Consider the following 72,089-nt stretch of genomic DNA (forward strand, 5'->3'; position numbering starts at 1 on the left):
ATTAGGGATTAAAGGATCAAAAACACCCAAAACAATATAAAACTCAAAAACAATGAAGTAAGAAGGGTCATCTAGCACATATAGTGCACTACACTTCATCAGTTTATGATACCCAGATTGATAATTTATGTAGAGCAGTTTAGGACACTAAATTGACCAAACACCTATGAATGAACTTTCTTCATCCACCTTTCTAGGAGTTGCCTACTCCATGATAGCTCTTATCTTCTTTGGATCTACTCCTATGCCTTCCTTAGAAACAACATGTCCCAAGTAATGTACCTTTGTCTGAAAGAAACTACATTTTCTAAGCTTGGCATACAACTGATGCTCTCTTAGTAATCTCAACATTGATGCTAAGTGCTCGACACGATATTCCTCATTTTTAATATATCAAGATGTCATCAATGAATACAATAACAAACTTATCCAGATAAGGACACAATACACTATTCATCAAGCACATGAAAGTACTTGGGGAATTAGTCAATCCAAATGGAACTAAAACAAACTCATAATTCCCATACCTAGTCCTGAAAGTTGTCTTGTAAATTTCCCTTTCCTTGATGTGTACATGATGGTATCATGATCTCATAACAATCTTCGAGAACACTATTTCTCCCTTCAATTGATTGAAAAAGTCATCAATCCTTGGCAATGGATACCTATTCTTGATGGTCACCTTGTTCAAATGCCTATAATCAATTCATATCCTGAGAGTACCATCCTTATTCTTCACAAATAACACTGGTGCACCCCAAGGTGATACACTAGGCCTCAGGTATCCCTTGTCAAGCATTTCCCTCAATTGTAGCTTCAGCTCTACTAACTTTGGTGTGCTCATCTTGTATGGTGCCTTTGATGCTAGTGTTGCCCCTGGTACCAACTCAATGGAAAATTCCACTTCTTTGTGAGGTGACAACTCTAAAATCTCTGATGGAAGCACATAAAATTGCTACAATATCGGGTACCTTCTCAATACCTATACATCCTCAACATCCTTACCTTTATCACTAGAAATATGCACTACAAACAACACACACCCTTTTCTATGACTGCACTTTGCCTGCATAGCTGTCACCATTCTAACTGATGTTGCCTTCTTCTTACCCTGTAAGATCCTCTGTTCTCCATTGTCATCCAAGCACTCAATGGCCTTATCATAACAATCCACCTTAGTCCTATGAAGATACAACCAGTCCATATGCAAAAACATACTATATGATCCCAATGGAAATATATTCAAATGTGCTGAGGTAGGCATACCATTCAACTCGAATGCATAAGATCTTACCCAGTGATACACTCTCTTCTTTGTACTTGTAGCCAACTGCACTAACCAAGATTCTGCATGCACTTCTTTATTCAAACCACACTTATCCACTAGGTTAAGACTAACATAACTATAATTAGATCCAGGGTCAATCAAAATAGGAACAAATTGATCACAAATCTTACCATCCATCTCAATAATAGTTGCTTGGTCCTCTTCCTACTTGTTATCCAATGCTGCATAGATACAAAGAATACTCTTCCCAACATCCCCAACAATATGTGCCTCTTGTGCAAATTTTGCGGACAATCCATATTAAGATGCTACTTACCACATGTCGAATAGTCCAACCGTCTGGTACCATCAAATTTATTCTATTTTCCTCCATGTTGTGACCCATTAAACTTCTTGTAAGGTGCAACATTTTCTTTCTCACCTGCATTTAGAGGCCTTTTTCTTTTTAGATTTCGTTTACCTTTAGCTTTGTCTTTCTCTTTCCAACCTTGCTGAGATTCTGTCTTGCACTTTGAATGCTCATAAAAATGCTTCAATTTACCAATAACTTCCTCAAGTGATCGAGGCTTATCATACTCAATCCAATCTCTAAATGTTAATGTCAATCCACCGAAAAATCATTGAACTTTGGCCTTCTCATCTTTAAGATATGATACATACCTCAATAACTCCAAGATCTTGGTTGTATAATCCTCATCTATCACCGAACCCATCTTTAGCTCATAGAACTCCTTGACTTTACTGTTGTAGTACCTTTCTGACAAGTGTTTCTTCGTGAAAAGTCTCTTGAATTCATGCCAACTCAACTCTTATATTCTGATGTCTTTGACCCACTTCACATATTCCCGCCAGATGTTTTCTTTCCTTTGAGGCTAAAGATTACTATTCTGGCCTTCGTATTCTCTGTGTACTCATGAAACTCAAAGAATTTATTCATCCCAAGTAGCCATGCCTCTACATCCTCTAGCTTCTTCAAATCTCCATCAAAGGTAGGTGGCTTTGCTTTCTTGAACTCATCTGGAAAATATCCCCTGTCACTCCTCCTATAAGGATGATAATGATGACGATCATAGTACCTGTCAGAACCAGAACTAGAATATAACTTGTGTCCATCACCTCTCCTATCCGGAGTATCCAAGAGCCTGCCATATCTGATTGTGTCATCCCTATCCGACCTGTGCCCACCATGAGATCTACTTCCATATGCCCCATTTGTTTTTTCCTCTTGCCCATGGTTGATTTGAAGTGGTACCTGTCTCTACAATTCTAACAAAATTTGAAGGATTACTGGATTGACTTCTTCTTGTTTCTCTTGTGCCTGAATGATCCTATCATTATCTTCCTTGCAACTTCTAATTCCAGCCTCCAATCTTTTCGATGTGTCTAATAAGTCATAAGAATGCCCGAAACCATGCTACTCATCTGAATCATAGGGAGAATATTGTGAAATGTAGTCTACCATCTTTCTATTCATCTTTTATCTTTTTCCTTCTAGTACACCATGTCAATTAAAATCAAAACATAACATAATCAACATACCTCAGTATAGTTTAGAGGAGGATATCCCATCTGCAATATCAACCAGATTAGCACAATACATATATAATCATAATAATATCAATACGTAAAAATCATTTCAACCACTATCCAGTTATCAATGCTTGATCATATCAACAACATACCATGACCTCATGCATGACAACTACAACCATATCACTATATGCATAATAATATATAAGCACTGACATGCATAACCAATGTATAACCCAAATACACTCATGATGATTACATCCAACAACACAACATCCACTTCCAGATGGTGACACCACTGAAACCATGACCACCATCATGCATACACAACAATTACATAGAGAGAAATCATAGATAACACATATATGCAACCGACATGAATGCATGACCAACACACAGCCCATCCAGTCCAAGGGGTGAACCATGCTCTGATACCACTCTGTAACACCCTCCTCCCACATTTACCCAAGTTAACTTGTCAGCTAGGGTAAACAAGTGACAAGATGCTACTATGATGTGATTCAAATCTCCATATACAATTAAGGAAGCGGAACCGACAAAACCAAACCAATCTGACCTTCCACACATGCTACAAAACCTTCAGGAGCTAACCAACCCTTCCAGGTGACCAACCCTTGAGGCAACTTGACATTTCAATGACCTGGACCCCCAAGTGCTCCCATGACAAGCCATCCATGTGACTGAGGCCTTTTAGTCGCTCTCACAACAAGGGAATCCCAGTGACTGTGGAATTTTTTAGCTAATTCTGAGCCACCGACCTCGAATTCTGTGCCACTTTTTTAGGGCCATGACTCAAGCCACTGCCCAAAAATTCATGAAACTACGAGAAACGATAAATAAAACTGAAACAAAGGTAATAATGCAAGAACTTGGTCAATGCCTTGACTGAACCCCTACTAGACATGACATACATTTCGTCAAACATATCACAATTATGCATTCTACAGGTCATAATAACATATTTGAGCTTAGGGGTCTCATATCTGAGATTCGTAAAGAGGAATTGTTGCCATATCACAATAGATGCATTATCATCTATTAGGTCATGTATTTATTATACTTTCAATTACTAATCAAAACATGATGAGATCCATACATCAAGTCTGTCATAAAACATACTCATAACCAACATATAAGCAACAAAAATAACAAGGATATAACAACCATAAAATCCAAATATAAGCCAATACATTTACACATGAAATACCAAGGAGAAGAAACTATTATTAATGAATGAAAAAGACAACCAGGTATGGACTTCCACGAACGAGTCGACCATAGATTGGTTGAACCAACTCTTTCTTTAAGCAAATCAACCTCATGCCATATTCCAAGCATGATTGTGGGACTCAAAGCCAAACCAAACCAAGTTTCCTTAGGATTTACCACAACCCTACCAGATCACTAGGCCATAAACAAGCATGGATGCCACCAAATTTCTCCACCTACACTGTGAGGAATTTTCCTATCTCCTAGTCTCTAAGCTTTACCGTATATCCTTCCATACAACAGTCGAGTATTCCTAGGCTTAATCAAGACTTCACCCTCCAGGATTTATTGTATATCCCTCCATTCACCGGTCAAGGATTCCTAGGCCTAATTGAGGGCACACACTTCTAGGCTTTACCGTATATCCTGCCATTCACTGATCGAGGATTCGTAGGCCCACTGAGGCACACAAAATTTGGCTTTGCCACAATCCTAATATGGTTTAGGGATTCCTAGGCCATGTGTTCTTTCTTTCAGAGATCACCTCACTCAGTTTCCAAACCACTCAGTAATCCACCTCAACCAAATACAAGAGAACCCACCACACCATGGATATCTAGAAATGGTAAGTTAAGGCCGAAGAACATTGTCATACCTAGGAAAACCCATGCCAATGAAAACAAGAGAACCAAATGCACACATGCATGTACCATGCATGCCAAATCTAGCAAGGGAATCACACATGCAAATCCATACCTGCAAATAATCCCGCTATAGCTTCTTGATCCTGCTCTTCCTTGCTTGATCTTTTCTTTCCTTTTCCTTCTTGGTCCTTCCTCTAATTTCCTTGATCCAATGCTAGAGTGCTACAATAAAACTCAAAGTGTCCAAGAGTGTGAGAGAGAGAATAGAGAGAGAGCTCCAAAACTGAACTGAAAAAAGGTGCCAACTGATCCTCAGAAGCCTTTTTATTAATGAGGTCTCTATTTTCTTCAATTTTCTATTATTTTCCTTCATTTTCCTCCTCACATGCAACCTATGACCTTTCACCTTACTTTTCTCCTAATTTCCATTATTTTCATAAATAAAATGCCAATTAATGCCTCATGCCTTTCCAAAGCCTTTGCCATTGCCTTTTCCAATTTCCTTTAGCCATAATAAACCAAATGAACACTGAGACTAGGATGTTTTTCTCAACATTCAAATTGGAATAAGTGTCCCATGACCTTGGTTATTAATTTTCCTTTATTAACTTTATTTACATGGAATTTTTACTAAGTCTATTACATTTCTTTACATATTCAAGAGGTTTCGAGCAGAGCTTTGACACTTTATAGTTATCCTACTTCAACTCTTTACTGTCTCTATGACTGTAGAGAGCATGAAAGTGTTGGCTCAACAAGTTTTCTTTAGTTGACCATCTAGAATAGAACTGTAAATATTTTCACTTAAGGGGATTTCGTTTGAGATACCATTATCGCCATTTTAGCAGATACTTTTTCATTTGAGTTTTTATTTTACAATTGGTTTTCTTCAAAGGATACTCGTGCTACATGTTCTCTTTCTTGCCAATACATCTAGGGTTTCTAGTTTTTCCTTGGAGTTTGTTTATCCAATAGGACCGTTGGCCATGATTACTCTATGAGGGTATTTTAGGATTCCCGTTGCTAATTACAAAGTATTGATGAAGTTATAACACTTTACATCTATCTGGCATTTCATAAGATTGTTTTTATATACTACTTTTCTAGGGTTTAACTCCTCTATTTTCTGTTGTAGGTATTCTTAAAGAATTTCTTGTAGCCGCTTCCATGGTTGAATTTGGCATTTAAATTACTTTCAAGTTTTTAATTCTTGGCTATCTTAGTTGTTTGGAAAGATAGCTTAAGTCTTGTTTTTTAGGTAATTCCTTGGAGAATAATATTGCTTCACTCTTGGGTTAGCCTCTTATTATGTTACTTATTTGTCTCCTTGGCATTATTGTGGTTAGGGTTTTTAAAATAAAAACCATAACCTTCCAGATATATTTGTGTATATTTATTTTTACATTAATTACTTCGATTGCAAACTAGGGTTTCAATTACTTGCATGTTCTTGTGAGAACAATTGTTAACCATCTGTATATTGTAGGCTCTTATAGGGTTTTTATTATAATCACAGTTTAGGGTTTATATATATATATATATATATGCAAACTAGGGTTTCAATTACTTGCATGTTCTTGTGAGAACAATTGTTAACCATCTGTATATTGTAGGCTCTTATAGGGTTTTTATTATAATCACAGTTTAGGGTTTATATATATATATATATATATATATATATGCAAACTAGGGTTTCAATTACTTGCATGTTCTTGTGAGAACAATTGTTAACCATCTGTATATTGTAGGCTCTTATAGGGTTTTTATTATAATCACAGTTCAGGGTTTATATATATATATATATATATATATATATATATATATATATATATATATCTTATGCTTACTTTTTTCGTAGAGTTTTATTCTAGGAATTTGTACAAGGTTTTAAACCCTCTTTGTGTTACAATATTTTTATCTAAATTTCTCTTTTACTTTTATTTTTTGGTTTTTAACTTGAACTAGGTAATTTATTTCAAGTTCTTACATAGTCTATTCTTAATTTACAGGGTTCTGGATTATGTCGTTAAGAAAATATTTCTAGGTAAAGGCCCTCTTTTTGGTATTGTTCACATTACATGAACTAATTTTGTTCACTTACATGTTGAAGTTTAAATACTAATTTTTATTTTATTGTTTTTCATAGGTAATAACATTCTCGAGGTGGAATTTTAGAACTTTTTCATTTGTAGCAGTACTCTGGAGATTTTCTTTTTGCTCATGAAGACTTTGGGTTCCTCATTTCAGGTCAGATGACCTCGAAACCCCCTAGAATGTTTCTCTGTGTGTGTTCATGAATATATGTTCGAGGTAATTCACTAGGGTTTTCTATCATTTGTTTATAACTTATGGATTGAATTTGTTAATTTTATTTCACTTCCTTTTTGGAAGGATTTTTAGTCTACTGGCCTCCATGCCTAACATTGTACCCATTTATGGGTTTCTCCAACCTAGAACTATTTCCAGTTGTAAGTCATAGAGGTCAATATCGACCTATACTTCTTATTAATCTTAGTTATATTTTTGTTAATAAAATGTTGTTAATGATATGCTTTAGTTTTACATATGTATCAATTTTCATCATGTATTAATCTTTCATTTCTTGCATAATGACATCTATTACTCGGCTTTTCTGTTACTACTCTACTTCTCAACTTTAATTATAAATAAGTAGGTCTTACTAGCCTTTCTACATAAAGTAGATACTTTACCTTAGCATGTAATATTTTCTATATCCTTCTTACATATATACTTTACTAAGTCTTTTGCACTTATATATATATATATATATATATATATATATATATATATATATATATATATATAGCTTAACTATAGTTGGACTACAATATAATTATTACCTTTTGTATCTATAGATGTATAATTACCCTTTTTTGTATAAGTAGGACTAGGTTAATTTAAAAATGTTTAACTAAGACAATATTTAACACTAGTCTTTTATATTTGGCCACACTTCAAACACTCAAAAATATTACACAAGATCATCATGTTTTTCTAATTTCTCAGGTCTTTCAGTGACCTTTATTTTATTACTAGCATCATGAAGTTTCAAACATACAATCCAATTCTTTATACCATTCATTTCCTTTCCAGAAACACAACTATTTTTGAAGAGGTTATCTTTCATTCTATAATACTAAATCGATATATTTGGAACAAAGTTCACTAGAACTACCTAAGTTCTATCATGTTCTCATATTTCTATTTAGCTTCTCATGTATATTATATATAAAATAAATTGTTTATTCCTGTTCTAGTTAGAGAATATCTTCCACAATTATATGAGTTCTTATTTTGTGTTCATACTTAAGGGTTAGTGAATATGGACTGATGAAATTCATATATTAAATAAGATTTTCTTTCATAGAATCATAACCATTTTATACTGAATAGTAGAAATACACATATACAAAGTTACTACATTAACACTTAGAAATAAATAATATACTGTATTTTCACTGATTTTATCCATCTAAGGTTTTTTTTCCTCTTTCAATAAGCTAGAAAGAAAAAAAATACTAAATAATTATACTATCTTTTTGTCACATAAAATTCACAGATTTATAGTTCAGAATACCGACTTGAAGTTTGAGTCTAGAAATAATATAGGAGCTCACCAACTCCACCCAACCTTTGACACTTTGTCCACCAAAGTATCTCCTTGAGCACAGGTTTGAAAATATTTTTTTTGTCCTTTATCTTATTGATCCGAAATTGAATCTAAGACAAAGAATAAGGTATTACAGACTCATGTGCATGGATGTGCCTATGTTATTTTATGCAACGGATCGATAAGATTGCGAAATACACAGGCACTGAAGCAGCCAAAGAAAACATAACAGGCAACACATATAAACACAACAAGTTTAATAAGGAGTTCACCCAGTACTCCTGGGCTATGTCTCTTGGTCTAGCCTTCAGTGGTGGCCTCTCTATTATGTTTTCAAAGTAGAGTTTTTACAACAGTGAGCTCAATTTGAGTCTCACACAACAGATATAAATCAACAAGACTGTACTTGGATCCCCCAAGTCTCTGGAGTACACAAACTCTCCTTATTGAATCTTGACCTTTATCGGTCACAATGGTATGAGTCCAATCTGAGACTCAATACATGACATACATATACAGAGGAGTTCACTTGAACCTCTCAAGCCTTCTCTGGAGTACATAGACCCTCTGGCTCTCTTTGGCTCTGTCTAAAATTTGGCTCGATGCTGCCTTTGCTTTTGCAAGTCAGCTCGGCTTCTTCTTTCTACTCTCTGCTTTCTGCTCTAACTTAGTGCTTGCCTCTATCTCTATCAGTTTGCGGCTTTAAAGCAAATTTGCTTCTTGACTGTTCGTTTCCACTTCCCAGCTTTTCGGTTCCCCTGCCCCTGTCTGTTTGAATCCCTCTGCCTTGCGTCATCAGTCACTGCATAACGCCTCACAGGGAGGTGGCCACCTATTTCATAATGAACTGAGTGTCAATTCTCTTGGACATTTTCGAAACGACTGTTTCTTCCGTTAACTCCAAGAATGTTCGCAAAACACGACGTTCTGCCAATGCATCGTCCATATCGGACTTCAAATCTTATACCACTCTGCCTGTTAACCTCGTCAAATCTGGTCATCCATCAGAACGCATCTCCGTCGTTGATCTGGGGGCCCCAGATCCTACGGTCATCATTCATATTGGGCGGCTAAGTCACATGATGTTTACTCATCCGATGTGAGCGGTTTTCTCTCTCTTCCGCCAGACGCGTGGCAACCATTGTGTGGCATCGGGCGGGACTCGGTTGAAACCGCTTACCGCTCGAAGCCACTCCGATATTCTTCTGGTTTTTGTGGGACCCTACTTCTGATGGAATCAGAACGATATCCATTTCATTTTATGATTTTTCGGGTCCGAGTGCTTGTGGCCTTTCCTTCTTTGAGGGGTTTTCCCTGCGATATGCGATTAGCGACTTGGGGTTTGTCGCTAATCACATATCAGAAACTACCCCTGTTTCTTAAAATGGCCTCTGGTTTTGCTAATTCGTGATATCGCGCGTTACCATGGGTCGATGATCTGCGCGCTTGACCAATGGTCCTTGTTGCTCTGCGCTGATCACAAATTGCAACTGTCATGAGGATCTCTCTGATAAGCTCGATCTTTATAAGACTTGTAGCCTTTGGCATAATTTTGAAGAGTTCATGAAAACTTAGAGAGTGTTCTAGGATCCAATTTGGATCACGGCCTTCACACTGAAAAGCTTTTGGACCACCAAAAGTTGGTTTTTAAGCATCAATCAAGTGAGGATTTAGATTCCTTGCTTGCCCAATTTCTATCCATCTTGCACTGCTTGGTTTTGAACCTTTGAGTCCAATTCTGAGGTACTCAACATCCCCTCTGCGTGTAGTTCTCACCTTCTTGTCCAGAACTATATCTTCCTGCAACTCACTGAGATATTTAGGCAACAGATCATCAATAGAAGGCAATTGGCTCTTCTCTTCGGGATCTTCAACCAATGAAGGTTCAAACAGTGTCAAGATTTTTGCATTAACTACTGAATAGATGTGCATGTAAGCTGGAAAATCAAGGCGAAAAGCATTTTCACCAATTTTCTCAAGTATCCTGAAAGGTCCATACCTTATTGGCTTTAGCTTCTTACCTTCACCTTGCATTCTGTCTTTGTTGATATACAACCAGATTTGATCACCAACTTGGAAACTATGCTCATTCCAATGCTTATCATGCCTTGCCTCGTACTTGGCTTGGCTCTTTTCCAACTATTCTTGTACTGCCTGGTGAATCTCTTAGATTTGTTCAATGAACTTGGTTGCCTTGTCCAAATCACTATGTCCATCAACCGCTATGCCTTTACCAAAGACAAAATCCAAGGGAGACCTTGGTATGAAACCAAAACAGGTCTCAAAAGGAGATCTTTGTGTAGAAGAATGTTTAGCCTGGTTGTAAGCATGTTGCACATAACACAAATGTTCATCCCAAAGCTTGGGATGCTTGCTGCAATATCCTCTGAGCAACTGGATCACTGTCCGGTTGACCACCTCTATTTGGCCATCTGTTTGTGGATGAAAGGTTGTGCTCTTCTTTAGTTTGGTGTCCATCAATTCCCATAGACTCGACCAAAGTTTCCCAACAAATCGGGAATCTTGATCAGATACAATGGAAGTGGGTAATCCAAAATGAACCCATACATGCTGAAAGAACAACTTTGCTATTTGTTCAGCTGTAATTTGTTTGTTACAAGGTATTAAAATACACATTTTGCTGAACCTATCCACAATAACATATAAATAGTCATGACCTTTTCTAGATTTAGGCAATCCCCCAACAAAGTCCATGGAAACACTTTCCCAAGGATGAGAAGGAACTGGTAGTGGAGTGTACAAGCCTAGTTTTCTATTGTTGGGCTTGCTTTTAGCACACATGGTATACTAGCAATTGTTTTACTTACACCAAAGTGACCTGATACTAGAGAAGTGTGTGCTTCTCTAATTATCTTTACTCTTTCGGTTTGAGGAATGCATAACTTTCCAAAGTGATACAAGAGTTGGTCCTTAACATGATAATCCAATTCTTCTACTTGTTTTCCATGACTTAAATTTGCATATACATCTTTAAAGTCTATATCTTGAGCATATTGTTCAATGTAGCTTTCATGCATTACTGAGTTATGCTTGAGTATAACAGATGCATTTATGATTGGTCTGGACAACATATCTGCAACTTTATTGTGTATGCCCTTTTTATATCTGATGACAAGATGAAACTGTTGTAGAAAACCCATCCATCTGTAGTGTCTTGATTGCTGCAACTTAGTTTGTGAGTGTAAATATTGAAGTGTTTGATGATCAGTATGTATAACTGTCTCTTTTCCCATTAGATAATGTTTCCACTTTTTCACACTCTTTACTAATGCATACAATTCTTTATCATATGTGGGATAATTAGCTACTACAGAATTAAATGTCTCAGAATGATAACATATGGGTTTACCGTGCTGCATCAACACTGCTCCCATGGCATAGTCATTGGCATCTGTTTCAATCTCAAAGGGTCTTGGAAGATCGGGTAGTGCTAGTATCGGTGCTATACTAATCTTTTCTTTTAAGGTGTCGAAGGCTTTCTGCTGTTTGCCTCCCCACTGAAACACCTTGTTCAATCCTGTTAAAGCATGTAAGGGAGCTGCAATCAAGGAAAAATTAGCAATAAACTTTCTCCAATACTGTGCTGCTCCTAGGAAGCTTCTAACTTTTGTAGCATATTTGGGTTTAGGCTAGTTTATAATGACTACAACCTTAGAGGGATCTATCTTCAATTCACCACCCCATACAATATGACCCAAATAATTCAAAGATGTTTTGCCAAATTCACATTTTGATAGCTTAACATAAAGATTTTCTCTTTTCAAAACATCTAGGGTCTGCTTTACATGATTCAAATGTTCTTCCCATGTTTTACTAAATATAAGAATTTCATGTAGATATACAATGACAAAATCATCAATAAAAGCCCTGACTACATCATTCATTACTCTCATGAAAGTAGCAGGAGCATTAGTTAAGCCAAAAGGCATAACTAACCACTCATACAATCCCTGCTTTGTCTTGAAAGCAGTCTTCCATGCATCTTGCTCTGCAACTCTGACCTGATGGTAGCCACTATGCAAGTCCAACTTGGAAAAGTAAACAACTTCTTTCAACTGATCTAACAGATCATCTATGCGAGGAAGGGGATAACGATTTTTGATCGTTATCTTATTCAGTGCTCGGTAATCAATGCACATTCTCCATGAGCCATCTTTCTTTCTCACCAAGACAATTGGAGACCCACATGGTGATGTGCTAGGTCTTATGAACCCTTTCTCGAGTAGCTCCTGTACCTACTTCTTGATTTCTGCATTCTCTAAAGTGGATAACCTGTACATTCCAATGTTAGGCAATGGAGCATCTTGCTGCAAATTAATATCATGTACTATTTCCTTTTTGGGTGGCAGACCTTTAGGTTCTTGAAATAGTATATCATATTCTGAAACAACTTTTTCTAAATCAGCTTGCTGTTTAGCATCACAGCCTTCAAATACATTGGTTTTATCAAGTTTCTTTTCCTTTACAACCACCACTAAAAATTGTTTGCATGAATTTACAATTCTTTTCATCTGCCTTGAGTTTATGAGAGTATAATTATTCTTGAGTTTATGAGCTCTTACAATATATTCAATTCCATATTTAACGAGTTGATACTTATTTTCAGCTCTATAGAAAATTGCTTTTCTATCGTACAAGTAAGGACTTCCTAAAACAATTCCACATATATCCAAGGGAACAATATCTAACTCAACCTCATCTACGACTACTGGCCCAAAAGAAAACCTAAGTTTACATTGTCTAGTCACTTGTAGCTTTGCTTTATCACATAACCAACCTAATGGATATGGATTCTTGTGAGGTGTGGTTAGTAATCCCAGTTTCTTTACAATTTCTTCAGAAATTAAGTTTACTTGTGAACCACTATCAAATAAAGTATCGATCTTTTGATGCTTGGAAATAACTCTAATATGAAAAATCTCATGTCTTCTTCTCTCATTTTCTTCACTATCAATAGTTTGTGCATAATTACTAGTAGATGCTTCAGAATTTTTACCTTTTATACCTGTGGCTGTGATTGTTGTTTCATCCCCTGAGTCTGACCCCAAATCCTTCTGAATAGCTGCAGCAATCTTCTTCTTTTTGCCATCGTACTTCTTGGGTTTCAGCTCTGGATGCAGAATCCAACAATGTTCATCATCATGCCCATCCTTCTTACAGTGAGTGCACGAAGGTTTGGTCTTTTGTACAACATTTTCCTTCCTCTCTTTCCATTTCTGCTTTCTCTTTTCCTTGTTCTTGCTTGCAGTGGGTTTTGATGATCCCCCAACTTCTGGGTTCACATTCTTGCCCCTGGCCTCTAGATGTGTACCCTGAATAGATACCTCATCTATGCTAGTAGGATTAAACATGAGAATGGTATGTCTCAAATAACTATGTAGACCACCTATATACTTCAACAGAGTTTCAGGTGAGTCTAAAGAAATGTCTAGAGTCAAAGCTCTTTTTCTAAATTCTTGGGTGTAACTTTGTACACTTTTCCCTTTCAATTGGTGAAAAGTTTGCCAACTCATCATAGCTCGCTGCATATAAGCTAGTGGATAGAATTGTTTTTTAATTGCAGAAACAAATTCATTCTAGACAGAAAGGATTTTACCATGCTTCTTCATGTCAGCTTGTGTCCTGCATTCCCACCATACCAAGGCAGTGCCTCCAAGGCGTAGGTTGGCCAGCTGAATCTTACTTCGGTCTAACTCAATGCTCTGCACCCTACAATACACATCGATTTGTCTAATCCAATTATCCAGCTTCTCTGCATTCAACTCTCCATCATATATTGGCAAATCAAATTTAACATCTAATTTAATCAAAGATGTTTTCTTTTTATTTTCAAGGCTATTAGGAGGTGTGGGAAGCTTTTCTTCTTTCCCTTTGCCGTTAGAATGGTCATTTAGGAGAGATTCTTCTGCTCCTTTATCTTGTTTGGAGTTTGATGAATCTTCATCTCTACCTTTCTTAAATTCTCTATACATTTCCTCTACCATGGCTCTCATGGTCATGAAACTATCCATGAACTGGGAGTCTGATTCCAAGGGACTTTCTTTTGCCATTTTCCTTTTAGGATAGACTCTTCCAATTTCTGGGTTAGCTTCAACCAATTATCCTTCTCCTAATTTGAGCTTTGTCCTAGTTAGCATTCAACAACAAAATCCAGCACAAGCTTGTCTAACCTTAGCAACCTAGAGCTTTGATACCACTTAATCCGAAATTGAATCTAAGACAAAGAATAAGGTATTACAGACTCATGTGCATGGATGTGCCTATGTTCATGGAAAATTTTAGGGGCTAATGTTCGCCCAGTGGACTAATTTTCCATGATTTTTCCACAAAAAAGATTCGCCAATTTCCAATTTTATAAAAGATGATTCGCCCAAATTTTAGAATATAAAATTATTTTACCTTAAAAATCACCAACATTATATAGAGACTATATATAAAATCATTACAAATTTGAATAATTTTACAAATATACCAATAAACATTTTATAGTTTGCATATTAGGGATTAGCAAGATTCGCCAATGTTTTTAAACTTCAAGAAAATTTTCCATCCTTAAAATTTTCCTTGCCTATGTTATTTTATGCAACGGATCAATAAGATTGCGAAATACACAGGCACTGAAGCAGTTAAAGAAAACATGACAGGCAACACATATAAACACAACAAGTTTAATAAGGAGTTCACCCAATACTCTTGGGCTACATCTCCTGGTCCAGCCTTCAGTAGTGGCCTCTCTATTATGTTTTCAAAGCAGATTTTCTACAACAGTGAGCTCAATTTGAGTCTCACACAATAGATATAAACCAGCAAGACTGTACTTGGATCCCCCAAGTCTCTGGAGTACACAGACTCTCCTTACTGAATCTTGACCTCTATTGGTCACAATGGTATGAGTCCAATCTGAGACTCAATACATGACAGACATATACAGAGGAGTTTGCTTGAACCTCTCAAGCCTTCTCTGGAGTACACAGACCCTCTGACTCTCTCTGGCTCTGTCTTAACTTTGGCTCGATGCTGCCTTTGCTTCTGCAGGTCAGCTCGGCTTCTTCTTTCTACTCTCTGCTTTCCGCTCTAACTTACTACTTGCCTCTCTCTCTGTTAGTTTGTGGCTTTAAAGCCAATCTGCTTCTTGACTATTCGTTTTCGCTTCCCGGCTTTCCGGTTCCCCTGCCTCTATCCATTTGAATCCCTCTGCCCTGCGTCATCAGTCACTGCATAATGCCTCACAGAGAGGTGGCCACCTATTTCATAACGAACTGAGTGTCATTTCTCTTGGATGTTTTTGAAACAACTGTTTCTTCCGTTAACTCCAATAATGCCCACGAAACACGACCTTCTACCAACATATCGTCCATATAGGACTTCAAATCTTATACCACTCTGCCTGTTAACCTCGTCAAATCCGGTCACCCATCGAAACGCATCTCCGCCATTGATTTGGGGGTCCCAGATCCTACGGTCATCGTTCATATCGGGCAGCTAAGTCGCATGAAGTTTACCCGTCCGATGTGAGCGGTTTTCTCTCTCTTCCGCTAGACGTGTGGCAACCATTGTGTGGCATCAGGCGGGACTCTGTTGAAACCTCTTACCGCTCGAAGCTACTCCGATATTCTGCCAGTTTTTGCGGGACTCTGCTTCTGACGGAATCGGAATGATATCCATTGCATTTTATGATTTTTCGGGTCCAGGTGCTTGCAGCCTTTCCTTCTTTGAGGGGTTTGCCCTGCGATATACGATTAGCGACTTGTTGCTAATCGCATATCAGAAACTACCCCCATTTCTTAAAATGGCCTCTGGGTTTGCTAATTCATGATAGCGCGCGTTACCATGGGCCGACGGTCTGCGCGCTTGACTGACGGTCCTCATTGCTCCGCGTTGATCACAAATTGCAACTGTCATGAGGATCTCTTCGATAAGCTCGATCATTATAAGACTTGTAGCCTTTGGCATAATTTTGAAGAGTTCATGAAAACTTAGAGAGTGTTCTAGGATCCAATTTGGATCACTTACCCTCCACAATTCAACATTGCATACCTTTCCTCACTAAGAAGAAAAAATAATTACCCCTTACCAATCATTTGGTAGTTGGTAACTACCTCCACCTCACCCAACAAGTGGCAGGTAGTTTCTAGCTCATTTATGAACTCTACTTCCCACTCCCAAAGACAACATCTCGTCTTTTAGGGAAGTTATGGATCAATCATACCCAAAATCATAATTAATCCAATCGCTCAGATTAGATGTCTAGGAACTAATGAATGGATAATTAATAATCATCATTAACTTGTAGCCTTTATTTCTTTTATCCAGATATACCTTCTGTACTAATTTCCAGACTCTTTATTTTCATTAACAACATAATAATAATTACAAAATTACATTTAACCTATATTAGTAGTATCACACTGATAAAATCTTTCCAAATAAGCCTTTAAAGTTAAATCACAACCACACTTAACTATATATACAAATTTACAATATAAACTCCAATTTAGGGGATATCAAAACCTCCCCTGCTTGAGTTTGACACCATCCCAACTGCATCTGTTCATAAAATTCGAAATCCGTTCGATCTTTCTAAAATAGAGATGGATGTGCTTCTTTAAAAGCATTCTCCAAATCCCAAGTTTCCTCTTCTGGGATGAAATGCTTCCACTGAAATTTCACTTCAGCTATGTCTCTATTCTAGAGTGTGACTACCCTGGTCTAGAACACTTATAACTTTTTCTAAGAACTTTCCCTTTAGTTTTATCTATACAAAATTCAAATAAATTATATGAATTGAATCACGCACATATTTATTTAACAAGGATACATAAAATACATTATGAAATTTTATGTTTGATGGAAGAACAAACTGATAGGAAACTGGTCTAATCCTTGATGACACCTCAAAAGTTCCACAATATATGGATGATAGCTTGGCATAGTTTCCAAATATTTTGAAAATACTGGTTACATTTTTCTTATGAATGCTATGTAAACATTTCATGTATTTTGAATTTACAAAAAAAAAGGTAGAGTAGGGACACTGATTTGAAGGACTCGGGATGGATTTTGCTTGGGATATTCAATTTACTTGTTGCAGGGAAAATCTAAATTGTGTGATAGTTATTGAAGGTTGTCTGGTGTGGCTTTAATAAACTAGTGCTTAGAATTAATGAGACTACAATATAAGGACACATGGCATCCTTGATTTGGAGAAATGAACAAGACATAAAAGGACGAAGATTTAATGGAGCAAAGGCTTCATGAGCAGCTAGAGAAAAAAATACAGGGAATTCAACAAGGAGAGGACAGTAAAAACACAATCACTTGCAGAACACACCAGTAGTCTTAGAGGGAAAAGATCACACATTCAGACATAGAAGAACAAGCATGATAGGTATATGCGATTATAAATAATAGTAAGGGAAAGCGAAGGGAATATAGGGAAAACAAGAAAGAAAGAAAAAACAAAAAAGGGAAACATACAGGTAATGTGTTCATAATGAGCAGAACAAAAATATTGTGAAGGATATAGAAAATGCATTAGAAAACACAAGAGGATAAAATTTAGGCATATCATGAGATTAGATAAGGGAATATAGCCACAACGTGGAGGATTCTTGGCACGTTGGCAGTACATAGAGAAGATTCAAGTATACACATTTTGGTTGAGCATTAGGAGCATGAGGACTTCCTCCAAGTGGGGCTAATATTTTTGGATGCCCCGGGGCTCAAGGGTAGAGATGGGATTCTCTAGAGTCCCTTGAATTTATGGGCTAGAGCCTTATTCCCTAGAATCCTCATAAAAACAAATCTTGAGCCTCCTATGTTTTTTTTATCTGTTCTGGTAGAGGATTTTGGATTCCGATTATTGGGTGAAATCTATATGATATATGTGCTCTGGGGCTCAATGATAGAGATTGGATTCTATAGAGTCCCTTGACTACCTGGGGTGGAGCATTATTCCCTATAATTCTCATAATGTTTTTTCTTGAGCTTCTTATACTTGTTTTATCTGTTCTAGTAGAGGATTTTGGATTCCTATTATTGGGTGTAATCTCTGTGATATATGTTCTCGGGGTGGATGTGTGGCCTTTGGATCCCCTAGAGTGTATTAGTTGTGGAGAAACTCAAGGGTCGAGGTAGCAGGCCTCTTGATTCCCTGTGTAATTGGTTGAATGCTATTTGGTTGGTGGGTGGAGATAGGAGAACTTCTGGAGTCCCTATTCCAACCAGCAATTGGCCTTTCATCCCTAGAGCAAACCATCTCAATCCATGGAATCTGGCTCGGGGGTGATGGCTACAAGAAAGATCTGGCTACAACTCGTCTATAGTTGGGTGGAGATTTGTTGTTCCCAACTCATTTTCCCTTCTTCAAATTTTAAATCCAACATAAGTCTCTTCATGTGGAATTTCTTCTATGAAAGACACTGTTAATGTTGTTAACTAATTTGCATTGTTTATGTGAAAAATGATTTATTTCCTGCACTTAAAAATATGGAGGTCTTGATGATTGGGTTCTGAATGTTGAGATTTCTATAGCGATATTTTTCTTGCAAGAAACTATACTTGTAGATATATGTGTATGTGTTGTATAAATTGGATATTATGTCATTATATATATATATATATATATATATATATATATATATATATATATATATATATATATATATATAATTGATTCTTAGCCTTGAATAATGCATTGAATCTTGATGGTCTGAAGACCCAATGTGCTTGCACATGAGTTCTGTGACATCCTCATGAAAATGGCGGTTCAATGATGCAACTGGCATACAAAGGTGAATAGTACTCATTGCTAGGACTGTAAGAATGTCAGAAAGTGGTAATACAATAATATAAATGCAATTAACGAACACTTGTAACTTAGAAACATACGTAAATATACCTGTAGGTATGTATTTTGGACACTATTAACATTGGCGTTTAAATTCTGAACCTTATGGTCTAATATGTTGTCATGAATTCATGTATAGCCACATTAGCTAACTATTGTGAAAGGGCCCTATAATGCCATGATTTCCTTATACTTATGTGCTAAGGAGCTTAGCTCATGAATTGTAAATAGGCAAAAATTTGCACATGGAACAACCTTGTGCTAATTGTATTGGCTCATAGATCTATGCCGAGGAGTTCTCGAACCATTCATAGGCGTAACCATGTAGGTATGGGAGAGTTGCTTATTTGAACAACACACACAGACACACACATGTGTGTGTGTGTGTTATACTATTATGCATCACATATGTGTAAAGGGAGTGGCAAGCCTTAACGTAAGAAATTACAGTGTTAAATGGTTGTGGTTAGCCCCCATGGGCTAAGATTTTAGGCCATGCAACCATACTCATAACCGAGGGTGAAACAACCTTGGTGGAAATGCTGGTAACATGTCAAGTCAGAGAAATGAATCCAAGAGATTGGTCGTGGGCCGTAGAACCATGACCTGCAACTATGGGGCAATGCCATGTTGAGCGTGAGACCATGGGCAAGGTGCATGCCATCGGACAATGGTAAGAAAGTGAGGGGATTGACGGTTGAAGTCAATAACGTGATCCCCCCACATGTGACATAAACAAGAGGGAGGGGAGGTTGCACTATTTCATGAGGACATCAGATTTTTGGACGAGAAATTCACCGTCAGATTAGGTACTAGCAAAACTGTGAATGGGAACTACGATAGTGGAAGCCACAACCCCCCCCATCCTCCCCTCCCCCCCCAATGTCAATGGAGGGGGGCTAGCACATTGTTTAATGGTCATCAAGTGGCTCAGTTGTTTGTGGGTTGTCAAATGGCAGGCTCACAACTACATGTATGAACACACACACACTGTAACAACTCTAGGTTAAAGTTCCATGTAATAAATGGGCATTACAAAGGCAAAGATAAAACCAAGATCATGGAACATGTATTCCAAGATGAATGAAGGGAAAAACATTATATTGGGATCTAGATGTGGTTCATTATTGGCTATGGAAATTGGCATTGGCGTTGGAAAAGGAAAAAGGAAATAAATAGAAATTTAATATAAGAAATAAAGGGAAATAAGAGAAAAAATAGATGAATAGATAGGAATATGCATGCAAGGGAAAATGAAGAAAAAGGGAAGGAAAAAAGAAAAAATAAAAAGGAGAAAGAAAATTCACACACACTCTTATACATTCTAGCATTTGAGTTAGAGAATAGGAGAGAAAGAGGGAGAAAATGCTTGGACACAAGGAAGACACAAGAAAGCAAGGAAGAAGCAAGGGAGTACAAGAGGAAAGTTGGACAACCGTAATCAAGGGCATAAATAAAGTAAATAAAGAGAAACCATTAGGAGGATTTTGTAGGTAATAGGTTGAATGTATTCTTATCTTGCTAGAATTTGAATGCATAGTTCATGTATTTTGTTGCCATTGGCATGAGATTTTCCTAGATTGATAGTGGTATACAACCTTGCCTTTGCCATTTCCCGGATAGTCATGATGTAGTGGGTTCCCTTTGGTTGAGCTTTATATTGCCAATAGATTTTGAATCATGTTGAGGTGTTCTCAAGAAAAATCCCAGGGGTTGAGGGTGGAGATGGTTTTCTCTGGGAAGCTCTTGACAGGTGGGTGGAGACAGGAAAATTCCTCTGGGTATGGTGAAGAAATTCTGAGGCATCTAATATTTTTTATGGTTTTGGAAATTTCTAGACCAGTTTAGGTGAAATCACTATGGTTGAGGGTGGAGGTGCTTAACTTCTAGATTCCTTGGTTGGTTTTGTTTTGTTTTATCCCGTGTGATCCAACATTCATGCTTGGAATATGGAATGAAGGTTATTGGCTAAAAAAAAGATTTTGTTCAGCCCAATCTATGGTCGGGTGGTACATGGATGTCCCTGACTTGGTTGGCACTATGCATATGTTAATATATGTTATTCTTTATTGATGATCAATGGGTATAAGTGTCGATTCACTGTTTTTTATATGACTGGTATGTCATGGCTTCATTTTGGTTAAATGTTGGTTACATTCATGGTATATTTCTTATTATCTGATGTGTTCTTGATGTAGATCTAATTCATGGTTTGATGGATCATGGTTGATTTATATGAATGCATGTGCTAAACTATGTTTTAGTTTAGCTAGTGCGAGAGGGAAACACACCTTCTTGATGAATATCTAATGAACTAATGAAAAAAATGAACAAACTATGCATTGATGACCTACAAGTACCATAGTCACAAAGTGTTTATATAAATGAATAATTTATACATCCAACTTCCTGGGGTCATAAGTTTGGCATACGATATCCATTTGGCTATCATAATACCTCATTTCGGAATCTATGAAATAGATTTTGGAACTTTTTTAATCTCTCTATTTTCCTTGAAAATGTCGTTTAGGCCCTCAAAATGGTCTCAGAAGTTTAGGACCTAAAAAACTTCCAAAATAGAAAGTTGTGTTAAATTTAAGGAAACATAACTAAAAAGAAATAATGTTGGGTCAAGTTAGGCTGATAATAATGTCATCATGTGTCTCTGGGTATTTTCAGTCAGTTATGGACATGTGGACCCCTTTTTCCATAAGTGCATCTTGGAAATCAAATCATGCATAGTAACTCTCAACTCAAGTTTACCTTGGTGAGTAGGTTAAAGTGGGTAAATGTGAGGTGTGGTGTTACACACACACACACACACACACACACACATAATGCCGTGGGTTTCTTGCAGGTTATCTTATCATTGTTGATCTCATGGATGCGTTGAGAACCATCAAACAATAGGGCCAATGCGGATAAAAAACATTGATACATATATGGGTTAACCACGATGGGGTCACATTTGATTATGGATTGTGGGCTAGACCCATCCAATGATAGTTGTTGGACGACTCATAACGGAGGGCTATGTATATATGAAGAGATAATTATAAACATAATCACATATCATTTAATTTGAGAGGGCACCGCGATATGACATAGCTAAGTTTAAATATATTTATGTCATGCATATATATATATGCACCCCCACAAAGGGGTGGGGGGGGGGGGTAGAGAAGGGATCGATACATGGATGCCTGCCACATGGGGACCATGTGGGTGCCACGTGGTAAAGAAAGGTAGAAGGACACATTTAAACCAATATAAATTGAAGGGAAATAAGTTTAGATACAGGAGTCAAAATTGAGAAAAAAATGTATATCACCAGAAACGTTTCACTGAGATGAGTATAATGGAAACGCCTATGTTGGTTTTTCAAAACTTGATAAGGAGACAAAAAGAAATAAAAAATTATCCCATTTATCTAACTACACAAGGGAAGTTCGGTTGTAGGTGAACACTTCATCGAGAGTAATGTGGGGTGTTTCACAAGTCTAAGTGTGCTTTTCTTTGGTTTCAATTTTAAGTGTACATGATCACCAAAATTGAATTCCTTTTGAACTGTTTTCAAGTCTGCATAACTCTTCTGTCGATCCTGAGTTGTTTTCAAATTTTTCTTAACATGTTTAACCACTTCTTCCATCTCCTTTAACATATATGGTCCCAACACTAACTGATCTTCAGGATGGTCCCAACTTAGAGGTACTTTGCATATTATTCCATATAGTACCTTAAAAGGGATCATCTTCAAAGAATTCTGATATCCATTATTATAGTCAAACTCAACTAAATGGAAATAATCTTCCCACTTAGTAGGCCTATCCATAATATGCATTCTTAACTTATCTTCTAAGATGTGATTGGTCCTTTCTATTTGATCATCAGTTTGAGGATGATAGGTTGTGCTAAGATTTAACTTTGTTCCTATACCTTTAAATCAACCCTTCCAAAATTTAGAAGTGAACTTGGCATCATGGCCAAAAATTACAATTTTGGGAATACCACGGAGTCTAAATATCTCCTTCATAAATATTTATTCTATGGTAATAGCCTTGAAGGTATATTTGATAGGAATAAAGTGTGCTTCTTTACTGAGCTTATGTACCACTACCATAATAGAATCATATTGCATCATATTTTTTGGTAAACCAATGATGAAGTCCATTGATATTATTTCCCATTTCCATTCTAGAATGGGTAAGGGTTGTAACAACCCAACCGGATGTTGATGGGAAGCCTTCACCTGTTGACATTCCAAGAATTTAGCTACATACTCAGATGTTTCTATTTTCATGTTAGGACAATAAAAATCCTTCTTCAACACAATCATTAGCTTTTGATAGCTAGGATGCCCAACTATTGGTTTCTTGTGCAATTCATCTAGGGAAAATATTTTTATATTTGGATCATTTGGCAGATAATTTGTATCTATATACATTAGTGAATCTTCATTCTTCACTGAAAATCACTTTCTTCTTCATCTAATAGATCAAATTTCCAAATATTCTCTTTACTTTTCATGTATTCTTGATCAAAATCTGTAGCTATTTTGATCTTTTCTATAAGATTTGTTTGTTAACTGGATATAGAAATGGTACAAATCTGAATTAATTTTTTGCTCAAAGAATCAACGATTTTGTTTTCCTTTCACTTAATGTGTATGATTTCAAAGTCATATTCACTAAGGAATTCCAACCATCTTTCTTTCCTAGAATCCAGTTTTGGTTGGTCAAATAAGTATTTGAGATCAACATTATCAATTTTTAGCTGAAATTTTCTTCGTATAAGATAGTGCATCCACATTTTTAGAGCATGAACAATAAATACTAGTTATAAATAATGTGTGGCATAGTTCTTCTCATGGTCTTTTAGTTTCATGGATTCATAGCTAATTACACGGCCTTCTTGCATTAAAACTCCCCCCAACCCTTCCTTATAGGTATCCGTGCAAACTACGAAATCTTTATTGGGGTTAGCTAATTTCAGGATTTGAAAAGTAGTTAATAATAATTTGTCGCCTTCTTTTGTAAATAAATGATTGGGTATCCCAATTTAGAAAACCCTTCTATAAATCTTTTGTAATAACCTATAATTCCCATAAAATACCTGATATCAGCTACATCTTTAGGTATTGGCCATTCTATGATAGCTTTTACCTTTTCGAGATCCACATCAATCCCTTCCTCAAATACCACATGTCCTAAGTACTGAATTTGTTTACGGTAAAATGAGTATTTTCTAAACGTAACATACAACTCATTTTCTCTAAGTGTTTGGAGGACAATATGAAAATGTTGATCATGTTCTTCTTTACTCTTTGAGTAAACTATAATATAATCTATGAATATAATGACAAATTTTTCTAGAAAAGGGCTAAGCACATGAAAGTGGTTGGTGCATTAGCGAGTCCAAATGGATGCACCAAAATCTCATAATGTCCATATCTTGTCCTAAATGTTTTTTTGTGAATATCCTCATCCTTTATCCTAGTATGATGGTATTCAAATCTCAAATTGATTTTTGAGAAAATTGAAACTCCCATGACTTGGTTAAACAAGTCATCAATGAGAGGTAAAGGATACTTGTTTTTTATGGTCATTTTATTGAGTTGTCTATAGTCTATACAGATTCTGAGAGTCCCATATTTTTTGTTAACAAATAAGACTGTTGAACCACACATTGACACACTGGGTCTTATACACTTCTTATCCAACAATTCTTGCAATTGAAATTTTTACTCCATTAACTCAAGAATGCTCATTCTATAAGGGTCTTTTGATACTTGAACTGCTCCAGGATTGAGATTAATGGTGAAGTATATATCTCTTCTTAGAGGAAGTGCTAGTATTTCTTCAGGGAAGACATTTTTATATTGCTCCAATATAGGGTAGTCCTTTAGAGATGATTTCTGATTGTTACTAGAAATATATTCAATCTGGACTACAAATATCTGGTAGCCTTTACGAGCACATTTCTTTAATTATAAAGTAGAATTTTGCCTCACATAAATAGCTCTTAGCACTCCTTTGACTGTACAAGCCTCCCCTTTATCATTAATGCAAGTAAAAGACTTTTCTAGGCAATTTAAAATTACTATGTGTGGTTCGAACCAATCCATACCAATAAGAATATCATATAACCCCAAAGGTAAAATGTTCATATTCAAATGAGTATTCATTCCATTCAAATTTAATAAACAATCTTTACATATTTCTGTAACTTTTCTTTTATCTCCTGTGGCTAATTGTACTAACTGTGGCTTACTTTTCTTTTCCTTTTTAAGTCCACGTTTTTCTATTGCAGTTGGGGAAATATAACTTAAAGTAGAACCGGGGTCAATTAATACTATCACATTTTCCTCAAAATGTTTGTAGAATTTAATAGAAATTTGCTACTACTGATGAATTCGAACTAAAAGCAAGAGATTACAAATTTCCTCTACTATTTTATGGAATGGAAATCAAAATTTAGAAACACATACAATGACATGGAACCATGAAAACCACAAGAACACAATGATTTTATAGGGGAACCTAACGCGGAAAAACCACTCTGCTACTTTTCATTAATCAGATGGGAATGAGAAACTATTACAATGTCTTGCTTTGAATCTAAAGCACACCCTACACAATAAACTTGTTCTCTTACTGATTGTCTTGCTCTAGCCAATACTTAGCCAATTCAAGGCCACAACCTCCTCCTATTTCCTTGCACAATCCTTGAGAAAATTATCTTCCAAAAGATAGGAACTTCCTCCTATTTGCTTGTGCAATTCCCAAGGAATGGTTCACCTACTTAGTGCAAAATAACTATACACTCAACAATATAAAATTATAAATACAAATTTTCCTTTTCCATCCACTCAACTATGCAATTTGAATTCCATGCATGATTGGGTCTATTTTTAGTTGATTGACTAGTTAACTGAGAGACCAGTGAGTTAACAACAATTCTACTACTCTACTGAACTACTACTAACTCTATTCTAGACTAGAGCTCAAATAACTGAGTTTAACTAACAATAACTCAACTAGATTGCTAAATTTTACCAATCAACTCATTGACAACTCTACTTATAGCCTATAACTCGAATTTACTAAGTAAACTAGTAGACAAGACCATGTCACACAAGTTAATTGCAATCCAAGTCATCTCGCTAATGTGGAAAATCATTTTTTTTTCCATTTGGCTGAGGCACTAGTCAAATGAAGCCTTTTCTTGCTATAATTTCAATACACCCTCTTAGCAAGAAAAGGGTTTTGAATAATCCCTATCCTGCTCCTGTGGAGGAATGTACTATAACACAATTAACACTCCCTCTGACTATTGTTGTTTCTACTGCAACAACTGCAACTTAGAAACATCCAAAATATTGAATCAACTGTGTCTTTGAGTTGCAATTGTCTCCTAAGTCTCATATTTCTAGCAGCCTGCAACTATCGCTCAGTATCTGACTGCATCAACTAACACTAATCCTTTTATTACTGAATATTGTGAGGCCTTGCAGCAAGGGTAATGATCCATGAGAAGAATATACTACACCTTTTATTTATTTCCTATGGACCCTACCCAAATATTTACAACTTTGGGACTAAGGCTCTACATCACCCCACCTCACTCCTAGAGGTATAGCTGCATGCATGGTGAAATATGATCTACTCATATTGTTGCTACTACTTCTCGAATGTTGCTTCCGCACTACTACTGTAACTATTACAATAATCTGTTTGATCTCCTCAGACCCTGAGGTACAAGCTTCCATAGGGATGCTCCCTCTGAAACTAGACTCCCTTTGAGTCTCGATCTCCCTGTGGGAAATCTCTTTTCTCCTCAATCTACTAATATCAATGATCACAACTCCTTTTTGTGTCACTAAACATTAGCTCACTAATTTTCCCACTAGTAGCCTTCTATCTCCATTAAGAAGTCTACACATAAGGTCTTCTCTATTTTCCCTAAACTAGGGCTTTATAACTATGCCTCCTAATAGCTTATTAATTCTTAAATGATCACTATACATGAGGAATTCAAGGACTTCCACTAGTCAATATTCTAGCTGCTCCAAAATGCTTCTCCTAGGGCACTTTTGATGATCCTAAATATGTTCCAAGCTCAGAAATTAGAACTTCCCTCCAATGCATACTCAAGCATCAATCCATTAAAAGACAATTTAGCCACACTAAAGAGAATTTGCACCAAAAAACTCTGCAAATCGAAATTTCTCTGAGAGAGGATCTGCAATAAGGTTTCTATGTAATCTTCTGAGGCTCTGATACCATGTAGAAATTAATAGAAATTTTCTACTACTGATGAGTTAAAATTGAAAACAAGAGATTACAAATTTCCACTACTATTTTGGAGAATGGAAATCACAATTTAAAAACACATGCAATGACTTGCAAACATTAAAACCCAAGAACATAATGATTTTATGGGGGGGCAAACTAGGAAAAACCCATCCATTTCTTTTCATTAATCATATGAGAATGAGAAACTATTACAATGTCTTCAAATCCGAAGCACACCCTGCACTGTAAACCTGTTCTCCTGCTGATTGTCTTTCTTTGGCCAACATTTAGTCAATTCAAAGCCCCATCTTCCTCCTATTTCCTTGCCCAATCCTTGAGGAAATTAGCTCCTAAAAGATAGGAATTTCCTCCTATTTTCTTGTGCAATTCCCAAGGAATGATTCACCTGCATAATGCAAAATCATTGTACACTCAACATTATACAATTATAAATACAAATGTGCCTTTTCCATCTACTCAACTAGGCAATTCAAATTCCATGTATGACTGGGTCTATTTTTAACTGATTGACTAGTTAACTGAGAGATCAATGAGTTAACAACAATTCTACTACTCAACTGAACTCCTACTAACTCTATTCTAGACTAGAGCTCAAATAATTGAGTTTAACTAACAATAAATCAACTAGATTACTAAATTTTAGCAATCAACCCATGCACAACTCTACTTCTAGCCTATAACTCGAATTTACTCAGTAAACTAGTAGACAGGACCATTTCACACAAGTCAAATGCAATCCAAGTCATCTTGCTGATGTTGAAAAACATTTTTTTTTCCATTTGAATAAGGCACTATTCAAATGAATCCTTTTCTTGCTACAATTTCAACAAATTTTACCTTGGATTTCCACCATAGTGGACTAGTGATCTCCTTGTCTCCCATCTAGAACTGCAATAATCGTTGGGATATTACAAGCAATATCATTAACTGTAGAGGCTTCTTGTAGGTTATATATTGTTTTCTTTTTGTTTCGACGATTTTATGGACAATATCTCCACAAATGGTTCTTATTGCAACCCAAACACTTGATTTGTGGTCTAGCTGATTCACCAAAATTCTTATTTCCTGTTCCTGTTCCTTTCCCACCTTTTTGTCCTATATTTTTATGCTGATTTACACTTCTGTTGTAATTCCCCCCTTGATTGCTTCTAAAGGGGTTAAAAAAGGCAGGTTTCTTAAAACTCTTTTTCCTTGCATTAAAATTTTCACTTTTCTTAGCCAACCAACTTTTATAATTGTCATTCTCCTATTTGTCTGATTGAAAGAAAAATTTTCCTTTCTTATAGTCTCATCCATGGTTTTTGGATTGTCCAATTCAATCCTCCCTCTGTATGAAAAAGGAAAGAAACTAATGAACCTTTGTATATTTTGTCCTCTTTTAGATATGGTACATATCTAAGCAAACTCATGAATTTGTTCACAAATTAATCCATGGTGGATTGTCCTAACCTTATGTAACAACCCCGGTGAAAATTCCATGTAATAAGAGTTAATAAAGACAAAAATAATAACCATGGTTGATGGGACACTTATTCCAAGCTGAATGTTAGGAAAAACATCCTAGTGTGGGTGTTCATTGGTTTATTATGGCTAAGGAAATTGACAAAGGCAATGGCAAAGGATTTGGAAAGACAAAATGGCATTTTTGGCACATTTATTTATGAAAATAATGGAAATTAGGAGAAAAGGAAGGTCAAAGGTCACAGGTTGCATGTGAGGAGGAAAATGAAGGAAAATAATGGAAAATGAAGAAAAGAGAGGCCTAATTGATAAAAAGGCTTATTAGGAACAGTTGGTAACCTTTTGTCATTTCAGTTTTGGAGCTCTCTCATTACTCTCTCTCTCACTCTTGGACACTTAGATTTTTCTTGGAGCATTTTGGCATTGGAACAAGAAAGGAAAAGAAGGCAAGAGTAAGGAAGGAACAAGAAAGGAAGAGCAAGATCAGGCAGCTACAACAATATTCTTTATAGGTATCGATTTGCATGTGTGTTTTCCTTGCTAAATTTGGCATGCATGGTATTTCATGTCGTATTTTTTCTATTGTGGCACGGGTTTTTCTAGGTGTGACAGTGTTTTCAACCTAGCCTTGCCATTTCTGGGTAACCATGGTGTGATGGGGTTCTCATGTTTTGGTTGAGCTAGATTTCCAGATGGATTCGAAGCTGAGTGAGGTGGATATATGAATCATAGAGCACATGACCTAGTGGTCCCTGAACTAAAATGTGGATCATGGTAAAACCACTGGCCTAGTAACCCTTGAGCTAGACTGTGGGTTGCGGTAAAGTCAGAATTGTGTTGCCTCGGTGGGCCTAGGAATTCTTGCTGGTTAATGGTGGGATATACGGTAAATCCTAAAGGTGGTTGTCCTTGATTAGGCCTAGGAATCCTTGTCGGTGAATGTCGGGATATACGGTAGAGCCTAGAGGGTGGTGTCTCAGTTTAGGGCCTAGTGATCCTTGGATTAGACTGTGGATTGCGGTGAAGCCTGAGAGACTAGGAGACAGGAAAATTCCTCACAATGTAGGTGGAGAAATCCGGTGGCATCCATGCTTGTTTTGGCCTAGTGATTTGGTGGAGATCATAGGAAATCCTATTATTACATGTTTATTGTGTTGGCCTAGTGATCTAGGATGGACTATGAAAAAGCCTGATTTCTATTAATGAGGGTGAGGTGGTTTAGCCTCAGGATTCACTGGTTGGTTCCTTTAGTTTGAGTCCCACATTCATGCTTGGAATATGACACGAGGGTGAATGAATGCAGAGAGATTTGGCCCAACCATTTTATGGTCGGGTGGATCAGGTAGTCCCATCTCGGGTTTGGAATTTGCATCATCAATATGAGTTTACTTCTCCTTGTATTTCTATGAGTATTGTACTTCTTTATATGTGGATCATATGGCTGTGATTTTCTTGGTATTTCTATTGCTATTATGTTGGTTATATATATGTTTGATGACAATGGCTATGTATGGATCTTATCATGTTTTTACTTGTAAATGAATGAACAATGTATCTATGACCGAATAAATGATAATGCAACAAATGATATAAGGGAACAATGCTTCATAGTGATTCTCAAATAAGTATGAGACCCTTATGCTTAAATATGTTGTTTACAGCGGTAGATTACATATTTATGATATGTTTGACGAAATTCCTGTCATGGATAGTGGGGGTCCGGTTAAGGGTTTGTTCAAGTATTTACATTTGCATCATTGTTTCCTTGTTATCTTTCTGTTATGAAGGTGTCATTCAATTCTGGGTAGTGACCTGGGCTCTGGGCATGAAAAAGTGGCTCAAATCCCAGGGACACTAGCACAACATTGAGAAAAATAGTCCCTGGACACTGGCATGCATTGTCATGAGAGTGTCCAAAGTCTTCTGGACATTGTCATGTCCATATCATGGGAGTGTTCGGGGGTCCAATGGGACCTAGGGGCTAGCTACCTGAGTGGTTGGGATGGTTCCTAGGAGTCTTATAGCTAATGTGGAAGGTTTGTATGTTGTGTTTCTATCGATTCCACTTCCTTAAGGTCACATAGGAGGTTGAATCCAATCATAGTAGCCTCTCGTCACATGTTTACCCTAGTTGGTCGATTACTTGGGTAGATGTGGGAGGAGGGTGTTACAGAGTTGTATCAGCGCATGGTTCACCCCTCAACTAGATCGGTGGTGTTTTGGTCATTATTCATGTCATTTTCATGTTTGTGGTTTATATGCTTGTTGCATTTGCATGGTGTCAGTCATGGTTGTAGTGATGACGCCATGTGGAAGAGGATGTTGTTGTTATGAAGTATGTCATCATGAGTGCATGATTGGTTTCATATTGTTTATGCTTGTGTATTGTTAGTATACGTCGGTATAGTTATTGTTGTTATGCATGAGACCATGGTATGTGTAGTTGGTATGGTCATGCATTGGTGACTAGACTCTAGCTAGATTGATGATTACATGATTATGTGCTTATGTATTATATGTATATACGTTGTTATGAGTATGTTATACATGTATCACACTGATTTTTTGATCTTGTAGATGAGATTTCCTCCTCGAATTATGCTAAGGTACACTGGTTTTTTGTGATTTGGTTTAGTTGACATAGTATGCCTTGCAGGAAATAGATCAAATGACTAGCAAGATGGTAGACTATAAAGACTCTCCCTATGAATCAAATGAGCAATGTGGTGTTGGGCACCCTTTTGACTTAGCAAACACATTAAGAAGCTTAAAGGAAGAAATAAGGAGTTGTAAGGTAGACAATGACAAAATCATGCAAGCACAAGAGAAGCAAGTAGAGGTTAATGCAATACTTCTTCAAAGTTTGTCAGAGTTGTAGCGACAAGGGCCAATTTGGATCAACCATGGACAGGAGGAAAAAACTAATGGGGAATATGGCAGTAGGTCTCATGGTGGTCACATTTCATACAGAGATGACACTATTAGAGATGGAAGGTTGTTGGATACTCCGAATAGGAGAGATGATGGATACAAATATTATTATAGTTCTAGTTTTGATAAGCATCATGATCGTCATCGTTATCATCCTTACAGGAGCAGTGTTAGGGGATACTTGCCATATGAATTTAAGAAAACAAAGCCACCTACTTTTGATGGAGACTTGAAGAAGCTGGAAGATGTAGAGGCTTGGATACTTGGGATGAACAAGTTCTTTGAGTTGTATGAGTACACAGAAAACATGAAGGCCATAATTTCTATCTTCAGCTTGAAAGATATAACATATATCTGGTGGGAAGATGTGAAGCGGGTTCGAGACATCAGGACAGATGACTTGAATTGGCACAAGTTCCAGAGGCTTTTCAAGAAGAAGCACTTGTTAGAAAGGTACTATGAAAGTAAGGTCAAATATTCTATGAGATAAATATGCGATCAATGGCAAATGAAGAGTACACGACTAAGTTCCTGAAGCTATTGAAGTATGTACCATATATTAAAGATGAGAAGGCTAAAGTTCAACGATTTGTCAATGGATTTCCATTAACATTAAGATATTGGATTGAGTATGATGAGCCTCGGTCACTCGAGGAATTTATTAGGAAATTGAAGCATTGCTATGAACAATCAAAGCGTACGAATGAATCTAAGCAAGGATGTAAAGGGAAAGACAAAGGTAAAGGTAAATGAAATCCGAAAAGAGTAAGGCCTCAGAATGCAGATGAGAAAGAAAATGTGGCACCTCAAAATAGGTTCAGTGTAGCTAGACAAAGACATGGGTCATAGCAGAAAACAACATAGAGGTGAGGTTACTGGTCAGTTGGAGTGTTCGACATGTAGTAAGGAGCATCTTAAGAGAGATTGTCCACATAATTAGGGTTGTAGACCTCAGATATATAGTGCAAAGGAGGTACATATTGTTGGGGATGTTGGTTAGAGTGTTCCTCGTATTTATGAAACATTGTATAAAAAACAAGCAGACCATCAGGCATCTATCATTAAGATGGGCCGTAAGCTTTGTGATCAAGTTATTTCTATTTTGATTGACCCTGGATCTAATTATAGCTATGTTAGTCTTGACTTGGTGGATAAGTGTGGTTTGAATAAGGAATTGCATGAAGAATCTTGGTCAGTGCAGTTGGCTATAGGTACAAAGAAGTGAGTTCATCATTGCGTAAGAGCTTGTGTATTTAATTTGAATGGTATGCCTACCATAACACATTTGAATGTATTACCATTGGAATCATATAGTATGTTGATGGGCATGGATTGGTTGTATCTTCAGAGAACCAATGTGGATTGTTATGACAAAGCCATTGAGTGTGTGGATGAAAATGGGCAACTAAGACTCTTACAGGGAAAGAAGAAAGCCACATCAGTTAGGATGGTGACATCTATGCAGGAAAAACGCAGTCGCAGGAAAGGATGTGTGTTATTCACAATACATATTTCTAGTGAAAAGGTAAGGAAGTTGAGGATGTAGATGTTTTAAATAGGTACCCAGTTCTGTAACAGTTTCAGGATGTATTTCTTGAGGAAATTTCAGAGTTGCCACCTCGCATGGAGCTAGAATTTTCTATTGAGTTAGTTCCAGGGGCAGCTCCAACATCAAAAGAACCTTACAGGATGAGCACACTTGAGTTGGTAGAGTTGAAGTTGTAGTTGAAGGAAATGTTGGACAAGGGCTACATTAGGCCAAGTGTATCACCATGGGGCGCAATGGTATTATTTGTGAAGAAGAAGGATGGCACTCTCAGATTATGCATTGACTACAGGTAATTGAACAAAGCGAAAATCAAGAACAGGTATCCGTTACCGAGGATTGATGACTTGTTTGATCAGTTGAAGGGAGTAGCATTATTCTCGAAGATTGATCTGAGATCTGGATACCACCAGGTATGCATCAAAGAGGAGGACATTTATAAGAAAACTTTCTCGACCAGGTATGAGCATTATGAGTTTGTTGTAGTTCCATTCGGTTTGACTAATGCTCCAACTACTTTTATGTGCTTGATGAATAGTGTGGTGCGTCAATATTTGGATAAGTTTGTTATTGTGTTCATTGATGACATATTGGTATATTCTAAAAATGAGGAAGAGCATGTCGATCATTTAGCAGCAGTGTTGAGGTTGTTGAGAGATCGTTAATTGTATGCTAACCTCAGCAAGTGAAGCTTCTTTTAGACTGAGGTACACTACTTGGGACATGTTGTTTCCAAGGAGGGAATAACAGTGGATCCAGAAAAGATAAGGGCCATCATGGAGTGGGTAGCTCCCAGGAATGTGGATGAGGTGAGATCTTTCATGGGGCTGGCAGGCTATTACAGGAGGTTCATTAGGCACTTCTCGCATATTTCTTATCCTATTACATCATTGCATAGGAAATGTAAGAAATTTTGACTAGACAGAGGAGTGTGAGGCTTGTTTTGAGCAACTCAAGTAGTTGTTGACACATGCACTAGTGTTAAAGATTACAGATCCAAACAAAGAGTTTGTAATATGTACAAATTCTTGCAAGAGAGGACTTGGTGGAATCCTTATGTAGGAAGGACAAGTGGTATGCTATGAGTCACAAAAACTAAATGAGCACGAGTAGAACTACCTGACACATGATCTTGAGTTAGCAGCGATTATACATGCATTAAAGATGTGGATGCACTACCTTCTTGGCAAGAGGTTTGTGCTGATGAGTGATCACATTAGGTTGAGGTATTTGTTTGACCAACCGAATTTGAACACTAGGCAAGTTAGATGGTTAGCCACGATCAATGAGTTTGACTTTGAGATCAGGTACATCAAAGGAAAGGAGAACAGGGTGGCATATGCTCTCAGCAGGTGGATACAGGTAAATCACTTAGTAGTTATGAGCTCCTATGGGACAAATTTATAGGATAGGATGTTGTAGGTCGGTCACTAAGATGTCAAGTATATGGAGATTGTGCACAGGTTACAACAGAGTACATGTATAGGTACAGGTTGTAGTAAAATTAGAAGTACAAGTAGTAGTACAGGTACATGTATAGATAATAGTACATGTATAGATACATGTAGTAGTATAGGTGCAGGTACAGGTGCACAAGATGTGAACTATTGTCTTACATCAGATTGATTGGTTAGATTTAGAGACAGTATGTATGTGCTGTAAAAAAGTGAGCTCAAGAAGGTGATCTTGAGGGAGTTTCATGCTAAACCATATTCAGGTCACACAGGTTACCAAAAGACATTGACCGTAGTGAATAAATTTTATTATTGGCTGAATCTGAAGAAGGATGTAGCAGAGTTTGTGGCTAGCTGTTTTGATTGTCAACGTGTGAAGGCAGAGTGTAAGCATCCAGGTGGACTACTACAATTGATTGTGATTCTAGAGTGGAAATGGGAGGTAATTTCCATGGATTTTTTTCACAAGGATGCCAAGGATAGTGAGACAACATGATTCCATCATGGTTGTTGTGGATAGGTTGAAAAAGGTTATGCACTTCGTTCCAGTGAAGTCAACATTATCAGTTAGTGATGTAGCACATGTATTCATCAAAGATGTGGTTAGATTACATGGGGTTCCAAAGAAGATTGTATCAAACATGGATGCAAAGTTCATTTCCAAGTTTTGGAAGGAGTTGTTTGCAGGTTTGTTCACAGAGTTGGCCTTCAATAAAACTTATCATCTGAAGACAGATGGATAGACAAAGAGGGTCAACAGGATAATGGAGGACATGTTGAGGATGTACGTGATGCATCAACAACAAAAGTGGGAAGAGTATATTCCACTGGTAGATTTTTCTTACAACAATGGGTATGATTCAAGAATATTTGAGGATGAGTCCCTTTGAGGCATTGTATGGGTGGAGTTGATTTACTCCCATCAATTGGAGTGATCCAGTTAAAAGGGTGTTGATTGGACCGGACATGTTGGCGGACATGGAACAGGAAATGTAGGTTATAAAGAAGAATCGAAAGGGAGCATAGGATAGGAAGAAGAGCTATGTAGATCGGAACATGTTGTTCAAGGAGTTCTAGGTTGGGGAACATGTGTACTTGCGCATCAAACCAAAGAAGATATCCTTACAGATTGGATCATGTGCCAAGCTGGAACCACATTTTTGTGGACCCTTCAGTATTATTGAGAGGATTGGGCCAATAGCCTATCGACTTGTACTGCCTCCGACAATGAAAGTACATGATGTTTTCCATGTTTCATTACTTAAGAAGTATGTTAAATATGTTGATCATGTGATTGACTGGTCTGTATTATAGGTGGAACTAGATGGAGAATTCCAGCCGGAGCCTCAGTGTATATTGCAGAAAAAGGTGCTCATGCTCCGGAACTAAGCAATCAAGCAGGTTAAAGTGCAGTGGAAGCACTTTGGGCCCGATGAAGCTACATGGGAGATGGGTTATCAAATGTGGGATATGTATCCTTCATTGTTTTCCGGTTGAGGCAAAGTAGTTTTGGTATGTTGTTTTGGTATATGTGTTTGGTATATGTCTTGGTACATGTTTGATGATGTTTTTCGTATATGTACATATGTATATGGATGTAAATACCACCATGAGCTATGTTATAAAGATCTAATAAGCAATATGAGTGTCATATCATTATGCTGTCATGTTGTTATGTTGTCATGTTGGTTTGCTTTTCAGTAGGGTGATCATTGTAAATACTGCATCGAGCTATTTTGTAAAGCTACATGGGCATTATGTTTTCTTTTCAATGGTTTTGTTGAGGTATAGGTGTGGTTGAACACCAAGGATGGTGTCCCCCAAGGGGGAGGGTTTTGTAACAACCTTGGTGAAAATTCCATGTAATAAAAGTTAGTAAAGGAAAAAATAATAACCATAGTTGATGGGACACTTATTCCAAGCTGAATGTTGGGTAAAACATCCTAGTGTGGGTGTTCATTCATTTATTATGGCTAAGGAAATTGGAAAAGGAAATGGAAAAGGCTTTGGAAAGGCAAAATGGCATTTTTGGCATTTGTTTTTATGAAAATAATGGAAATTAGGAGAACAAGAAGGTGAAAGGTCACAGGTTACACGTGAGGATAAAAATTAAGGAAAATAATGGAAAATGAAGAAAAGAGAGGCCTAATTGATAAAAATGCTTCTAAGGATCTGTTGGTAACCTTTTGTCAGTTTAGTTTTGGAACTTTCTCATTATTCTCTCTCTCTCTCTCTCTCACTCTTGGACACTTAGAGTTTTCTTGGGGAATTTTGGCATTGGAATAAGAAAGACAAAGAAGGAAAGAGGAAGGAAGGAGCAAGCAAGGAAGAGAAGGATCAAACAACTACATCAGTATTCTTTGTAGGTATCAATTTGCATGTGTTTTTTACTTGCTATATTTGGCATGCATGGTATTACATGTGGTTATTTTGCTCTTATGGCATGGGTTTTTCTAGGTGTGACAGTGTTTTTAGCCTAGACTTTCCATTTCCAGATAGCCATGGTGTGATGGGGTTCTCATGTTTTGGTTGAGCTAGATTGTCGGATGGATTCGAATATGAGTGAGGTGGATCTCTGAATGATCGAGCACATGGCCTAGTGGTCCTTGAATCAGACTGTGGATAATAGTAAAACCATTGACCTAGTAACCCTTGACCCAGACTGTGGGTTGCGGTAAAGCCAGGATTGTGTTGCCTTGGTGGTCTTAGGAATCCTTGCAGATGAATGGTAGGATATACAATAAAGCCTAGAGGTGGTTTCCCTTGATTAGGCCTAGGAATCCTTGTCGGTGAATGACAGGATATACGGTAAAGCCTAGAGCGTATTGTCTTGGTTTAGGGCCTAGTGATCCCTAGATCAGATTGTGGATTGTGGTAAAGCCTAAGAAACTAGGAGATAGGAAAATTCCTAACAATGTAGGTGGAGAAATCCAGTGGCATCCATGTTTTTTTGGCCTAGTGATCTAGTGGAGATAATGGTAAAACCTGCTATTACATGTTTATTGTGTTGGCCTAGTGATCTAGGATGGATTACGGTAAAGCCTGGTTTTCATTGATGAGGGTGAGGTGGTTTAGCCTTGGGATGCCCTGGTTGGTTCTTTTCGTTTGAGTCTGATATTCATGCTTAGAATATGGCATGGAGGTGAATGACTGAAGAGAGATTTGGCTCAACCATTCTATGGTCCGGCGGAAAGTGGTAGTCCCATCTCGGGTTTGGATTTTGCATAATCAATATGAGGTTATTTCTCCTTGTATTTCTATGAGTATTGTATTGGTTTATATGTGGATCATATGGTTGTGATTTCCTTGGTATTTATGTTGCTATTATGTCGATTATGTATATGTTTTATGGCAGTGGCTATGTATGTCTCTTATCATGTTTTTACTTGTAAATGAATGAAAAATGTATCTATTACCTTGAAACAGATGATATAAGCCAAAATTATGCTTCATAGCGATTCTCAAATAAGTATGAGACCCCTATGCTTAAATATGTTGTCTACACCTGTAGACTACATATTTGTGATATGTTTGACGAAATGCATGTCATGTCTAATGGGGGTCAGGTTAAGGGCTTGTTCAAGTATTTACATTTACATCATTGTTTCCTTGTTATCTTTCTATTATGAAGGTGTCATTCAATTATGGGTAGTGACCTGGGCTCTCGGCTTGAAAAAGTGTTTCATGTCTCGGGGACATTGGCACAACATTGAGCAAAATAGTCCCTGGACAGTGTCATGCCCTTCCATGAGAGATTCCAAAGCCTCCTGCACTTTGTCAGGTTCATATTATTGGATCGTCTAGGGGTCGAGTGGTCTAAAACCTCAGTGGGACCCAAGGGCTAGCTACCTGAGTGGTTGCGATGGTTCCTAAGAGTCCTATAGCTGATGTGGAAGGTATGTATGTTGTGTTTCCATTGATTCCACTTTCTTAAGGTCACATAGGAGGTTGAATCCAATCATAGTAGCCTGTCATCACATGTTTACCCCTATTGGCCGGTTACTTGGGTAGATGTGGGAGGAGGTTGTTACACCTGAACTCATGGAACTCTTTGGCCTTCTTATGAAAATATATTTATGTTAAGAAATTCTTTTTGAATTCCTTTTTAAAGATTTTCCATGTCAAGTTTTTACTTCTAATCTTATTTATAGCCTTATTTTCCTCCCACCATAAGGTTGTTTTACCAGTTAGCTGGAACATAGCCAATATGGCATTCAAGATGCTTGGATAATTGTAGACCTCAAAATACTTTGACATATTCAGAAGTCAGGCTTCTGCTCCTTAGATTCTCCATCAAAGTTTGGAGGTCTGATCTTTTTGAATTCTCCTTGCAATTGAGATGTAGTCCTTTTCTTTTTGGACACAAAAGTACTACTACCTTATTTCTGTTCTTCCCTTTCATCAAACTCAAGTGTCTTACTTTCACTAGAAGTTATAGAATTATTTATGTCAGTAGATTCACTTCTAGATCACTTTCTATGAGTTTCTTCATCTTTCCTACTGCCTCTATTTCCCTCTTGTCTTCTGAGTAAGTAGTCGTTAATCTCCTCTTGTTCATCCTTAGCTTTGGACAATTTTCCTTGATTGGATTTTATATTGTCTAAATTTTGGTTCAAGACTACTTGTAATATTTTAGATTCATGATTGTTTGTATTACTTGTTCCTCCTCCCATCATTCAAAATTCAATATTAGGCTCTTCACCTTCCCTAGGTGATCCTACAAGAGTTCGTCCATTGCTATCTTCAACCATATTTCAATATTGTCCTAACAATTGTTTGATTATCTGATTATCAGACATAAATTAATTATTTCACTTTAGTGCCCATAAGAGGCTCAATGTTGTAACCTACAACTTTGATACCACTCGTAACAAACCTCAAAACCATACATTTTTTTTAACAATAGAGATCTTAATATTCTATGGAATCATTGTTTCTGATGTCTATATTCTAGGTAGCCTCTTATAATGACTACTTCCTAAGTCTTTGGTTCTTATGAGCTTCAAAAATCCATTGACAACTTCTCTATTTTCTATTCTTTTATCTATTCAATAATGCGAGAGAAAATCCTTCAAAAGTACAATATTAGAAGAAGGATTTTGTTAAATGTCTTTATGACTTTTGTATTTATAGTTAGTAATTAACATTAAATCATAGTACATTTGGAGTTCATTTTGTTTTATTTCTTAACTACAATTTGGTACATTTGGAGTTCATTTTGTTTCATTTCTTAACTACAATTTGGTATACCAAATGCCCAAATCTATTTTAATTAAAAACATGGTCATTTATATTAATTTAGGTTTTCTCGACTATCTAAATACATTTCTTAACTACAATTATTTGGTAGACCAAATGGCCAAATCTATTTTAATTAAAAATAGGCCATTTATATTAATTTAGGTTTTCTTATCACCACTCATTTATATTAATTTAGGTTTTCTCGACTATCTAAATATATTTCTTAACTACAATTATTTGGTATACCAAATGCCCAAATCTAAACATGGCCATTTATATTAATGTAGGTTTTCTGAACTATCTAAATAGAACTTATCACCACTTATAGTTGCACAAGTGGTCATTTATTAATTTAGGTTTTCTCGACTATCTAAATATATTTCTTAACTATAATTATTTGGTATACCAAATGACCAAATCTATTTTAATTAAAAACATGGTTATTTATATTAATTTAGGTTTTCTTATCACCACTCATTTATATTAATTTAGGTTTTCTCGACTATCTAAATATATTTCTTAACTACAATTATTTGGTATACAGGTTTTACCGGTTTTCTCGACTATCTAAATAGAACTTATCACCACTTATACTGGTTTTCTCGACTATCTAAACATGGTCATTTAAACATGGTTATTTATATTAATTTAGGTTTTCTCAACTATCTAAATAGAACTTATCACCACTTATAATTTCACTTCTTAACTACAATTATTTGGTATACCGGTTTAAATTAATTACATGGTTATTTATATTAATTTAGGTTTTCTCGACTATCTAAATAGAACTTATCACCACTTATAGTTGCACAAAAATTGTTTAAATCTAAACATGGTCATTTATATTAATTTAGTTTTTCTCAACCACTTATAGCTGCACAAAAATTGTTTAAATCTAAACATGGTCATTTATATTAATTTAGGTTTTCTCAACTATCTAAATAGAACTTGTCACCACTTATAATTGCAGAAGGATTTTAATAGCACAAGGATTTTAATAGGTTTTCTCAACTATCTAAATAGAACTTATCACCACTTATAATTTCACAAGGATTGTTTAAAGCTTGGAATACCTATACATGTTATACCATATCCTTATAACTTATATCACCACATTTTGCATTATGTGTTACATGATATTTAGGATTTATGATATATTAAGCATATTCATAAGTTCTTATTATAAAACCTTCAACTTCGGTTCCCATTCTTCATGTGGTATAATATTATTGTTGTGATTCTAGAGCCTTCATTAACTATGGCATGCATTTCTTACGATTTTGTTGTTATATTATGGTGTTGACACATTTAGTTGACCTTTTAATCATATCAACAATGTGACTAAACCCTAAAAGATAAACAATGGTGACGAGTTGGGGTTTCTCTTTGTCATTTAAAATACCTTTTCAACCACTCACTCATTCCTTTACCCATTCAAGAGGTCTAGAGTAGAGCTCTGACACTTTGAATCTATCCTACTACAACTATTTACTATCTCTATGATTGTAGATATCATGAGAGTGTTGGCTCAACACTGTAAATATTTTCACTTAAGTTGTTTTCATTTGAGGTATATTCCTTGTCTTCATTTTAGCAGAGAATTCTATATTTTCATTTATGTGTTTTACAATTGGTTTTCTTCAAAGGATACTCATGCTATCTATTCTCTTGCTTGCAGGTATATCTAGGGTTTCTTGTTTTCTCTTGGAGTTTGTTTATCCAAAAGGACCACTGGCCATGATTAATCTATGAGGGTATTTCAAGATTCTTGTCGCTAATTGTAAGGTAATGATGAAATTACACTTTACATCTATTTGAAATTTCTTGATTGTTTTTATATACTTCTTTTCCAAGGTCCAACTCCTCTCTTTTTCCGTTATAGGTAATCTTAAATAATTTCCTATAGCCGCTTCCGTGGTTGAATATGGAATTTAAATTGCTTGCGAGTCTTTAATTCTGGGATGTCTCGACTCTTTGAAAAGATAGCTTGAGTTTTTGTTTTTTGGTTGTTTTTTTTCAAGTAATTTAATGGACAATAATATTGCTCCTCTATTGGGTTAGCTTCTTATTCCATTACTTATTCCTCTCCTGGTCATTATTGTGGTCAGGGTTTTTAAAATAAGAACCCTAACCTTCCAAAAATATCTGTGTATATTTATTTTTACTTTAATTTTTTCGATTTCAAAACTAGGGTTTCAATTATTTTCATGTTCTTGTGAGAGAAGTTATTAACCCTCTGTATACTATAGGTTCTTATGAGGTTTTTGTTCTAATAACAATTTAGGGTTTTTAATTATATATATATATATTTCCTCGAGTTTTATTTTAGGAATTTATATAGGGTTTTAAACCCTCTCTGAGTTACAATAATTTTATCTAAATTTCTCTTTTGCTTTTATGTTCTAGTTTTAAACCGAACTAAACAATTTCTTTCAAATTCTAAAATAGTCTATTTGTAGTTTACAAGTTTCTAGATTACGACATTAAGGAAATATTTCCATGTAAAAGCCTTCTTTTGGGTACTATTCACATGACATGAACTAATTTAGTTCACTTACATAGTGAAGTATAAATACTAATTTGTATTTTATTGTTCTTCCCAATAAATAACATTTTCAAGGTGGAGTTTTGAAACTTTTTCCTTCGTAGTAGTAATCTGGTGCTTTTCTTATGAAGACTTTGGGTTCCTCATTTCAAGTCGGATGACCTCGAAACCCCCTGGAATGTTTTTCTCTACATGTTTGTGAATCTATGTTCGAGGAAATTCACCAAGGTTTTCTAATCATTTGTATATAACTTATGGAATGAAGTTGTTAATTTTATTTCATTTCCTTTTTGGAAGGATTTTTAGTCTACTAGCTTCCATGCCTGAAATTGTACCTATTTATGGGTTTCTCCAACCCAAAACAATTGTTAGTTGTAACTCATTGAGGTCAATATCGACCTATACTGCTTATTAAGAAGATTTATATTTTTGTTAATAAAGTGTTGTTAATCATATGCTTCAATTTTATATATGTATCATTTTCATCATATATGATTAATATTTCATTTCTTGCATAACTGCATCTATTACTCTGCTTTTCTATTACTATTCTACTTCTCAAATTTAATTCTAATTAAGTAGGTCTTATTGGCCTTTCTACACAGAGTAGATACTTTACCTTAGCATGAAATCTTTTCTATCTCCTTCTTACATATATACTTTACTAAGTCTTTGTACTTATATAGTATATATATATTCTTTACTATAGTTAGACTACCATATAATTATTACCTTTCATACCTGTAGAGCTATAATTACCATTTATGTATAAGTATGACTAGGTTAATTTAAAAAGGTTTAACTATGACAATATTTAGCACTAGTACTTTATAATTTGCCACACTTCAAACACTCATAAATTTTATGCAAACTCATCCTATTTTTCTAATTTCTTAGGTCTTTTAGTGGCCTTTAATTTACTAATACCGTCATTAAGTTTTAAACATACAATCCAATTCTTTATACCACTCCTTTCCTTTCAGAAACATGTCTATTTTTGAAAAGGTTATCTTTAATTTCTAAATACTCAATCAATATATTTGGAACACAGTTCGCTAGAAATACCTAAGTTCTATCTTGTTCTCATATTCTTATTTAGATTGTAATCTATCTTATATAAAAAATAATTTGTTTTATTCCTATTCCAGCTAGAGAATAAACTTCAACAATTGTATGAGTTCTGATTTCTGTGTTCATACTTAAATATTAGTGAATATGGACTCTTGAAATTCCTATATTAAAGAATATTTTCTTTCAAAGAATAATAACCATTTTATACTGAACAATAGAAATATACACATACAAAGTTACTACAATACACACATACAAAGTTACTACATTAACTCTGAGAAAAAAATATTATACTCTATTTTCACTGATATTATCCATCTAATATTTTTTTCCTCTTTCAATAAGCTAGAAAGACAATAAATACTTAATAATTATACTATCTTTCTGTCACATTAAATTCACAAAAGTATAGTTCAGAATATTGACTTGAAATTTTGAGTCTGGAACTAATACAAGAGCTCACTAGCTCCACCCAACCTTTGACACTTTGTCCTCCAAAGTATCCCCTTGAGCACAAGTTTGCAAATTCAATTTTTATTTATTGTTTACTTTATCTTTCCATCCATAGTTCAACATTGCATACCTTTCCTCAACAAGAAGAAAAAGGTAATTACCCCTTACCAATCATTTGGTAGTTGGTAACTACCTCCACCTCACCCAACAGGTGGCAAGTAATTACTAGCTCATTTATGAGCTCTACTTTCCACTCCCAAAGACAACATCCTGTCTTTTAGGGAAGTTATGGATCAATCATATCCACAATCATAATTGATCCAATCATTCATATTATATGCCTAGGACTTAATGAATGGGTAATTAATAACCATCATTAACTTGCAACCTTTATCTCTTTCAGCTGGATATTGCTTATGTACTAATTTTCAGAATCTTTATTTTTATTAACAACATAATAATAATTACAAATTTACATTTAACCTTTATCATTTTTATCACACTGATAAAATATTTCCAAATAAGTCTTTAAAGTTAAAGCACAACCACACTTAACCATATATACAAATTTACAATATAAACTCCAAGTCAAGGGATATCACACTCTACCAATGAGTCCAACATGTGACTATCACTAATGGGAATTTTTTATTCAAATAAAATTGGTGTATGTCTGCACATCAACCACCCTATTCTTTACCACTATCACAACCCAAGGTCCATTCTGCAACTTTTCATATTGGGCAGATATAATCAGTTCAAATATTCTTTTGTCATCATCTTGTCATTTTAACACTCTATGTTTATGTTAAACCTATCTGGTCTCATTCTTGATTGCATTCATTTTTTCCTTACCCACTGTAAGAATTTCCGTCAATGAATTGTTTCTACTCATCTCATATGTTCTATCAACACTACAAGGAAAGTACCTTCTAGTGGAGGTTTTTGTGCAAACCCCTACAAAATAGCCCAAAAATCCATTTGTAGTAGAGGTCACTAGCAGATTTGAGTGAGCAAATGTTTTATCAGATGTTTTTTAATGGTGCATCTATAATACACTAATGCACTCGTGCGTTATATAACTATACGCAATGGTGCTTAATAGCATATGGTGCACTGTGACATAGTTAATTTTTTACAAAAATAAAAACATATCGGTGTGCTAACTACATAATGTACACCGGTGTATATACTACTCGATAGCACTAGAAAAATGTTAAATTTAAAAAAATGTCGGTCATAAAATTTATTTTGCCTAGTCTGGTGCTATACTCTCATGACGCCTTGGTGCTAAACCCATATACAAACACCTCGGTGCATAAATAATATGGCACACCATTGTGGGGTTTTTAACTTAAAATAGTGGTGCACTTATTATATTATACGCATCAAACATAGCTATTGATCAAATGAAAATTGTTACCTCAAAACAGGTACTCTAGCCCCAAAACCCCCAAAAAACATGAAAAACCAACCCAGAAATGAAAATTGTGTATGCGAGAATGATGTTTCTTTTTAGGGTAAATTTTCAACATTTTTTTTAAATGAAAGCAAAAACCAATTTTATTTTTTTTTACAAAATGGATGAAAAAATACCCTCGAAAAAATAAGTGTTGATTCTTGAATAACAAAAAAAAAAATCAAGTTACAATTTTGACACTTTTTGGCAATGGAATAAAAGATAAAATATTCAGACGTTGAAAAACTGTGAGATTCCAACAATTCTCGGACATGATGTTAAAGATAAAATATCATGTCTCAAATCCTGCTAATTCCAACATTTTCCATCCATGTTGTTAAATATAAAATATCTTGATTCTAAAAAAAGCTGAATTTGTAATTGTTTGCAACCATAACATTAAACATAAAATATCATGACTTAGAAAAACATTAAAATCTTGACAATTCTTCAACCATGCAATTAAAACCAAAGATTATGACTACAAAAAAATCTTAAGTTTTCAAAATATTTCAAGCATGACATTATGAAAAAATTTTATGACTACAAAAACTTAAAAAATGAACCCCTGAATGAAAGAGTTATTATACCAAGAGCAATTTATTTTTTAAATGCTAAATATATAGCGATTTTAAAATCTTAGCCTAAGACAACTTGATACATTGCAACAAAAATTTAAAAATCAACCATTCAATTGACATGCGGTGTAGGTGAACTCGACCCGTTGTAATGAAAACTTAAAGACCAACCATGAAATTGACGCATTGTAAGGGAAAACTCGATTCATTATAACGAAAATTTTAAAATCAACTATTAAATTACACATAATGGGATTGGATTGCTAGACGAGCATCGACACGGACCCTGCAGGAAAAAAATAAAAATAATAAATAAAAACCAAAATAACAAATAAATATCTAAAGAAATAAAAATGAAAAACACAAAAGAAAACAAAAATTCAAATATTGAAAAAAATAAAAACAATAAGAAAAAAACACAAAAAATAATACAAATGAAAACAAAAATTCAAATATTGATAAAAAGGGAAAACAATAAAAAAACAAAAAAATTGATACAAAAGAAAACAAAATTCAAATATTGAAAAAAAAATAAAAACAACAAAAAGAAAGCATAAAAAATAATACAAAAGAAAATAAAAATTTAAATATTGAAAAAAAACAATAAGAAAAACACAAAAATAATACGAAATAAAACAAAAATTCAAATATTGTAAGAAATTAAAAACAATAAAAAACACAAAAAATATTACAAAAGAAAATGAAAATTCAAATATTAAAAAAAACAATAAAAAACACAATTTAAAAAAAATAATAAGAAGTAATAAAACATATATATTTTTTAAAACCTGAGAAAAAAAATTAAATATTAAAAAGACAAAAAAAACTATAAAAATGTAAAAATAAAATAAAATTACTCTCTCTCTCTCTCTCTCTCTCTATATATATATATATATAATTTAAGATAAAAAAAATTTAAAATTAACAAAAGAACTAAAAAAATAAAAATAAAAGCAATTTTTTTTCAAATTAAAATAAACATAAAAGAGAAATTACATAACTAAAAAAGTTAAAAAGATTATAAAAATTATATAAAAAGGAACAATTAAAAATTAAAATTCAGAAAAATAATTAAAAAAATTCAAAACAAAACAATTAAAAAAAAAAAATTAAATTAAAAAAATCAAAACAAAACAATTTAAAAATGAAAAAAAAACAAAAAAATCCCTGCCACCCCTGGGTGGGTTGGCCCGCAGGGTGTGTGGGGAGGCAGGTGCACACAGCTGCCTCCCCACCCATCCCGCGACCCAACTTGCCCAGGGGATGGCAGGGCCGATTCCCAGAATCGACTCTGCGAGCCCCTGGGAAAGTTGGGTCGCGGGGTGTGCGGGGAGGCAGTTGCACACAACTGCTTCCCTGCCAACCCCGCGACCCAACTTGTCCATGGGATGGCAGGTTTGACTCCCGGAATTAGCCCTGCCAGACCCTGGGCAGGGTTGCCCGTGCTTGTGGCTAACCTCACCCAAGGGTTGGCAGGGTTGATTCCAGGAATTGACCTTGTTGGCTCTTGGGTGGGGTTAGTCACAGGCAGGGGCGGGGAGGGGGCTGCGTGCAGCTGCCTCCCCGCCCGCGCTCACGGCCAACCCCGCTAGGGGTTGGAAGGGTCGATTCCACACAGTTGCCTCCCCGCTCGAGCCCGTGGCCAACCCCGTCCTCCCCGTCTTCGACTGTGACCTAACCTGCCTAGGGTGTCAAGTCTACGAGCTGACATGATTATGTGCGATGAGACGAGTCAGAGGTAAAATCGGTTTTATGCGATGAGTCGTGCCAACTCGGTTTTATGCGATGACTTATGCGATTCGGTTTTATAAGACAAGTTGTGCAGAGGCAAACTCGGTTTTATGTGACGATGGGCGACATCAGTTAAATGCGATGAGTTGACATGGTGGGCAAGTCAACACAGGGGTCGAAAAACCAAAAAGGTGAAATTGGCTAAGTGTTGGGCGGATGGGCCTCTGTGGGGAGTTTATATGGTTGGGACGATGTGTGGTTGAGCCAACATATGGTTGTGCTGATGTGAACGAGTGGCGACGTGGTGGAAAGAGAGGTCGACTTGGAGGAGGGCAAAGCTCCTCTAACACATGAGCGGCCATATATATAGAGGAGGGCGACTTGGAGAGAAGGCATCATCCAAGTGAACTCAAGCAAGCATCCAACATAGATTGGGCGAGCAAGAGAATGATAAGGCGAAGGGCGAAGGCAGTAGGTGGGCCGAGGACCGAAGCAGCCATAGCCACAATTCTGGAAAAACCTTAGGTGTGGGTGCCTTGACATGGACAGGGCAAGCATACACGACCCGACGGGCGTACATAGGTGCAAGTTGGGCGCACTGACCCAGATAAGCAAGCGCACAAATTTGATGGGAAGAGCACGGATGTAGGTGGGCGTGTCGACCTAGACAGGCGGGCGCACACGACCTGACCTGTGAACACAAGTGTAGGGTAGGCATGTCGACAGAGAGGTTGGGCGACCTGACCCGAAAATTGCAGTGCAGAGTGGGTGCGACGACATGGAGGTTGGGTGCACACGACTTGGTGGGCAGGCACAGATAGGTTGGGTGCATGGACACGGAGGTTGGTCGACCTGACCTGGCGGAGGATTCAGGGCGAGAGTTGGGTGTGCAGATACGATAGGTGGGCGACTCGACCTGATGGGCGACCCGATCTGGTGGGCAACCTGACATGGTGGGAAACCTAACATGGTGGGTGAACGAACTGCAGTTTGAAGGCAAGTTACAGGGTGACTTGTGGACTTTGCTGGAGGGAAATTTGATGTTTCCAAGCCACAGGAAATTTGTCTAAGTGTGTAGACTTAGCTGTAAACTTGTATATTGTATACTTGTAAAATATTGAACTGTTATTATTGATTGGGCATACTCTATATTTGGGGAGTTTCCCCTCCCATTGAAGAAAAGTGTGTTTCTGCTGTGCATATGAATGATGATATGATGATGTGATGAATGTATGAATAGTTATTTCCGTTGCGTTATAACACTAAGTAGAATTGGAAGAAAATAAACTAAGTGTTGAAGAGTTAGGTGTATTTCGTACTCATAAGTATTGGTGAAAACAACGTGGTTAGCAGTGCCGCACCTGCCTATGTGTGGTTGAAAGACTATCCCCAAGATAGGGGTGATTCGGATTTAAACAGGAACACAATAAATTACAGAGATAACCATAAAAAAAAGACGTAGTGGAAATAATACTTCATTTCATTAATGTAAAATACTGAAATATGCTTACAAACAGTAATGGAAATAAACCAGCTAGGGCGATGGTAGCTTATCTCTAAGAAGAAATGTGGCAGCTACATGCCTCTGAACTGTGTTACAATGAGGCATGAAGGCCTATTTATTGTTGAGAAACAATGGAAAACCCTTAACATCCCAAAACCTAACCCTAGAAGATGAAACGCCAAATTGTGGGCCCCGTTTGGGTAAATTGGTACATCAATTTCCTGGGGTCATAACTTTGGCATATGATCTCCGTTTGACACGTACAATAGCTCGTTAGAAAGATCTATCCGAGCATTACAACTTTGGGAAGAGCAACATTGGCTCATGGACCCACGATGCTCCCAGATTTCCTAAAAAATGTCGTTTAGGGCCCCAAAACGACTCTGGAACTTCAGGACCCGAAAAATTGCTAAAAATAGTAAATTGTGCTACAATTACGGAAACTAAAAAACTGAAAGAGACAGTCGTAGGGGTCCAAATGGGATAGGTGGGTGGCCACCAAAATCCACCTGGATCATTCCTCCCCCCTTAGGAAGCAATGGTCCCCATTGTGTTGAGTTCCTCCCTGAGATGAGGAAGCTTCTGCTAAGCTGGGTCTCTGGTGAGTTGTTCTGCAATCTCTGATGTGTCCAGAAGTGGTGGGAAGCATGGTCAACGACGGTCCACATTGAACACTCAGTGCAAGCAAAGGAATGGAGGAATGTTGTGCTCCAAAGCATTGTTTTCCATAGCCTTGGTAATGTTGTAAGGACCATGTCGGAGTGGTCGGAGCTTCTGATGGGCTCTTGTAAGGCATTCTTTCTGCAGATGCAACCAGACTTTGTTGCCCACCTGAAGCTTGTGTGGTACCCCTATAGGTGAGGAGAAGTTGTTCATGTGTTCTTTCATGACCGTATCCCTTTGTTGCTGCTGCTTCGTGGAGGAACCCTTCGCGAGGGTCATGGATGTGGCAATGATCTTCCCCTTACTCTGGGAGCAAACCAGACAGAAAATAAATTTCCTAGTCTGTGAGATGAGCTTGCTTCCTTTCTTAACAGCGATCAAAGAGGTGGCGGTAGGTGGGGCTACCTCCGGTATCCTATATAATGAATTATCCAAAGAAATAATGACGGCACGAGGCCTTGACTCATACACAGCATGTCACCTCCACAAGTATGGCTGGCCTAAGAATACATCACAAACATCCAGAGGTGTAACATCACATAATACCTCGTTTGTGAAGGGCTTGATGCTGTAGGGAATGCGGCACTGATGGCGAACTTTGAGATCTCATCCTTCATGAAGCCACTTGATACTGTATGGTTGCGAGTGTGGTGTAGTCGGTAGGCCCAACCGCTTCACGACCTCTGCTAAAATGAGATTCTTTTGGCTGCCATTGTCGATAATGAATTGCAGCGGTGAACCCTTCACCCACATCTGTGAGTGGAAAAGATGTTCCCCCTCCTCTGGATCTTTGGGCTCATTCTTCTGGATCTTGGCAGTGGCAACAGTGACGCTAGGCTCTGCATCAATGATCTGATTCCCTTTGCCATTCCGCTTGTCAGGTTCTGACTCAGGGTTAGAACATGCATCTGATTCTAAAGCCTTCAACTCGGCCACCAACAACTGCTTGGTCTGACACTCACTTGTGTTATGAGTGGGACTCTTGTGGAACTCACACCACATTCATGTGTCCTTCTTCAACTTCGTGGTGTTGTTCTTTTCTTGCGGCTTTGACGGGTTGTCTTGGGTCACCCTGCCTTGGCTTTGTCCTTTGGTCTTTGGATTTGCAGATCCAAAGTCTCGCTTCTTTTATTTGAACTTTTGCTCGATTTTGACAGTGTATCGGTACGCCGTGCCGAGTGAGGAGATGTTTAGGAGCTCCATCTCTTCCTGAATGTACCTGTGTAGGCAGCGACGATATTTGAGTACCAAATGTAGCTCAGAGTCCTTGATACCCAACTGTGTGCGAAGGGTATGAAAAATGTTTGTGAACTCTGGCACATCTTGGTCCCTTCCTTGTCACAGTGTGGCCCATTTGATGTATTTGTCCTCATAGCTTTTGACAGGGTAGTACTGCTCTTTGACGGCATCCCGGAATGAATCCCAAGTGAGTGCGGATGAAAATAGTGAGCCCGTACTTTCATTCTTCTGCTCGCAGTAGGTTTCCCACCAGTCCTTGATGTGGCGGGCTACTTTGAGAAGAGCGAAAACAATCTTTTCCCAACTTGAAAATTCATGAACTGAAAAATACCCATCTAGCAGATTTAACCATTTATCTACGGCATCTGCATCTATCTGACCCTCGAATATGGGGATTTAAAAATTAACTTGTACCTTAAAGGGTGTGGCATTTCCAGAGTAGCTGCTGGAAGCCGATGCATCGCCTCTAGGTAGCCACTAAAGGATCTGCGCAAAGCTGGCCATCATCGTGTTCCTTTGTCGCTTGAGGGCTTCTTCGAGCAAGATTTTGATAGGATCTCCTACCCCCTCGTCTTTCTTTTCATCCACCATGGGAGGCCGTCAGGATTTGCGAGGCTGGTCTTGCAAAGGTTCGACCAGTTCAAGCCTTAACTCCTTATATCCCGACCTCGTTGGGGACATGCAGAGAAAAACAGAGAAAAAAACAGACCACTCTGATACCACTGATCCGGATTTAAACAGGAACATAATAAATTACAGAGATAACCATAAACACAAAGATGCAGTGGAAATAATACTTCATTTCATTAATGTAAAATACTGAAATATGCTTACAAACAACAATGGAAATAAACCAGCTAAGGTGATGGTAGCTTATCTCTGAGAAGAGATGTGGCGGCTACATGCCTCTGAACTGTGTTACAATGAGGCTTGAAGGCCTATTTATTGTTGAGAAACAATGGAAAACCTTTAACATCCCAAAACCTAACCCTAGAAGATGAATCGCCAAATTGTGGGCCTCGTTTGGGTAAATTGGTACATCAATTTCCCAGGGTCGTAACTTTGGCATACGATCTCCGTTTGACACGTACAATAGCTCGTTAGAAAGATCTATCCGAGAATTACAACTTTAGGAAGAAAAACATTAGCCCATGGATCCACGATGCTCCCAGATTTCCTAAAAAATGTCGTTTAGGACCCCAAAATGGCTTTGGAAGTTCAGGACCCAAAAAACTGCTAAAAATAGTAAATTGTGCTACAATTATGGAAACTGAAAAACTGAAAGAGACAGTCGTGGGGGTCCAAATGGGATAGGTGGGTGGCCACCAACATCCACCTGGATCAAGGGGTGTGATAGGTGGTATCAGAGGTAATTTATGGTGAGTCAAGCTTTGATTGAAGTTGAATGAAAAAGAAGTGTATGGTCTTCACTAGATCACAAGCGAAGTTGATGGCTGATCAAGCGGAAGAACCTCAAGTTATGCTACGTGAATTTAGTAGGGATGTCAAAACAATTTTCATGGATAAGGTATTGGACAAGATGGAGGAATTTTCTTCGAGGGTGGCTGCACTAGAATATGAAAATGTTGAATTTCAAGAGAAGTTCACGAAGTTGAAGGAAGAGCATGAAGACCTAAAAATATGATACGAGTATACAAAATGAATGTATACACAAATAGAGAAAGAAATCAAGGACATAGGAGCTCCGAATGACCAAGGTTTGGAAGAAATCTTGAAGTTACAGAAAACACTTGGTGATGCTCGAAACGAGATATTTATTTTGAAGAAAATAGTTGGGCAAGGGCCTATTGGAGGAGTTTCCCATGTGAAAGTCAAGGAACCTGAATCTTATGATGGGATGAGGAGTGCTAAAGCTCATGGAAATTTATTATGGGATATGGAGCAATACTTGGAGCACTTGGGCTTACTTGATGATGAAGCCAAAGTCAAAGTAGCTGCTCAATTCTTGACAAATGATGCTAAGAAGTGGTGGAGATGGAAGATGGATCAGATTTCCAATGGTGATGCGAAGGAAATCTCTACTTGGGATGACATGAAGAAAGATTTACAAACTCATTTCGACCCACAAGATGAGACTTGGGACACAAGAATGAAATTAAGTACATGAAGCAAACAGGAAGTCTACAAGCATATCAATGAGAATTCTTGAGTGTGATCTTGGAGTTACCTGTTATGGCGGAAAAGGACAAGGTGTTCAATTTCATCATAGGATTGAAACCTTGGGCACACAGTGAGGTGAAGGGGCAAAAGATCAAGACTCTAGAAGAAGCATTTGTTGCAGTTGATTGCTTGGTAGAACATTATGAAAAAGGAACCGAAGAGAGAAAGAATAAGTCTGATAAAACAAAGGAGAAGTCTACAAAGGAGGAGCCTTTGAGATAGAATGACAAGTCGAAGACAAATAAGCCTCTAAAGTGTTGGATATGAGAAGAACCACACACGGTGAAGAATTTTCCTTCAAGACCGAAAGTGGCAGTAGTAGCACAGGCCGATGTGAAGAACAAGAAAGAAAAACCATCCGTTGGAGTGATGCAAATTCTGGGAGCTGTAGTAGTTATGAAAGCAGTCTCACAACAAGATCTTGAAAGGAAAAAGCTAGAGTATGTGGAAATTAATATTGGGCAAGGCACTATACTCACAATGGTGGATAGTGGTGCGAATCATAACTTCATGAGGGAAGAAACTATGAGGAAGACTGGGTTGAAGTTTATACCAACTCAAGCACAGTTGAAAGCAGTGAATTCTCCACCTGATTCAATGATTAGTATAACAGAGAAAGTGGATGTGAGCATAGGTGAATGGACAAGCAAATTTGATTTCACGATTGTGCGAATAGATGACTATGAAGCTGTATTGGCTATGGAATTTATTAAACAGTTTGAAGCTATGATGGTGCCACACATGAAGAAGTTGTACATTTACGACGGGTGGGATGATGATCCTATAGGGGTATCAACTGTGGGAGCTATGACAGCTGAGTGTAAATTGACAACGATGAATGTGGAGGAAGTCAAGCAGGATGAAGAACTCTATAAGATGTTGTCTTCTACAGAGGAAAACTTATGGAGTAGTCACATGTTATTAGAGCATTATCTGATAGTATCTTGGATTTGACGAGCAGACTAGAGGTAGTGGAAGAAGATGAAGATGCTAAACCCAAAGTTCAGGTAGAAAATCAGGAAGCATACATGTAGATATTAGAGGAGGAAGATCCAAATAGGTGGATTGAGCTATTAGTTGAGGAAGAGGGAGAACATTTAGCCTCCACTTCCTCCCTCTCTTCTTAGATTGACATGGCGATGAGGCTCATTGTTAGCTTCTCATGGCAGTAAGTCTCCTATATTTTGAGCAGACATTAGGGTGCGATGGACACGATTGACATCAGGATGTAGAGATGAGTGATGATGATGTAGGGGACATGTGTTCTTGTGGAGGTTATGTACAGTTGGATTAGCTACTCGACTAGTCACCAACACGAGGGGATCTAGCACATGATTTTCTTGCAAAGTTTGGTAGATCGATGGCATGAAGTAGGTCATAGGTGGAGACATTTGGGTGCCCATACTTATGGTCTTGGCGATGGTGGTTGCTGGGATAGTGTTGTCGAGAACGAAAAAGTTTTTAGAGTGGTGGAGTACGTAAGGTCCACGAGCCGACACGGTTAGGTGTGACAAGACGAGTCGGAGGCAAACTCGGTTTTATGTGATGAGTCGTGCAAACTCGGTTTTATGCAACGAGTTATGTGGTTCAGTTTTATGTGACGAGTTGTGCGAAGGCGAGCTTAGTTTTATGAAATTGTGGGTGATATCGGTTAAATGTGATGAGTCAACATGATGGGTGAGTCAACACGGGGATTAAAAAACTGAAAAGGTGAAAGCGGCTAAGCGTTGGGCGGATGGGCGACCGTGGGGAGTTTATATGGTTGGGTCGATGTGTGGTTGGGCCGATGTGTGGTTGAGCCAACATACAGTAGGGATGATGTGTGGTTGAGCCAACATACAGTTGGGCCGATGTGGTGGAAAGAGAGGACAACATGGAGGAGGGTCGCACCCCACTAACACATGGGCACCCATATATATAGAGGAGGGCGACTTGGAGAGAAGGAATAATCCAAGTGAACTCAAGAAAGCATCCAACATAGATTGGGCAAGCAAGTAATAGAAGGATAAGAAGAAGGGCGAAGACAATAGTCATGCTGAGGACAGAAGCAGTCGTAGCCGCAATTCTGGAAAAATCACAGGTGTGGGTGCCTTGACACGGACAGGGTAGGCGCACATGACCTGGCGGGCAGATGCAGGTGCAGGTTAGGTGCACTGACTCGGACAGGTGGATGCGCAGACCCGACGGGCAGAGAGCTGGCACAGGTGGGAACGCCAACCTGAATAGGTGGGCACACATGACCCAACGGGTGAATGCAAGTGTAGGGCAGGCGCGATGACACGGATGGTTGGGCGACTCGACCCGATGGAAGTTGCAGTGTGGAGTGGGCGTGACGACACAGAGGTTGGGCACACATGACCCGACATGCATATGCAGATAGGTTGGGTACGCGAACATAGAGGTTGGATGACCTGACCCGGCGGAGGCTATAGGGCGAGAGTTGGGCGGGCGGACATGACAGGTGGACGACCAGACCCGGTGGGCGACCCGACCCGGTGGGTAGCCGAGCTGCACTTTGAAAGCAAGTTGCAGTGTGACTTGTGGACTTTATTGAAGGGAAATTTGAGGTTTCCAAGCAAAGGGAAATTTGTCTAAGTGTGTAGACTTAGCTGTAAACTTGTATAATGTATACTTGTAAAATATTGAACTATTATTATTGATTGGGCTGACTCTATATTTTGGGAGTTGCCACTGCCATTGAAGAAAAGTGTATTTCCATTCTGTATATGAGTGATGATATGATGATGTGATGAATGTATGAATGTTTATTTCCACTGCATTATAACACTAAGTAGATTTGGAATAAAATAAACTAATTGTTGAAGAGTTAGGTGTATTCCGTACTCATAGGTATTGGTGAAAAGAAAGTGGGTAGTGGTGCCGCACCTGCCTATGTGCAGTTGAAAGACTATCGCCAGGATAGGGGTGTGTCATAGGGGCTGGCAGGGCTGATTCTCAGGGTGGGTTGGGCCACGGGGTGGGTGGGGAGGCGATTGCATGCATTTGCTTCCTCGCCCACCTCGCGACCCAACCTGCCTAGGGGTGGCAGTTTTTTTGTTTTTGTTTTTTCTTAATTAATTTTTTTTTAATTGTTTTGTTTTGATTTTTTTTAATATATATATATATATATATATATATATTTTTTTTTTAATTTTTTGCAATTTAAATTTTAGTTGTTTTATGTTTTCATTTTTTTTTATTTGAATTTTATAAAAAAAAAATCAGTTTTTTTTTTTCATTAATTAATTATTTTTTTTATTAATTTAAATTTGTATTAATTAATTAATTTAATTTTTTTAAGAAGAGAGTAATATTTAAATGAATGACGATGAGCAAAGGGTCACGGGTTAGGGTTTGAAGCAGGTTTTCCCTGGAAAACTTGCTACAGTACCAGAGGGCAGAAGTGGCAGAACATGATAAAACAATACGACAACAGATCGCAGCTCAAGGCGCAGGGAGGCAGGCGAGGCCTGTCGAGGGCAAGATGAGCTTGGAAGGGGGGGGGGGACGCGATCCCCTCCTATAAGAATGTTACAGTAGGAGAGGCGAGCAGAAATGGGCCTAACGGAACACAGGGAAAAAAGAGTAATACACCGGTCATGGGAGCACGATGGCAGGTAGGGTTGGGAGGTAAATGCCTACCCAGAGCAGTTAAAAAACCCAGGTTTGTCATTCCTAACAACAAACTAGAAGAGTACAGGGGGTACATGAAGGATCATGCGTTGATCTGTAAATTTATAGGAGCTTGGCCAATAGAGAAAGAACTGATTAAATGGATCCAACAGTGCTGGCAACCCAAAGGACACATAGACTTGAAACTAGGAGCAAAAGGATTTTTCTCAGTAGTTTTTGCTCACCTAGCAGATAAAGAGAAGGTCTTTGAGGAGAGGCCATATTTCTACAATAACGCAGGCTTATTCATGTGACACTGGGAAGAGTGTTATAACCCAAACCAGGAAAAAATGCTGGCAGCGCCAATCTGGGTTCGATTGTTAGGCCTTCCAATGGATTTCTGGGACCCAGAAATTTTCGAAAGGATAGGTAACTTGATCGGAAACTTCATCAAAGTGGCGGAAACAACCAGAAAAGGAAGGTATACTTCTTATGCCCAGATATGTGTTTACATGAACATCACAGAACCTCTCCTTGATTGCATCGAAGTAGAATATCATGATGAAGTATGGCAACAGCCACTGGATTATGAGCATATACCATTCAGGTGCAGGAGATGTTGTGAATATGGCCACCTATTTCGATTTTGTCCTCTGAACACCCCATAGAATATCCAAGGAAACAAGAATGAGGAAGATTCAAGTAAGGAAAGGGAAGGAGGTTTCCAGGAGGTCACAGAAGGAAAAGGAATCAAAGACCAATGAGCACCCCCAAAAACCCTCAGAAGGAGAAGGAAAAGATAAACCAAAATCAATTTGCAGCTCTACAAGAAGAGGAAATGGAGATGATATTTGTGGAAAATAGTGAAGAACCAGAAGAACCAAAGCAGAAAGAAAAATGGAAACAACAAATATTGACAGCGATAGTAGAAGAAAGAGAAGGGAAAATCAACAAAGAACAAATAGAGCAAAACTAGATGGAGATAGACACACAGAAGGAAAATTATAGCGAAGAGGAACAAGTAATGAAGAGACTTCTGCAGGAGTGGCAACACCTGGATGAAAGTTTCATCCCTGAAGACCAAAAAAAACCCTATAAATAAATGTTTCAACAGTATAGAACAAAACAAGGAATGATAGTGGTAAATCAACTAGAACATCTTGGATCACAAGGAGGAGAAGGATCAGAAATAGGAGTTACAGGTAAAGCAGGAAAAAAAAGGGGCAGAAGACCCATGAGTGAATCCATCCAAATGGTGGGAGAAATGCTTGTCAACTCAGGACGAGTGGTGCCATTATCGAAGGTATTCCACCAACCAACCAAATTGTTGAAATGATAATCACGACCTGGAATATAAGGGGTCTGAACAGTAAGGGGAAACAAAGATATCTTAAAGAAAGATTGAGGAAAGATAAGCCTAGTGTTATGCTACTACAAGAAACCAAGATTAGTGAAATAAAGATGAAGGAGATCATGGGAAACTTCAAACCAAGGTATGAGGTAGTAGGACAAGATGCTACTGGAAGCGCAGGAGGATTGGCAATACTCTGGAATCCAGAGGATGTTAGATTCGAGGACTGGACAAGTATGCCAAGAATACTATCTGGAAAATTCAGAAACATTGGATCCAAAGAATGGGTCCTGCTCTCAGGAGTCTATGGTCCACATATCCCAGGAGAAAGGAAAAACTTCATTAACAACATGACAAAAGTGAGAGGATGGTATCAGAATATTCCATGGATAATAGGAGGGGACTTTAATATGATCAAATCACTAAATGAGAAAAGAGGCAGGGTACGCAGGGTGGATGCAGACATGGAGATATTCAGGGATACCATCAATGAATAGAGATTAGTGGATATCACAACCACTAATGGAATTCATACCTGGAATAATAGAAGAGGAGGCAAACATCAAATCACATCAAGACTAGATAGATTTTTAATATCAGAGGAGATAGTAAGTAGAGACATTTTCATGGAAGCAATGATACTACCTGGGATGGGATCAGATCACTGGCCGATGAGATTGGAGATTGAACTCAAAGCTAGCCCTAAAAAGCGACCTTTCAGATTTGAAGCATTCTGGCTTAGGGACCCCAAATTCATAAGCAAGGTAGAGGAATGGTGGACACAGAGTGAACAAAGGGGTAGGAATAGAATGCAAACGTTCCAACGCAAACTAAAGGAAATCAAGCAAAACATTAAGAAGTGGAACCAACAGGAATTCAGAAACATAATGAAGGACCACTAGCAGCTAACTCAAAAGATGGAAGAAACACAACAAGAAATCATAAGAGAAGGGAGAAGCCCTGACTTAGAAGCTGAAGAAGGGAGATTGGTCAGCCAAACAGAGGAACGATGGAAACAGGAAGAGATTTTATGGTGACAGAAGTCAAGAGTGAATTGGTTGAGAGAGGGAGAAAGGAACACTAAATTTTTCCACAAAGCAATGATACAGCACAGGGAAAGAAATAGAATCTTCTCTTTGAAAAATGAAGCTGGGGAAAGACAAACCCAGCATGAGGAAATGGAGGAAACTCTGGTGCGACACTTTAAAGACCTCCTAATGGAACCACAAGAGGATCGACAGGAGGCTATGAGCAGAATATGCTATGAGATTCCCAAGATAATCACTAGAGAGCAAAATATGGCGATTATGAGAGTAGTCACGATAGAGGAAGTCGAGGAAGTGGTGAAAAGGCTAAAGAAAAATAAGGCCCCAGGACCGGATGGCTTCACGGCAGAATTCTACCAAGCAGCTTGGAAATTCATAGGCAATGCCATTGTAGCCGTGGTGGAAGAATCCAGAAGGAACCAAAAAGTATGTCTAGGTCTAAACGCTACCCTTCTTTTCCTCATACCTAAATCCTCTAAGTCTGATGAACTGCAGGGGTTTAGACCAATTTCTTTGTGTAATGTCATCTATAAAATTATATCAACTCTAATAGCAAAGAGACTGAAACCAATTCTTTCTAGTATTATATCACCTGAGCAAACAAGCTTTTTTGAGGGCAGATAGATCCTAGATGGATTGATTGTATCCCAGGAAGTGGTACACTCGTTAAAATCTCAAAAGATGGCAGGGGTGATGTTTAAATTGGATCTATCCAAAGCCTATGATAGATTAAACTGGGAGTACCTAAGGAAAGTAATGGAAGCTTTTGGGTTCTGTAGAGGATGGATAGATTGGATCTCAGCAATGGTATCTACCCCGGTCTTCTCAATAATCCTCAATGGAACCCTGACATCCACCTTCAATGCCACAAGAGGGTTAAGATAGGGAGACCCCATATCACCCTTCCTATTTATTATAGCAGCTGAAGGTCTAGGAAGATACATCAAAAAGGAAGTACAGGAGGATAAAATCAAAGGGATAAGGGCATGGGGAAATGAGCTCCTGATCACCCATCAGCAGTTCGTGGATGACATTATGCTATTTTGTAATGTGTCGCTCAGGGAAGTCAAAAGAATGAAGAACATTCTGGATCTGTTTATGGAAGCCTCGGGCACTTAAATTAACAATGAGAAATCATGTGCTTACTTCTTTAACACAACTGGAAATGTCAAATCTTATCTATCAAGGATGATGGGTTTTAGGGAAGGGGAGCTTCCAACTAAATATCTAGGCATACCTTTGACAATCAACTCCTTAAAAATGGTAAACTGGCAGCACACTATATAGAAGATGCAAGGCAGGATAGCCAACTGGGCATTCAGATCTCTAAACCTGGCAGGAAGAATAGTATTAGTAAAAGCTGTCCTGTAATCCATACCTATTTACCAATTATCGGGGATGGCAGCACCGAAAGGAGCATGCTCCAAAATGGTAGAGATATTGAAGAAATTCATATGGGGAGGTTCACAATAGCAGAAAAATGGGTGTTAATGTCATGGCAAGGGATGACTAGAAAGAAGGAGGAAGGAGGCCTAGGATTGAAGGACCCATACCTCACTAACCAAATTATGGGAGCCAAATTATGGTGGAGGTGGATGACTAGAGGAGGGGATCTCTGGAAACGAATATGGACCAAGAAGTATAACATGCCAGTAAGAACTAAGGAGATATTAAGAAACATAGATAAATGGAGAGGATCCAATATTTGGAACATGGCCAGTGAGAACAGGGATATCATCACAAATCAAGCCTTTTGGGAAATAAGAAATGGGAAAATAGCTAATTTTTGGGACGAAGCATGGCAACAATGGGAGAAATTAAATGGAAAGCAGGAACTTAGAACTATTCTACAACATTCAAAAGAAGTAGGATTAACTAGAGTTAAGGATTACTGGAAGAATGAAAATAGTGAGGAGAACTGGAGAGTTTGGAAAAGCCCAAAAGAATGGGGACAAAATATTGAAGAAGATCAAAGACTTCTCTACATGAAGGAAATGGAAACGTGGAAGATTCCAATCAGAACGAGATCAGACATCCTGAGATGGGGCTACACAATGAAAGGTAACTTCACGGTAAAGGAGGCTTATGATCTAAAGGCTGAAAAGGAATAGGAAGGGAACCAACACTTGTGGAAACAAATTTGGAAGAGAAAATGGTGGCTAAAAGTGGCCCACTTTCTGTGGCTAACATGCAAAGGTAGAATCTTGACATGGGATCAATTACAAAGAAGAGGGATGCAGGGACCAGCCCGCTGTGACCTGTGTAAGCAGGAAAATGAAAACATAGAACACTTACTGAACTCTTGTTTGTTTTCACAAAGACAATGGAGAGCGATCTATGAAGTCTTCGACAGGACAGATAGGAATCCACAGAGCATAAAAGAAATGGTTCAACAATGGGGACGCGACCACTTTCTCCTTCTAGTCCTAAATAGAGCATGGGGGCTAGCCATAGGATTTAATCTATGGATGATATGGAAGGAAAGGAAAAGAAGGATTTTTAAGAATGAAACATTCACACCAGAAAATGTATGGGGAGGGGTAATTGAACATATAAGAAAAACCATACTTGCAGAAGAATGGAAGCAAGAAGACTGGGAGACCTTGCTGCAGGAAACTAGAATCCTAAAAAAGCTTAATTTAACCAAGGAGATGGTGGGAGTGAATGCATGGAAAAAAACGAGTATAAATGGGGTAGTGTCCTAGAAGTATAGAAGACCAGCAGAAGTGTAGGTTTTAACCCCGTACAAAAATTACGTGCATACGAATTCTAAAACACAAAAAATAAACAATGCGAGAGCATAACACATAAAACACATATACACAAAGATTTTCCCCTGGATCCCAAAACCGGGACTACCAGCTTGATTTTTCATTATATTCCTTTCAATGTTACAGTACATATTTATACATGCCAAAGCATCCAATACTATGGACCGAAAACCATCGCGTCCAAAACCATGGACCGAAAACCATAGGTAGGTTCGCCCAACCTAATATAGGGTCCAATTTTTTTTTTCCCGGGGCGGTGCCCTAGACCTCGTAGAGGGGGGCTACCCGCACCGCTCAAACCTCGGACAGGGGGGGCTACCGCCCCCCTTGTGAACCCCCCACTGCGCAATCGACACAACAAAGGGGGGCTACGCCCCCTCTCTAACCACCAATTCACTATGTAGGTTAGTCATGGAAAGAATATAACACAACCCAACATTCTCCCACTTGTTGTTTTCTTTCCACAGGTGGCCACAGGAGAGCTTAGTCATTTTTCCAGCCCTGAAATGCCCATTGTTTCTCTACACTAAGAGAAATTCTCAGAGCTCATAGATCTTGTCAATGCATCTGCATTATTCTTCAAAGTGTCCACCTTTACGAGCAACACCTTTTTGTCTTCTATCATATCCCTTACAAAGTGATACTGAACATCAATGTGCTTTGTCTTTGAATGATATGCGGGGTTCTTTGCCAAGAAAATTGCACTTTGGCTGTCACAGTCTATGCTTCTAGCTCCCTGTACTAACCCCATACTTGAACACAATCTCTGCAACCAAACTGCTTCCTTGCTTGCATGAGTGGCTGCCATGTATTTTGCCTCTGTAGTTGATAGTGCCACTACAGATTGTTTCTTACTCATCCAACTAACTGCACCTCCAAAGAGGTTAAACACATATCCACTTGTAGATCTTCTCTGATCTAGATCTCCAGCCCAGTCTTCATCAACAAAGCCACGAATATCCAACATTCTGTCCAATCCTGATCTTCCTTGGTAGTACAAACCATAATCACTAGTGCCACGCAAATACCTGAAAACCCGCTTCACTGCTGTCTAGTGCTCCTTCCCTGGTCTTGACATAAACTTTCTCATTGCTCCCACTGGATGTGCAATGTCTGGTCTAGTACAGACCATTACATACATTAGGCTACCGACTGCACTTGCATATGGAACACGGGACATATCCTCTTCCTCTTCTTGTGTCTTGGGACACTGTTCAGCAGATAACTTTACACCTATAGGAATAGGAACCTTCACCGGTTTACTATCCTGCATATTAAACCTTTGTAGTATTGTCTCGACATACTTCCTCTCATTTAACCAGAGCTTCCTCTTTGCCCGATCTCTTTTAATTTCCATGCCAAAATATATTTTGCAGCACCAAGATCTTTCATGTCGAATTTGGAGGACAACTGGGTCTTCAAATCCTGGATAATTTCTTTGTCATTTCCAACCAGCAACATATCATCCACATACAAGACTAAATAAATAACACGGTCACCAATTAATTTAAAATACACATAGTGATCTGCTTTGCTTCTGGTGAAGCCAAGTCCCTGTATAAATGTATCAAATTTCTGATACCACATCCTTGGTGATTGTTTTAACCCATACAGAGACTTCTTTAACTTGCATACCAGTTCTTTCTTACCCTTCACTGCAAAGCCTTCAGGTTGCTTCATGTATATCTCCTCTTCCAGATCCCCATAAAGAAATGTTGTCTTCACATCCATCTATTCTACCTCAAAATCAAAAGCAATAGCAACAGATAAAAGTAATCTAATAGAAGTTACCTTGGCAACAGGAGAAAAAATATCACCAAAATCAATTCCTGGCACCTAGGAATAACCTTTTGCTACCAATCGAGCTTTGTATTTCTCCACCTTTCCTTCTGCATTTGTCTTCTTCTTGAACACCCATTTGCTGCCAATGGGTTTCCTTCCAGCCGGCAACTCCACCAGATCCCAAGCCTCATTTTTGTGCAAAGATGTCATTTCATCAACCATGGCCTCTTTCCAGAGTTTTCCATCCTTTGAATCTACTGCTTCCTTCACAGTTTTGGGATCATCATCAGTAATAGATAAAGAAAAATTTGAACAGAAAGCAGATGGACTATACCTTTTTGGATGCCTTCTTTCTCGAATTGATCTTCTTACAGCCAAAGTTTGTGGCTATTCATCTTCTGATTCCTCGTCTGCTGTAGAGTCTGATTCTTCCTCCTTTAGCTCAAACTCTATCTTCTCAGGTTCCTTTGGTTGGACTTCATGTTTAATAACATATTTCACCTCTTTGAACACCACATATCGGCTGTACACAACCTTCCTTTTTACTGGGTTCCAAAGCTTATAATCCTTTAAACCATCCTTATACCCAATAAAGATGCACTTTTCAAATTTACTATCCAACTTGGTTCGTTTCTCCTTTGGAGCATGTGCATATGCATCACATCTAAATACTCTCAGATGTGTAAGAGAGGGTTTCTTACCAGTCCATACCTCTCGTGGAGTCTTATCCTCCAATGTTGATGAAGGTGACCTATTGATCAGGTAACATGCAGTATCCACCGACTCTGCCCAGAATTCCTATCCTAACCCGACACCACTGAGCATGCTTCTTGCCCTTTCCATCAATGTCTTGTTCATTCTTTCTGCAACTCCATTTTGCTGAGGTGTATATGGAGTAGTCTTCTGCCATGCTATACCACACTTCTTACATAATTCTTCAAATTCCTTGCTGCAAAACTCTCCACCATTATCTGTCCTCAACACCTTTATCTTCTTCTCTGTCTAATTTTCCACGAGAGCCTTAAATTCTTTAAACCTGTCAAAGACTTCAGATTTCTTCTTAAGGAAATATATCCATGTATTCCTTGAGAAGTCATCTATAAATGATACATAGTACATAGACTTACCCAGTGATGGAACCTTCACAGGTCCAAACACATCACTATGCACAAGCTCTAATATATGTTTTTCCCTCTTACCACCAGAGTGGAAACTCACCCGATTCTGCTTCCCATATACACAATTTTCACAAAAATCAAAATCCAGAGAGCTATTACTCATACCTTCGACCATAGCTTTACCATGAAGTTTTCGAAGGCCTTTCTCTCCAATATGTCCAAGCCTTTAATGCCATAGCATGGTCTTCTCTCTAGAGACCATTAGATTTTCTGCTCCACTTTCAGGAACCACATAATTGTTGCACCCATCAACAACCGTGCTACCTTGCAGCTTGTACAGAGTTCCAATCTGAACTCCCCGCATCAATACCAGTGCTTCCCGAACCATCTTTCAGGTATCCTTCTCGAACACTGTTTTTCCACCTGCATCATCCAATTTGCTTACAGAAATCAGATTTCTGGCTAATGCAGGAATATGCAGAACACCTGGAGTTGTTCTAACCCTTCCACCTTGCAACTTCAACTTTACCTTTCCGTGACCAACGATTCTAGCCTTCCTATCATCCCTTAAGAAGGCATCACCACCATCATATTTCTCATACTCGCAAAACCACTCTCTATGGGGAGTGAAGTGAAAGGATGCACCTGAGTCAATCAACCATGCCTCATGATCTACATGTGTGCTTGAAGAAGCCAAGTACACATCCCCACCTTCATCTGAGGTGGTTTTTGCCTCTGCAAAAGGAGCATTGTCAGATCCCTTTCCTTTATTAGGAGCTTTAGATTTACAGTCCCTTTTGTAGTGCCCTTCCTTTCTGCATTTCCAGCACACCACATTTACAGGTTTTCCTGGAGATTTAGATCTCCCACTCGATGAATTATTTTTGTTTCTGTTCTGGGACTGTCCTCGTACAGACAAGGCATCACCATTCTATCTCTCCATATTTTTCCATCTCATCTCCTCCGTCAGCAAGGATGAGACTATTTCATCAAAATGTAAGGTAGTTGCATTGCTACCTATTGCAATAACTAGACAATCCCACGAATCTAGTAGAGAACACAACAAACTGATGCACTTATCTTCATCTGAAATTTTAATATCAACAAATGATAACTGACTTACCACAGTATTAAATGCGTTCAGATGATCTGTCATCGATTCTCCATCTTTCATCCTCAGGTTATACAACTTTTTCCACAAGAACTGTTTATTCACTAGAGACTTAGATTGGTACAAAGTCCCTAACTTGTCCCACAAAGCCTTCACCTTAGCTTCCCTTGATACATTCAGCAATACTGAATCTGAGACACACAATCGTATTGTGCTCTTTGCCTTTTAATCCAACTTCTTCCATTCTTCATTAGACACTCCCGTTGGTTTAGTACCCAGATCTACAGTGATCCACTGATCTTTATCCACCAACAGATCCTCCATCTTGAGTTTCCACAACTCAAAACTCTGACCATTAAATTTCTCGATCTCTATCTTTCCACTGCCCGCCATCTTCTTTTACCACCAGAATCGATCTCGTAGATCTCCCACTAAACAGGGTCTACCACAGGCCTGAGAAAACCCCTCAGCAACAAAGGCATCCCCTTGAAGCCAAAACAGCTCTGATACCAAATGTAGGTTTTAACCCCGTACAGAAATTACCTGCATACGAATTCTAAAACACAAAAAATAAACAATGCGAGAGCATAACACATAAAACACATATACACAAAGATTTTCCCTTGGATCCCAAAACCGGGACTACCAGTTTGATTTTTCATTATATTCCTTTTAATGTTACAATACATATTTATACATGCTGAAGCATCCAATACCATGGACCGAAAACCATCACGTCCAAAACCATGGACCGAAAACCATAGGTAGGTTCGCCCAACCTAATATAGGGTCCAAATTTTTTTTTCTCGGGGCGCTGCCCCAGACCTCGTAAAGGGGGGCTACCTACCCCCTCAAACCCCCCGGACAGGGGGGGCTACCGCCCCCTTGTGACCCCCTTGCTGCATAATCGGCGCAACAAAGGGGGGCTCCACCCCCCCTCTAACCCCCCAGTTCACTACGTAGGTTAGTCGTGGAAAGAATATAACACAACCCAACAAGAAGGCTTCATCAAATTAAACTTTGATGGAGCATCTAAGGGTAATCCAGGTAATGTAGGTCTAGGTGGCATCTTCAGAGACAGCTATGGCAAGACCTGTCTGCTATACACGGCTTATGGAGGCATGATGAGCAACAATGAAGCCGAGCTCATGGCAGCATGACAAGGGCTAATTATAGCTATCAAGATAGGATACAAACAATTAGAAGTGGAAGGGGATTCATTGACGGTAATTAACATGATGAGGAAACTACATAATGGAACGACTTGGGATAAGATTTTCCATAGCTGGAGAATAGCAAGTCTCATACAAGAACTGGGTGAAATCATGAAAAGATTTGATTACTTAATAATCAAACACGTTAAAAGAGAAGGAAATAAAGTGGCCGATTTCCTAGCCAATTGGGGAAGTGATCCACAATTGGGACACATGGAACGATCCTGGCCCATACACCCAAGGGATACCAAAATGAACCCACTAAATGAAATATTAATCAAAGATGAAGAAAAGGCATCATAGAAATCACAAGGAGTATAACAGGTCCCCAATCGGGGTGACGAAGGAGGAAGAGCATCATAATAGCGCTGTTAGAAGAAGGACGAAGCGAGGACTACTCACCGCAGCTCGCATGAGGGAAGGAATGAATGTGGAGAGGTGCAGCTGAACAGTTGTGAGAAATGGCATAAGGTATGTCAAGACGAAGATTGATGGGAAGGACGATAGCGTAGGTAGGATGGGACAGCAGGGTGGTGGTCGGAGGTGTGAAAAGGGGAGTAAGGAAGTAAGGAAGGTTAAAAGGCAGGCAAGAAGTAGAGGGAGCGGGACGAGGAAGCTGAGAAATCAAACTGAGTTCAGGTAGTGTTCTACCAGGTATGTATCCAGCCTATACTCTGTAATTAGAATTGCCAATTGTAGAATGTCTAAGGGGTTTAGAACCAAGGGTATGGGGGATAAGGATAGACCTGGTGAGGAAAGTCACCTGCGAAATCAGTATGGGATTCGGGTGAAGGAAGAGCCGGGTAGTTTGGCTCAGAGGCAGGATAAGGGAGCGGGCATAGATGTTGACAGGGAGAGGTAGGAGGAGTCTAGAGCCATGGAATTCAAGGGTGAAAGGGAGAGGGACAGAGCGGATGTGAGGTTGGACAGTCAACAAGATTAAACAGTCAGGGAGGCCGGGCAGGGGAGGGAAACCCGAGTCGAGAAAGAGAGCGAACCTGGGAGGGTGACTAGAGTGAGAATCCCAAAAAGAAGGAAAAGATCGCCCATGGGGGGTTTTTTGTCGGGGAAGGGAGTGGAGCTAGACTGCATGGGAGGAGAGGTGAGAAGTCTAATAGTCAGACTCAGGGGTTCACCATGCTGAGGAAACCCCGAGCAGAGGACAATAGAAATATAGAGGAAGACAGAGGAAACGACGAAGAGACTAATACCAGGAAGTCGAGTGAGGAAAAAGCAAGGGGGAATAGCGAGAAGGAAAGGTATAACCCTCCGGGAGGCCTGGGAATTGGGGAGTGTAGCCACAGAGGGAATAGGGGAGATAAACAGAAAACTATAGAGTTTATGGGAATTTGGTCGGAAGATGATTTCATCTTGACCCATTACTGATCGTCCTGTGAACAGATAGAAGAGAACAATGAAATGGCAAGGACTGGTCGAGGCCATGGTCGGGGATGAAGAGGGAGGACAGGTAATAGTCCATGACCCCAGGCTAGTGGCACCCCTGGAAAAAGATGGGGTCGTCATCCCATGGACAAGATAGTCCAGGAAGCGGCTCGTGCTTACAGGCAGGACACAGATGAAGGCATCAGGCAAATAATTGATGAAATGGAGGAGAGTGTGAAGGATGAAGATTCTGAGGAGGAGATGGAAGAGTGGAGAGAACTGGTGTCTGACCCGGGTAATATGAGAGGACGGATGTCTCAGTACAAGCAGACCCTCCACTTATATTGGCTCATGAAGAGGTTGATGTGTAAGGCAGTGGAGCAAGTCTCCATGGGTATGGCCTTAATAACCAGGGAAATGCCCGATTACAAGCGGGACTTGCAGACTATTCAATTTCAACTTTGCAAACAAGATATTCACCTGGATCGAATAGAGTGACACATCCCCAGGTTAGCGGCCAGGACACCAGCGCATGATGGATCAGCAGTGGACCCAGCAGTGGTTGAGCTAGACCAGGATGAACCACAGGATTAGACTGAGCATGGTATCAGATCATTTTTGTGTTTTAGCGGCTAGTTTTTCTTATATTTGCATGTTTGTTGGAACAATAGATAAAAACTGGATTTTAAATAGTTCTGTTTACATAGCCTGGGTAGAAAGGCTTATAGTTTATCAATTTTGGATGGCGTATAACATGCATAAGTGGCCAACAGACTTGGTTTGCCACTGGGCAAGTTGAGGCCACCTATTGACAGTATGTGTATTCAACTTGTTTTATTATAAATAGAAAAAGGACCTACCTAAGCTTACAAAAAAAAATTGTATTTTTTTTTAATGTGGTTTTTTTTTAAGCTTAAAAAATTTGTTATAAATGCTTTGTATTTTTTTGGTTAATTTTCAATTTTTTTCTTTAAATTATATATATTTTTTGAAATATTTTCTTTCTTTTTATTTATTTTTTGATATTTTTTAGTTTTATTTTTTATTTTTATTTTTTGTTTCATTTTTTATTTTTATAATTTAATTTTGTTTTTTTTTTACATTTTTATGGGTGTTTTTTGCTGTTGTCATGTTTTTTTTTTTTTTTTTTTTTAAATGATTTATTACCAACATGAAAATCACAAACATTTAAAAAAATATCCACACCTAATACATTTGAAAATTTAAAGTGTAGAAAATAAGTCTAAACAAAAAGGGTTGATGTTGTATCAACACTTTTCAAAATCAAGATGAAAACACTAACATTTAAAAAAAAATGTTCATACTTGATACATAAAAAAATTTAAAGTGTCAAAAATAAGCTCTTTAAAAAAATGTTCATACTTGATACATAAGAGAAGTTAAAGTGCCAAAAATATGCTCCAAAAAAAAGTGTATTCTGAATCATCCATTTTCAAAATCGGGTGATTTTTTGCAGTCTCAAAAAAATGGGTATTAGGTAATTTTTTTGTTTGATCGGTAACTATGTTATAGATGGTGTTAATTGAACTAAAGGCACGAGTGCTTAATAGAAAGTGGTGCACCGTTGCAAGGTTATTTTTCATATAAATAAAAATAATGGTCTGCTACCTATACAAGGCGCATCAATGGGTATACTAAAAGATAGCAGTGAACAAAAGTTAAATTTAAAAAATGTTAGTCGTAAAATTCATTTGAACCATTTCGGCGCTATACTCACACGAAGAACTGGTGCTATTCCTATATTAAAATACCCTGGTGTGTAAATAACAAGGTGCACCACGATAGGGTTTTTAATTTAAAAAATAATGGTGCACTTAGGAAATAGTACGCACTGGTGTTGTTACTCGAGGGCATCAAAACAAGGTTAAGTAAAAGAAAACATACGCCATAAAATTCATTTTTACCATTTGTAGTGTTATAGATCTCTCAAGTACTAGTGCTACTCTTGCCTATGTAAAGTGCCCTGCCATTGGTGCTTCCATTTCTTGCCATCTCTCCATCCATTGCTCGCTACATGGCTTTCAAATTTTCTCAAACAATAGTCAATTTTTTTTTTTCCATGTACGTGGCAACCCTGCCTCCCCGATGAACAAATGTCCAGGTAACATATATGTTTCTCTCAAATTTAATTTTTTAGTTGAGTAGAATTGAAAATCAGGTAAAAAAATCCATTGTTTTTGAATTTTTTTCCTTCATGGTACATTCGACAGGTTCGGCTCATGCCAATTACAGTGCACCCTATAAATTTATAGGGTGCATGACAAATCGATGCATTATTTTAATGCATCGTAGTTTTGTTGGGGCATTTGGTAAATTGAAACACACTGGGAAAAATTATAATTTTTACGATGGTGCTTCTAGTAAAAATTACTTCCCGGTGTGTTTATTTTTACCAAACGCACAACATGAATAATATTAAAGAATTAGAGCTTGGTGCATTCGTTAACTTGAATGTTTGTTTCAATGCGAAAAGGTTATGGATACGCACTAGTGAAAAATGTTATGGTTAGAAACCTTTGAGCATTACTGGGGGGGTGAATCAGTAGTGTGTCTTATTACCAAATTTTTCCTTTTATTTACTTTGTTGTGTCACACACATTAATTAGAAACAATGCATTAAACATTTGTAGATCTATGCATAAATCATAAGAAACAAATACACCATATGAGCAACATAACCATGAACGAGAACACAAGAAAGCATCAACACATGAGACACAAGATATCTGATGGAAAACCCTTCACCGTGAAAAAAACCACCCTTGCTGTTGTTGCACTGCTCTGAATCTTCTATTAAGAAAAATATGTCTCTTACATAGATGACTGACTCCCATCAGTTAGGAGATTGAAGCTCATATACAATTAGTTGAATATGATCAACCCAGAGACTCGATTCTACTGATCATCTTATGAGACTATGTTCTCCATGGATCTACAGACTACCATCCACTGAAAGTCGCCATGATCAATCGATCCTCACCCAAATATGATTGGACTATCCAACTATCATTGTATTGAGAAACTATTCCTTTCACTGAAACTTCACAATCACTGTTCCGCATCCATGAAGTCACTGCTCCTCTACTCTATGTATCTCATTTTCAAATTTTTGGAT

The sequence above is a fragment of the Pinus tabuliformis genome, chromosome X, assembly GCF_031772625.1.
Source record: "Pinus tabuliformis cultivar Carrire ecotype Pingquan chromosome X, CPIR1, whole genome shotgun sequence".
Lineage (NCBI taxonomy): Eukaryota > Viridiplantae > Streptophyta > Pinopsida > Pinales > Pinaceae > Pinus > Pinus tabuliformis.